This window comes from Saccopteryx leptura, chromosome X (assembly GCF_036850995.1).
Source record: "Saccopteryx leptura isolate mSacLep1 chromosome X, mSacLep1_pri_phased_curated, whole genome shotgun sequence".
Taxonomy (NCBI): Eukaryota; Metazoa; Chordata; class Mammalia; order Chiroptera; family Emballonuridae; genus Saccopteryx; species Saccopteryx leptura.
In genome coordinates, this window is record NC_089516.1 from 53,569,986 (window position 1) to 53,642,074 (window position 72,089).

General features: G+C 42.5%; 2 protein-coding genes across 2 annotated transcripts; one reads left to right on the forward strand and one right to left on the reverse strand.

Moving 5' to 3' along the window:
- Positions 1–8,055: 8,055 nt before the first annotated feature.
- On the reverse strand, positions 8,056–48,188 carry NSDHL (NAD(P) dependent steroid dehydrogenase-like). The gene is made up of 8 exons (XM_066356902.1): positions 48,037–48,188; positions 39,004–39,116; positions 36,015–36,173; positions 32,363–32,509; positions 26,409–26,537; positions 13,198–13,340; positions 11,875–11,977; positions 8,056–9,996 (listed from the first exon to the last, which is right to left on the reverse strand). Exons 1-8 carry the CDS (start codon positions 48,038–48,040, stop codon positions 9,664–9,666), a joined length of 1,131 nt encoding a protein of 376 aa, XP_066212999.1. The 5' UTR covers positions 48,041–48,188; the 3' UTR covers positions 8,056–9,663.
- Positions 48,189–48,336: 148 nt separating this feature from the next.
- On the forward strand, positions 48,337–52,315 carry CETN2 (centrin 2). Its single transcript, XM_066356228.1, has 5 exons — positions 48,337–48,444; positions 49,389–49,547; positions 49,866–49,994; positions 51,100–51,237; positions 51,690–52,315. Exons 1-5 carry the CDS (start codon positions 48,442–48,444, stop codon positions 51,777–51,779), a joined length of 519 nt encoding a protein of 172 aa, XP_066212325.1. The 5' UTR covers positions 48,337–48,441; the 3' UTR covers positions 51,780–52,315.
- The last annotated feature ends 19,774 nt before the right edge of the window (positions 52,316–72,089 follow it).

A 72,089-nucleotide genomic window follows, 5' to 3' on the forward strand; every position in this document is an offset into this window, starting at 1 on the left:
TAAGTTGTAATCCACTTTGGTTTTGGGAGGTAGGAGTTGTAACGTCAACCTACTCCATTGCCATTTTCCCTCTCTCTAATTTGGTATCTCTCTGGTTTCCCAGCTTCTCCTTCAGCACTCTGCCTTCTCTGTCTGCTCTCACTCTTCAAAAATGCTGTATATATATATTTTTATTTCTGCTTTTATTTCTTATTTGACCCAGTTATTTTTTAGAAGTATGTTATTTAGTTTCCACATTTTTTTTTTTAACTTACTTTTTGCAGTTCAATTGTAATTTCAAAGTCTTATGTTCAGAAAAATATTTTTGGTATAATTTCAATCTTCCTGAATTTATTGATGTTTGTTTTGTGGCCCAAAATATGGTCCATCCTTGAGAATGTTCCATGAACTTTGGGAAGGAATGTATAACTTGATGTTCTGGGGAAAAAATGTCTTGTAAATGTGTAGTATGTCCATTTGGGCTAGCGTATTGTTTAAGGCTGTTATTTCTTTATTGATTTTCTGTCTGGATGATCTATCTAAAGCCGTCAATGATGCATTGTGATCTCCAAGTATGACTGTGTTTTTGTCCATTTCTAACTAGATCATTAGTAGTTGTCTTATATATTTTGATGCATATATATATTAAGAAGTGTTACCTAACCAGGAAGTGGCACAGTGGATAGAATGTCAAGCTGGGATGCTGAAGACCAAGGTTTGAAGCCACAAGGTTGTTTGTTTAAGCATGGGCTCATTCAGGTTGAGCACGGGCCAACCAGTTTGAGCGCAGAATCACAGGTTTGAGCATGGGATCATAGACATGACTCCATAGTCACTGGCTTGAGCCCAAGGGTTGTTGGTTTGAAGCCCAAGGTCGTTGGCTTGAGCCCAAGGTCTCGGGCTTGAGCAAGAGGTCACTGGTTTGGCTGGATCCCTTTAGTCAAAGCAATCAATGAAAAATAAAGTACCTCAACCATGAGTTGATGCTTCTCATCTCTCTTATTTCCTGTCTGTCTATCCCTGTCTGTCTCTCTAACTAAATAATAATTAAAAAAGAAATGTTATATCTTCTTGTTATAATGTTCCCTTTTTCATTATGAAATGTCCATTTTTGTCTCCTGTTACCTTTGTTGTTTTCAAGTCAGAATTTTCAGATATTAGTATGGCTATACCTGCTTTTCTTTGGGTATTATTTGCTTGGAGAATCTTTTTCCAGTCTTTCACTTTGAGTCTACTTTTGTCTTAACAGCTTAGTTGTGTCTCCTGAAGGCAGCATACAGTTGTGTTTTGCTTTTTCATCCAGTCCGCTACTCTGTGTCTCTTTATTTGTGAGTCCAGTCTATTTACATTTAGGGTAATTATTGATTCTTGAGGATTTCCTGCAGCCATTTTATGTTTTGTTTTCTGGTAGCTCTATGTCTCATTTGGTTCTTCTATTTTGTGTTTCTGTCAGTTGTTTTTGTTTGGTGGTGTTCCATACTTCTTTCCCCCGTTTCTTCTTTTTTTTTTAAACTGTGTTTTTCAGTAGTGGCATTTTCATGGGTGGTTACCATTAGGTTATTAAGAGAAAAATTGTCATATGTACAAGAGTCCTTTGTATTATGAGTGCTCCTGCATTCCATCCTCCTTTGGTATTTCAGATCTTATCCTCTCCCTTTTTATGTTATTGTCATCACAGATTATCCTTGTTCTTACTGTGACCTGGTTGGGGCTTTTACTTGTAGTTTTTACTTTTTGTGTGTGTGTGTGTGTCTGGTTGAATAATCCCTTTGAGTATTTCCTGCAGTGGGGATTTTCCGGTGACAAATTCCCTCAGCTTCTGTATGTCCAGAAAAGTTTTTATTTTTCCTACATATTTGAAGAATAACTTTGATGGCTCTAGTATTCTTAGCTAATAATTCTTCTCTTTCAGTACTTTGAATGTTTGGGTCCACTCTCTTATGGCTTGTAGAGTTTCTGCTGGGAAGTCTGATGATAACTTAATGGGCCTTTATAGGTAATGTTTTTTTTCCTAGCTGCCTTGATGATTCTTTCTTTGTTATTGATTTTTGACAATTTTATTATGACGCACTTTGAAGGTCTGTTTGAGTTGAGGTAACTCCGGTGTTCAGTTTGCTTTATGGATTCAAGACTCTAACTCTTTCCATAGGCTTGAGAAATTCTTATCAATTATTTGTTTGAGGCTCTTCAATCCCTGCTACCTCTTCTTCTTCTGATACACCTATTATTCTTATATTTCTCTTTCTGATGGAGATGGCATTGAACATGACTTCAGTGACAGAGAAATGAATAAAAAATCACTGGTCCTTGAGAAGTGTAGTAGCTAATAGGAGATATGGGAAGCTAAGCCAATGATTAACTCATAAACGAGGAAGTGCCTTGATGGCAATTCCTTTGTAGGAAGCCAGAAGAGTGAGACATTTTTGAGAGAAAACTGGGAGGAGGACATGCTGTTGAAGGTAAGATTTGAATGAAGAGGAGGCGGTAGGTCTAGCAGGTCCACAGGAAGAGGCTATAAACTAGCTTGCTGGGATTAGATAGAGAGAAGAATGGCAAGGGAAGTCTCATCAAAATGTATCTCTTCCCTGGGGAATTGCCACATGTAGAGGTCAGGTAGGGGAGCAGTCAGACGCAGAGGCTAAAAGGGCAGGGTGGAAGGATAGGGGGAGCAGTCAGATGCAGGGGCTAAAAGGGCGAGGTGGAAGGATAGTAAGGAGTCTGCGATGCCATGGCATTCATGGCAAGAGTGTGTCTGGAAGCTAAGGGAGGGCAGCTGACTGGTGTTGCAAGTCTAGTAAATTGAGAACTGAAATTTTCCTTTGTATTTGCTAGCATGGCGGCATTGGGCCCCCAGCATGAATAGTTTATGTGGAGGGGTGGTGGCAGAGGCTACACTAAAGTGAGGCAAGGATGGATTTTTTTCTCCTTGCAGTATATTTATTGCTTTAGCTATATGTTCAACACATCAATCAATCCTTTATGAACATTCAATTGTGCAATAACAATTAAATGGAAGTTTAATTCTACAGCACAATGTAAAAGGGACTAATTTGGTATCCTAGTTTCTTAGTTGTTTTAGTCAAATAAATTGAGTTTAGAAAATGCTTTGTGAAATTATTTTTAAGTCCGTGTATTTCCTCAGTAAGATTTTAAAAGATAATTTTACATCCTATCCCTGCCCCCATGCAGAAATAAACTGCATGATGCTTGATTCATAGTGCTTTAAAGGGCAAAGTCCTGAGTGAACTTTCTTGGGCAATTTAGAATGCTTCTACCTGGTATTGAGTCAAAGTATCCCCCTGGGCTAAAAGACCAGCATCTGTTCTTACATTTATTACAGAAGTCTAGATAATGGAAAGAAACCAGGGCAGTTCGTGCTCCTGTCACATCATTTCAGAAATCTAAACACGCTATTTTATTGGCCTAAATACATAGGTTGAAAAAAAATGAAAAATTATTATGCCCTGGTCTTTCGTGTAGGAAGTGTTTGGTGAATATGATGTGCTCTATTGCTTTGGTCAGTAATACTGAAAAGCACAGAGTAGCAGTGTGACTCCACTCTCCGGGAGAGTCATGGTGACACCTGGCCTTGGATCTGTGAGCTCCACAGTCGGGGGATGAAAGCAGTGATTTGTATATTACCTTGAGCCTAGGAAGTAGTGGATGCCCCAGGGATATTAAATGTTGAATAATATTACACTGCTTTTGCTTTCTTTCTGAATCTCAGGCTCTTAAGAGAAATGATCTATATTAAATTTCCTATTATTCAACCTAGAAATTTCTGCTGAGAATTGCAAGGTCAAATCTATAGTTTATTTTATACACACACACACACACTCTGATGTCAGGGGAGTGTTAGCATCCTGCTTAATGGGAAGGTGGCACACATAAGGCTTTTAGTATTCTGTGGTTAATAGTTTTAGGATAAAATTTGATTTTACAGCAGTCATATTTATAAAGTATTATGTATTATATATTAAAAATATATTACATTATAAAAAAAAGGCATTTCAGTTCTACAGAAGGGACAACTTTCTAACAGCAAGGGCTGTCTCACATACCAAGGAGAGAGGAAGACTAGAGCTACTTGTCAGTGGATAAAAATGCTCACTGGAGGTCCTCAACCATTTCAATTCCGTCAAGCCAGCCTTCACCTTGTTTGCAGTCCTTCTCTGTTTTAGAGTCACAGACTCCACAGATGGAACAGCTGGCCACAGGCACCCCTTGGTCCAGAAAAGCATGCCGATGGGGATGCTGATAAGGCCTGGGGGCTGCAATCTGGCCTCTGCCCCTCAGTTTCTCTCCTGATTCCTCTCTCCAAACTGGGCTACTCCACAGCTTCTGTCTCTCCATCCCCCGCCACTGGATCAAATTTTGACTGGGCCGCAGTCATGTCTGAAAAACACATGACATCTCCATGCCTTTTCCTGCCAAAAGACACAGACTCACAGGTGACCCAAAGGCTGCGTTCAATTTATGTGGTTCACAGACCTCCTAAACCACACATGAATGTCATGCCCAGAACCTCTGCTCCAACCAGTCCCACTGGCTGCTCCATATTCCAGTCCTTGGGTTGTTTCCTTTTGTTGCCACTGTTACTCTGGGATTCCAGGCCAGGAAGGTGGTTATCAATATTTACTGAGTGCCCATTCTCTGCTTTGGGGACACTGCTTGGCTCTGCCTCCAAAGAGTTCCTGGCCTGGTGCAGGTGGGGGAAAGCACACAGAAGGAATATACTAAGAAAGGCAAAGATTGAGATCCCTAGGCTGGGAGCCCAAACAACAGACAGAGTTTCCAATTGGGAGGACCAAGGTAGGCTCTTTTGAGGAAAGGGAGCTGGCCATTCTGGACCTATACAGGGGAGAGGACATTGTAGGATGCCAAGACAACCTGAGGAAGGGGATGTATAATAGGGCATGAGCAGATTGGCTGGAGCACAGCAGGCATGAAGCTCAATGGAATCTGTGAAGTTGGGTTGAGCACAGGCCATGATAGACTGGCTGTGTAATGTGTTCAGGAGAAAATTAGGACACATTGAAGTTTTTTTTGGTAGAGGAGAGGGAGGATCAAGGCCTATTTTAGGAAGGACTCCCTGGATGTGCAGAGGCTAGATTGGAAGAAGCAGACAGATCAGCTTGGCTGTCCCAGTACACCTGACCCAGGTGTGGATGGAGCCAGGTGCATCAGTGAGGAGGAAAGACCACTGAGAGATCTCCCCAGCGAACATGCAGGAATGGGCATGGACTTTCGGCTATCCTCTTTCCTTCAGCCCTGATTCTATAGAAGGATGTGCCATGGGAGAGGCACAGGCCTTGGTAGATTTTCCAGGAACTCATTTTAGGGAAGCGTGTGGCATAGCTATCAGACTTCAGGAAAGGAACAGGTTGGGGTGGCTCAGGGACTTTGGGCCTGTGAAGGGACAAGTTTAGTCTTGCAGGGACTGAGATGAGGTTCTAGCTAGACTCAGTGACCTGGTGGGAGGCCACTTCCGTGGTTCAGAAACACTGGTAGGTCTTGGGAACACAATGTGCCAGGCCCAATCCCATAGTCTTGGTTTAGTAGGTGTGGGGTGGGGACCCAGAGTTTCTAACAAGCTCTTGCAGGAGGGGGTGGAGCCTATGGTTTCCTGGCAGTCATACTTTCTTCAAACAGGTTGAGGGGGTGGTTTACATAGGTCTGGGTCAGGATAGCAGGGGAGAGAAAGGAATGGTGGCAAAAGCCCTTACTAGGAGGGGCGGGCAGCTCTTTGCCCACTGGGTGCTCCGGGTCTGTCTGCAGGGCTCCCCTAGCCACTTAATGATCTCAGTCTCCCATTTCTGATTTGCACAGATGCTGCTTCCTTAGGAAGCCTTGGATGGCCGTTCTGCCCCATTTCCATCTGGGCCAGGTTTACTTTCAGCCCACTCTCTCTCCCACACTTTTCCTTTCTGGAACCTTCAAGTTTACAATTATGTGTTGATTTGCATGACCCCAGTAGAATGTCAGCTGCAGGCTGAGTCTGTTTTGTTCACCACTGAAGCCTGGGCAGCACCTAACAAACGTGGAAATATGTATAGTCCAGAGTTTGATGAGGGACATCTTTGGTCAAGGCAGCTGCTAGCATTTTCCCAGGGAGGCAGGGAGGACAAAATTGAGGGCACTTTGTCCCTTGATGCTCCTCAGTGAGGTATGCCAGCTTCAGTTTTCCAAGCAGAGACCCTCCTCCCAGCAGCTCTAAAAGCAGAATTCTCCCGAGAGAACTGGCTTCTTCCTTCCCTGTCTTCCCTCAGTAAATAGGCAGCAAGCTTTTTTTTTTTTTTTTTTTTTTTTTTTTTAATTTAGACAATTAAATTTAACAGGGTGACATTGGTCAACTAGAGTACACAGATTTAGAGAAAATATCTCCACATCATTTGGACAGTTGATTATGCTGTATCCTCATCACCTGAAGTCAAATCATCTTCCTTGCACAAAAACTAATTCAAAATGGATCAAAAACCTAAATATAAGATCTGACACAATAAATTACATAGAAGAAAACATAGGTACTAAACTCATGGACCTTGGCCATAGATAATATTTTATGAATTTGACCCCAAAGGCAAGGGAAGTAAAGGGAAAGATAAATGAATGGGACTGCATCAGACTAAGAAGCTCTGCACAGGAAAAGAAACTGACAAGACAAATAGCCAACTAAATGGGAGATGATATTTTCAAACAACAGCTCAGATAAGGGCCTAATATCCAAAATATGTCAAGAACTCACAAAACTCAGCAACAAGCATGCAAACAATCCAATTAAAAAATGGGGAGGGGACATGAACAGACACTTCTATCAGGAAGAAATACAAATGGCCAACAGATATATGAAAAGCTGCTTATTTTCACTAGCTGTTAGAGAAATGCAAATCAAAACTACAATGAGATACCACCTCACACCTGTTAGATTAGCTTTTATCAACAAGACAGGGAATAACAAGTGCTGGAGAGGCTACAACAGGGGTCCCCAAACTTTTTACACAGGGGGCCAGTTCACTGTCCCTCAGACTGTTGGAGGGCCGTACTATAAAAAAAAAAACTATGAACAAATCCCTATGCACACTGCACATATCTTATTTTAAAGTAAAAAAACAAAACGAGAACAAATACAATATTTAAAATAAAGAACAAGTAAATTTAAATCAACAAACTGACCAGTATTTCAATGGGAACTATGCTCCTCTCACTGACCACCAATGAAAGAGGTGCCCCTTCCAGAAGTGCAGTGGGGACCGGATAAATGGCCTCAGGGGGCTGCATGCGGCCCGCGGGCCGTAGTTTGGGGACCCCTGGGCTACAAGCTCTTTTCTCTAGGTGCTTTCACTAAGGCTTCATTTCTATTTCCAGGAACATATCAGTGATCACTTTTGTTACTTGCTATCTAGTCTCCTAGGCTCCACTAAGGTGGCTGAAATGAGTTTCTTGATTTTTGCAAACTGTCCGTTTGCCTACAGTAGGGGTCCCCAAACTATGGCCCGTGGGCCACATGTGGCCCCCTGAGGCCATTTATCTGACCCCACCGCACTTCCGGAAGGGGCACCTCTTTCAATGGTGGTCAGTGAGAGGAGCATTGTTCCCATTGAAATACTGGTCAGTTTGTTGATTTAAATTTACTTGTTCTTTATTTTAAATATTGTATTTGTTCCTGTCTTGTTTTTTTACTTTAAAATAAGATATGTGCAGTGTGCATAGGGATTTGTTCATAGTTTTTTTTATCGTCCGGCCCTCCAACGGTCTGAGGGACAGTGAACTGGACCCTGTGTAAAAAGTTTGGGGACTCCTGGCCTACAGGGTAAAGTTCAGCCCCCCTTGGCTTGGCATTCAGGGGCTTGCCTACCTCTTCAGCCTAGCTGGTTTCCCACTGTTCCACACCTCTCACCTCAAGCCAGGCTGGTTACTTCTGTACTTCACTGAATCTGAAAAAGGTAACACACTACTAACGAAACTATGAATTCCTAGACTGTAAACTGATCTTTTAGCCTGAAATGCCACCTAGGGACCTACACTATGGACTCTGTATCCATCCATCAAGGTCTGACTCAATGCTGTCACTTTGACAGTTTTTTTTTTTTTTTTTTTAACAGAGACAGAGTCAGAGAGAGGGATAGACAGACAGGTACGGAGAAAGATGAGAAGCATCAATCATCAGTTTTTCGTTGCGACACCTTAGTTGTTCATTGATTGCTTTCTCATATGTGCCTTGACTGCGGGCCTTCAGCAGACCGAGTAACCCCTTGCTCAAGCCAGCGACCTTGGGTCCAAGCTGGTGAGCCTTGCTCAAACCAGATGAGCCCGTGCTCAAGCTGGCGAGCTCAGAGTCTCGAACCTGGGTCCTCCGCATCCCAGTCCGATGCTCTATCCACTGCGCCACCGCCTGGTCAGGCCACAAAGGTCTTTTTGATGGTCTTGTCTTTTTCCTCTGAACTTACACCACCTTTTCTCAAGTGTGTGTATCATTTCTTGCCTGATATTACAGGGGACTGTGACCATATCTTAACCTCTCTATTCTAAGTGCCTTTGGGGCAACGACTGTCTTATTTCTGTTTATATCCCCTCAATCCCATCATCTTAGCGGTCTCCCCACAGGAGGGGCTCATGCTCGTATTACATGGGATGTACAATGTCTTTATTCCAGCCTTGCCAACTTAGGACAAAGGCAGAGAACAGAAGTTTTTAAGATTACATGTCAATTAGTCTAAGAAGAAATCAGGTTCTGTAAGCAGAATATCACTGGAAAATACAGAACACTGAATCATATGTGCTTGGCATTCTAGAAATTGGTGTAAGGGTTATGAGTATGAAGGGTTCTATGAGGGAAGTCAACCTTTCTGAGCTACCTAATAGAATTTCTGCCCAAACTCCAAAGAGATAAAGGAGGCTCTCTTCTGTCCGACCTTCTTGATGCCTCAGTCAAGCAGCCAGATGTCCTGTATCAGGAGAGCAGCTAAACAGCTAAATTAACATGCCACAGGTGCAGCCCACCTCTGTGCCACTGAGGACAACAGGTCCCTGTTGATAAAGAGATATGTGTCCATGACAGAGTATTTTATGAAATACCAATGCAGGCAGGCACTGCAGCTGGGCCTGAGAGAACTTGGAGGCATGTAGAGGAACCACCAGGGACTGGGGAGGAGGGTTATAGTTGTTTAGCTTTTTAAAAGTGTTTTCTCTAAACTCTGTATCTATTTAAAATATCCATTTGAAGTTTCACCATGTGTTTCTGACTTTTCTTCTGCAATATTTGTACTGTGGCTCCTTGAATAGTCTGTGGCTTCTATTCTTGTAATGGTTTGCATGGAAATAAATCTAGTTCTCCATTCTCAATTAGGAAATGGGTTGTTTCTTGCCTACAGCTTCCTTCATTATGTACAAGGACAGTGGGATTGATAAGAAATGCAGGGGGGAGGGGGATGGGAGAAAGAGAACACAAAAACAGCAGAATGCAAAGCTGCCTGCTAAAAGAAGTTCAAATATGACCCTACAAAGAGAGAAATGTCTGCTGTTTTTGCACTGCTTGTGGTCATGGAAAGGCTGAGTGTGCTCCCATTTAACTGGCAGGAGAGACCCAAGATCTGAGGAAACTCATTTGAAGGAGGTTAGTTTATTGATCCACAGGGGCGAGCTACTGGCAGGAAAATGTGGTGAGAAGGCCCACTTTTGGGGGCCTCACTTGACCCTCCGCAGGTGGTGGAAGCTCTGCACAGTTCTTTCCACAGCGTCACCCATATTGACTAGTGGCTGGTAGCCCAGGACCTTTTTGGCTTTCTCGCAGCTGTAGTAGTGGAACGTGCCAGCCAGTGCAACCCGCATTGGTGTGAAAGTGGGCTGGAGCTGGACGACAGGACTGATCACCATCACCAGGAAGGACAGCAGTATGGCCAGGTAGTAGGCCACCCAGTAGGGGATGTGGTACTTGGGGGCTTCATAATTCAGGCCTGTCAGGATGCGGGACAGGAACGTCCAGAAAGGAATGGGTTCATCATTGGTTATGTGGAATGCCTGGAAAGAGAACAAGAAATTAGAGATTGGTTCTCAGCTGGAGGGATGAGCAGGCAATGCTCAGAACTCAGAGCTCAGCCACAGCTACTGGCCTAGCCCAGGACCAATATTTTGGGAAACCAGTGGCTACTCATCGCCTGTCTGCCTGCTCCAGCCCTTTAGGGTAGCTCAAAAGTGAGGAAGACATTAAGTCCATGCGATCACAGCATTTCTGTGGTCCTCTAATCTGCAAGTGTCAGCTGTTGGCAGAGACAACTTTTTGATTTACAGCTTTTGGTGTAGAGAAGGAAGGCAATGAAAATTTCATCTATATGCTAGGATTTTTTTTTTTTTTTACAGAGACAGAGAGAAAGAGAGAGGGACAGATAGACAACAACGAAGAGATGAGAAGCATCAATCATCAGTTTTTCGTTGCAACACCTTAGTTGTTCATTGATTGCTTTCTCATATGTGCTTTGACTGTGGGCCTTCAGCAGACTGAATAACCCCTTGCTCGAGCCAGTGACCTTAGGCTCAAGCTGGTGAGCTTTGCTCAAACCAGATGAGCCCGCGCTCAGGCTGGGTGACCTTGGGGTCTCGAACCTGGGTCCTCCGCATCCCAGTCCAATGCTCTATCCACTGCACCACCACCTGGTCAGGCTATATGCCAGGGTATTTTTTTTTGTATTTTTCTGAAGCTGGAAACGGGGAGAGACAGTAAGACAAACTCCTGCATGCGCCCGACTGGGATCCACCCGGCACGCCCACCAGGGGTGCCGCTCTGCTCACCAGGGGGCGATGCTCTGCCCCTCCAGGGCGTCGCTCTGCCGCGACCAGAGCCACTCTAGCGCCTGGGGCAGAGGCCAAGGAGCCATCCCCAGCGCCCGGGCCATCTTTGCTCAAATGGAGCCTTGGCTGCGGGAGGGGAAGAGAGAGACAGAGAGGAAGGAGGGGGGAGTGGGGGGTGGAGAAGCAAATGGGCGCTTCTCCTATGTGCCCTGGCCGGGAATTGAACCCGGGTCTCCCGCACACCAGGCCGACGCTCTCCCGCTGAGCCAACCGGCCAGGGCCTAAGTGAAGCTTAAACTGCACTTGGGAAGGCAGTTTTAATTTAATTTAATAACTATGTTAATCATGGTAAAACTCATCTTCTTATCTTCAGATGCAATGAATGGGTCATAATATATTTCTTAAATGTGGTGTGCCTGGTCTAAACCAAAAGCTACACCCATCCTAAGAGTTATATGAGTGGGAAAATGGCAGAAGTCCAGGAGAAAAATATGAAACCCAAATAGGAGTGATTGCAAAGGCAGAAGTGTGAAACAAGGAAGACGGGGCCCTGGAATAAGAGGAAAGGATGAGGGGCTCTCCCATCTCTGGGTGAGCGCTCCCCTCCCCCACATGCCCATCCTGCCCACGGGGTAGCAAATGCCAGGCTATTCCGATACATCTGTCTCTCAGGAGTGGTGAGAAGTATAAGCATGGTGGGGAGATGGAAAAAAAAATAAAGATATCTAAAATGAGTGGAAGAAAGGGTGAATAGCAAACACTCTGTTCAGTATTCATGGGACCCTGCCTGCAGTAGCCATGTCCATGGCAGGCAGCCAGGTTAAATGCACAGAAAACCAGGTCCTGAATCTCTGTTCAATCCCAGCTCACTCCGCTGGATTTTGGCTGCCCTGTGTGATGTGGTACTGCCATGACACCGTACTGCCGACCACAGTGGTTCAACCTTGACCCAACGAGATCCTAAAGCAAGTCTACCAGGATGCAGAATCATGGAGAGAATGTGTCAGTGAATCCAATCATACAGAGAAAAAAATCTGCAGATGGGAAAACGTGCAGGAGAAGGATGTGGTGGGCCAGCCACTGTCAAGCTGGGAGAAGCAGGTGCCTTACCTTCCCACACAAGGCTGTGTCTTGGGAGAGGTGCTCTGCAGCCAGAATGTGTCCGTGTACCACGTTCTCCACAAAGGTGAAGTCCACCAAGTTCTTCCCATTTCTGTGGGCATACAGACATGGTTCCACTGGACTGGGAGCACTCAGCTGCACATGGAGACCCTGCACATGGACCCAGGGATGCTCCCAAGTCTCAGTGTTTGAAAGATTGCTATCTGCCTTGGCAGTGCCAGTTGCTGGCACACCTGGACATCTGTAGTTGTTAAAGACATGCAAGGGGCCTTCAGAGGCAGTGGGGTATTTAAGGGACAACTAATAAATTTGAAAGCCTGGTCCTCTGCCTGCCCGATCCCAACATGGCCAACACTGGTGCTATCTGCTCTGGGATCCAATTTGGACAGCAGCTCTTAACTCTTTCCAGGACACTCTGGGCTAATGCCTTACTCTGGCCTCAAGTGTTTCTACGAGCTCTGTGTAATCCCTCAAAGCAATAGGTCAGGTAGCAGGAGGCCAAGTGAGAGGCATGGAGGCAAGGTGACAAAAGAGAAGACAGGGCGAAAGGGAAAAATGGAGGGAGAGTACATGTATAGGTGAGACAGCCACAAGGCCGCCTGTGCTTTCCTCAAGAAGGAATGTTAGCGCCTCCACCTATTTTCATAGATGCAAGGAGAGTTGAGGGCCTGGCCCCTGACCCTGGGTCAGTCTTTCTTCTCTGAGCCTGTTCCCAAATTTCCAAACAGGGACACAAATATTCCCCAAGCCTGACTGAAAGGGTATATACTAGGTTGAGTGGTGTCCTCTACCAATTCCTGTCCCCCTGGAACTAGTGGATGTGCCCTAATTTGGAAATAGGGTCTTTGCAGATATAATGAATGTTAGGTGAGGTCAGACTGGAGTAGAATGGGCCCTAAATCCAATGGCTGCTGTCCTGATAAAACAAGGGAAATTTGGACATAGGCACACAGAGAAAAGAATGTCATGTGAAGATGGAGGTAGAGATTGGAGGCATCTACAAGCCAAATTCCAAGGGCTGCCGGCCACCACCACAAGCTGGTGGCCTGGAAGAGATTCTCTCTCTCAGTATCTTCTGAAGGGACCAATTCTGCCCACAGCTGTATTTTAGACTTTTGGCCTCCAGAACTGGGAGAGAATTCATTTCTATGTCTTTAAGTCTCCCAGTATGGGTCATTTGTTGTGGCAACCCCAGGAAACAAACACAGAGGGCAGTAGAGAAGGCCACATAAGAAGAGAGCTGGATGTGACCAATCCTTGTTACAGTGAGCTCAAGGAGTCTTGAAGAAGAGGAACCATGGACCAACTTACCCAATCATGAACTTCATCTTGCCTTTTTTGGCTGCCTCAATGAGGATGGGGACCAGTTGGGGGTCCCTTGGACCAAAAATGCCATGGGGGCGGATGGCTGTGGTTAAGAAATTCTTCTCAGGATCATTGGCACCCAGGACTTCCTGTAGGAGAGCAGGAGTGAGTTCATGGTGGATGTGCTGCTCCAGCTAAGCAGCATCTCCCACAGGGGACACAGATGCCACCTACTGCCCTGGGTTGAAGACCTGCATCAGGGACCAGTATAAGTCTGGCTGCTTCTCTGCTCCACTCACCCCCACCCCCCAAATCAGAAAATGCAGGAGAGATAGTTGGGTCAAACCAGTAAGATAAAACAGAAAGGCCTAGGTTTGGGTTCAAGACTACAATGTACAAATGCAGCCACGGGAAGACAAGCCTTGGCAGTACTTTGTGGAAACAAATCTGAGGGTTCTTGTGAGCCAGTTAGCCTGAGCCTCCCACAAGGCTGCTGCCACCAAACAGGATCTTGCTTTAGGCTCTATGTGCTGACTGCCTGTTTCCACTAGTCTTCGGCTCTTTGGTCAGTTCTGAGTACCACCTCGCAGGAAGAGACTCTGGTGAACCCATGTGGGCCAGAAAGAAGGGACTGAGAGGCTGAAGGGTCTGGGAGAAGCAAGGCACCCAATACAGGTAAAATCCTCAGAGCAGGGCCAGTATCTATTCAGTGCTCAAGAAGAGGGAGCCACTGTTCCCGCCATCCACTGTCAGTGAGAGATAAAAGCAGTATTTTGTGTGGCTTAATGGAAAAACAAACTTAAGGGTTTAAAGTACAGAGAAGCTGAATAATTTATGTTACTGTTTAAAATGGGGACTATTGCTGTCTATACTGACAAGGCCGTGTGTTGATTAAATGGGATGGCCCATGCCAATTATTTCAGTAAGTATACACTTGGTAAGTAAGTTATACCTCACCTAGGATTTCTACTTTATGATGACAAAATTTTTTATACATATTTAGGTTCCAGAGAGTTTAAGTTATTTGTATTTTTTAATGTTGTACTTTTTTAAATTAATTGAATTTAATGGGATGACACTGATTCACAAACTTACTTGCTGATTGAGTTTATATAACCACTATAGCAACTCAACAGTGGAGAAGTGGCCTCACAAGATTCCTAGAGCTGTCTCTCCTCTTTCTGCCAGGCCCTTGGTCCCCATAGCAATGGTAGAATGACTAAATAAGCCTTCCAATACCCACTACCAAGGCTCAACTCTGTTATTAAAAATAAGAGAGGTAGCCTGGCCTGTGGTGGCACAGTAGATAGAGCGTCAACTTGGAATGCTGAGGTTGCTGGTTTGAAACCCTGGGCTTAGGGTAAAGAAGAATACAACATATAAAGGAAGGCCCATTAGGCTATCATCAGATTTCTGAGCTGAAACTCTACAAACCAGAAGAGAGTGGACCCTAATATTTGAAGTACTGAAAGAGAGGAACTTCCAGCCAAGAATACTATATCCATCAAAGCTATCCTTCAAATATAAAGGGGAAATAAAAAATTCAGATATAGAGAAGATGACAGAATTTATCACCAGAAAACCCCAACTTCAGGAAACACTAAAGGGGGTTATCTGACCAGATACAAAGAACAAAACAAAACAAAATCACAAATAAAAGCTCCAAAAAGATCACAATAGAAATATGAATAATCTGTGACAAAAACAAAAAAGGGGAGAGGACAAATATTAGCAGTAGCAAAGGAGGATGGAGTGCAGAAGCACTCATGAGATAATGGACTACAATGAATATGATATATATTCTTTTAATAATCTAATGATAACCACCCCTGAAGTTACCACTACTGAAACACATAGCTTAAAAAAAGAAGAAACAGAGGAAAGAAGTATGGAATACAACCAAACAAAAACAAATGAATGACAGAAAAACAAAAGAACAAAATAAGAAACAGAGCTATCAAAAAGCAATATATAAAATGGCAATAGGAAACCCTCAAGTGTCAATAATTACATGAAATGTAAATGGATGGAACTCACCAATAAAAAGACAGAGTAGCAGAGTGGATCAAAAAAGAAAATCCAACTGTATGCTGCCTTCAAGAAACACATCTAAGCTACAAGGATAAAAACAAATTCAAAGCGAAAGGTTGCAAAATGATTATCCAAGCAAATAATATCCAAAGAAAAGCAGGTATAGCCATAGTCATACCTAACAATGCTGACTACAAGATAATAAAGGTAATCAGAGACAAAGATGGTCGTTCTATAATGATAAAGGTGACACTGAATCAAAAAGACATAACACTTCTTAATATATACACACCAAACCAAGGAATACCAAAGCATATAAGACATCTACTAACTGATCTAAAAATAAAACCGACAAAAATACCATCATACTTGGAGACCTCAATACACCACTGACGGCTCTATAGTTCATCCAAACAGAAAATCAATAAAGAAATATCGGCCTTAAACGAAACACTAGAAAAACTAGATATGATAGACATCATAGGACATTTCATTGCAAAACGTCAGAATATACATCTTTCTCCAGTGTAGCTGGAATATTCTTAAGAATTGACCATATGTTGGGCCACAGAACTAACATCAACAAATTCAGAAAGACTGAAATTATACCAAGCATGTTTTCTGACCCCAAAGCTTTGAAACTAGAATTCAATTGCAAAAAAGTAAACAAATCTCAAAAATGTGGATATTAAACAACATACTTATAAAAAATGAGTGGGTCAAAGAAGAAACAAAAGCAGAGATCAAAAGATATATACAGACAAACGAAAACAACAACAACATTATCAGAATCTCTGGGATGCAGCAAAAGCAGTAATACGAGGGAAGTTCATATCACCACAAGCTTATATGAACAAACAAGAGAGAGCCCAAGCAAACAACATCACATCTTAAGGAACTAGAAAAAGAAGAACAAAGGCAACCCAAAACCAGCAGGAGAAAGGAAATAATAAAAATCAGAGCAGAAATAAATGAAATAGAGAACAGAAAAACTATAAAAAAAGAATCAATCAAACAAGGACCTGGTTCTTTGAAAAGATCAATAAAATTGAAAAATTCTTGTGGCAAGACTCACAAAAGAAAAGAGAAAAGACTCATATAAACAAAATCCAAAATGAAAAAGGAGAAATTACCACAGATACTGCAGATATACAAAGAATTATTATAGAATACTTTGAAAAACTATATCCCACCAAATTTAACAATGTAGAAGAAATAGATATATTCCTAGAACAATACAATCTTTAGACTGAATCATGAAGAAACAGAAAGCCTAAACAGACCCATAAGCAGGGAGGAAACAGAAACAACTATCAAAAACCTCCCAAAAAATAAAAGTCCAGAGCCAGACGGCTACACTAGTGAATTCTATCAAACATTCAAAGAAGATTTGGTTCTTATCCTATTCAATCACAAGGATGGTTCTACATACATAAAACAATTAACGTAATATATCATATCAACAAAACAAAGAACAGAAACTATAAGATCCTATCAATAGATCACTGGTTCTCAAAGTGTGCGCCAGGGCACACTGGTGCGCCCTAGAAGATTTCCAGGTGTGCCCTATGGTATTGCAGAGAAATATGTGCCTATTGGGGACCAAAAAACCTACAGGGTTTTTGGAGTTTAGATTTTTGGGGGACGGAGTTGTGGGGAATTGGCTGTAAACTGACATTCTGCCCAACCCCCACCTCACTTGACTGATTAGGTTTCAAAAGGCTATTAAGCTGTGGTGCTGGATTGTTTACGCTACCCCCCCCCCCACCCATGTTCCCGGGAGAGACCGGAGGCAAGTTTCTTTTATCCTTTGTTTGGTATAAAGTTAAGATACTATGTATGGGGGAGGGGTCACGATGGCCACAGAGTTGGCAGATGCACCAACAAAGAACCCACACTGAGTGTGGTAGGAAAAGTGGAGACACAGAGAAGGCTGCCTTGCTCCTGGAAGCGGGGAGTGGTGCCCGGGAGGAACTTTCACAAAGGGGAGGGCTGTCCAGCAAGTTGCAGGTCCTTATCCCCAAAACCAGAATCCCAGCCTAGAGCCCTGGAAGGGGCTGATGAACTATATTTGGCTGAGAAAAAAGCCTAGACATGATTTGAGAGAAGGCAGGACTCTCAGACCCAGGCTCCATATTAAAGGAACTGCATGGAGAGCCTCGCTCACAGCCACTTTCCTGGAGCTCCAGGAGGACAAACTAACCCCTGGGCTGAGTCACTCCCCAAATTAAAAGTGAACCAGCATCACCAGCAAAAGAAAGAAAGTGCCCTGTCCACTAGAGGCTCCCCTACCCTAGCTAGAACAAAGGTGCTTAGAGCCAGGCACCATGTTAGGGACACAAATAGGGAGTGCAGAGGTCTAAGCTACATCAACCACCCCACTGCTGAGTGCTTGCCTGGGGCAGACAGGCTAGAGGTGGCAGGGCACGGCTGCGGAGGTTTAAGCGAGCACATGCAAGCCGGCCCACTGAGCCAGAAACCATTGTTGCCACTGGTGAAGCCCAGGCTCATACACAGCCCTGCTGGCTGAGTGGCCCGCTCTGGGCAGTGATTCGAGCGGAGGCGGAGCCCTGAGTGGCAGCTGAGGTGGAAAGCGTGGGCACGCGCGAGCCTGCTAGCCATGGTGGAAGTCGGACCAGCTACTGCAGGAATCCGAGCAGCACGCAAACCTGTTCAGGGTGCGGACATGCCCTCAGTGGTACAATAGCACCGGTGACTTTGACAGTGATCTGAGCGGGCACGCGCGACAACCCCCGAGGTGGCCGCTGACATCTGAGCGGACCAAGGCAGCCCCGGAAGCAGTCCAAATGAGTGTGCGGCACGCGTGAGACTGACCAGGGCAGCAGTGGTCATGGAGGTGGGCTGGAGCCAGCAGCACCTGAGCCCAAAAGCCCTGGGAAGCAGCAGTGGTGGAGGCCTGGTAGACAGACCACACAGCAGGAGCTAAAATGTCTGGATAGAATGACACCTGAGGCTAAGAAGTAGACCACATCTAATACCATACCTAGTCACTGAATTATAGTACTGAGCCCAACAAGCAGCCATCAATAAAAGACAACAGAAAATGGATTTTAGGGGAACTTGAAGTTTTAAGAACTTGAACTCAACAAATTTAAGAAGATTGAAATCATATCAAGCATTTTCTTTGATCACAATGGATTAAACTAGAAATCAACCACAACAGAAAAATGGAAAAATCCTCAAACACATGGAAACTAAATAGCATGTTATAAAATAACAAATGGGTTAACAACGAGATTAAAAAAGAAATAAAAAAATTCCCAGAAACGAATGATAATGAGCACACAACAACTCAAAATTTATGGAACACAACAAAGGCAGTCCTGAGAGGAAAGTTCATAGCACTACAGGCATTCATAGGGAAGCTAGAAAAAGCTCAAATAAACAACCTAACCCTGCATCTAAAAGAACTAGGAAAAGAACAGCAAGTAAATCCCAGAGCTAGTAAAAGGAAGGAAATAATAAAGATCAGAGCGAAAATAAATGACATAGAGACTAAAGAAACAATACAGAGGATCAATGAAACCAAGAGCTAGTTCTTTGACGGTAAACAAGATTGATGAACCTTTAACCAGACTCACCAAGAAAAAAAGAGAGCACTCAAATAAATAAAATTAGAAATCAGAGTGGAGAAATAACTGACACAACAGAAACAACATATTGTAAGAAAATACTATGAAGAACTGTACGCCAAAAAATTAAATAACCTAGGTGAAATGGACAAATTCCTTGAAACATATAATTTTTTAAAAATCAATCTGGAAGAATCAGAAAACCTAAACAGACTGATTACAACAAATGAGATTGAAACAGTTACCAAAACTTCCCAAAAAACAAAAGCCCCGGGATTGATGACTTCACTGTTGAACTCTACCAAATACTCAAAGAAGAACTAACTTCTATCCTTCTCAAGTTATTTCAAAAAATCAAAAGGAAGAAACACTTCCAAGTTCCATTTATGAGGCGAGTATAATTCTGATTCCAAAATAAGGCAAAGACAACCTAACCCTGCATCTAAAAATTATAGGCCAATATCCCTGATGAATTTAGATGCTAAAATCCTCAACAAAATATTAGCAAACCGGATCCAACAATACATGAAAAACATCATACATCATGATCAAGTGAGATTTATTCTGGGGAGACAAGGATGGTACAACATTCGTAAGTCAATCAATGTGATTCACCACATAAACAAAAGGAAGGAGAAAAACCACATGATATTTCAATAGATGCAGAAAAAGCATTTGATAAAATCCAGCACCCATTTATGATCAAAACTTTCAGCAAAGTGGGAATAGAGGGAACATATCTCAGCATGATAAAGGCCATCTATGACAGACTCACAGCCAACATCATAATTAATGGACAAAAATTAAAAGCAATCCCCTTAAGATCAGGAACAAGGCAGGGGTGCTCCCTTTCACCACTCTTATTCAACATAGTATTGGAAGTCCTAGCTACAGCAATCAGACGAGAAGAAGAAATAAAAGGCATCCACATTGGGAAAGAAGAAGTAAAACTATCATTATTTGCAGATGATATGATATTGTATATAGAAAACCCTCAAGTCTCAGTCAAAAAACTACTGGACCTGATAAATGAATTCAGCAAGGTGGCAGGATATAAAATTAATATTCAGAAATCAGAGGCATTTTTATACACCAATGAAATGTCAGAAAGAGAAATTAAGAAAACAATCTCCTTCACTATTGCAACAAAAAAAAAAATAAAGTACCTAGGAGTAAATTTAACCAAGGAGGTTAAAGACTTGTACTTGGAAAATGATAAAACATTGATAAAAGAAATCAAGGAAGACACAAACAAGTGGAAGCATATACTGTGCTCATGGTTAGGAAGAATAAACATCATAAAAATGTCTATATTATCCAAAGCAATTTATAAATTCAATGCAGTACCAATTAAAATACCAATGACATACTTCAAAGATATAGAACAAATATTCCAAAAATTTATAAGGAACCAAAACAGAACACAAATAGCCTCAGCAATCTTGAAAAAGAAGAATAAAGTGGGAGGTATCACACTTCCTGATATCAAGTTATACCACAAGGTCATTGTACTCAAAACAGCCTGGTACTGGCTTAAGAACAGGCATATAGATCAATGGAGCAGAACAGAGAACCCAGAAATAAAGCCACAGCTCTATGGACAACTCATATTTGACAAAGGAAGTAAGAACATACAATGGAGTAAAGACAGTTTCTTTAACAAATGGTGTTGGGAAAATTGGACAGCTATTTGCAAAAAAAATGAAACTAGACCACCAACTTTACAGCATTCATAAAAATAAACTCAAAATGGATAAAAGACTTAAATGTAAATCATGAAACCATAAGCATCTTAGAAGAAAACATAGGCAGTAAGCTCACTGACATCTCTCGCAGCAATATATTTGCTAATTTATCTCCACGGGCAAGTGAAATAAAAGACAGGATAAACAAGTGGGACTATATCAAACTAAAAAGCTTTGCACAGCTAAGGACAATATGAACAGAATACAAAGACAAACCATACAATGGGAGAACATATTCGACAATAGAACTGATAAGGGGTTAATAACCAAAATTTATAAAGAACTTGTAAAATTCAACACCAGGAAGACAAACAATCCAATAAAAAAATGGGCAAAAGAAATGAATAGACACTTCTCCAAAAAGGACATACAGATGGCCAATAGGAAGATAAAAAAATGTTCAACATCACTAATCATTAGAGAAATGCAAATTAAAACTACAATGAGATATCACCTCACACCAGTCAGAATGGTGCTCATCAACAAAACACAGAATAAGTGCTGGCGAGGATGTGGAGAAAAGGGAACCTTCCTGCACTGCTGGTGGGAATGCAGACTGGTGCAACCTCTGTGAAAAACAGTATGGAGATTCCTCAAAAAATTAAAAATGGAACTGCCTTTTGACCCAGCCATCCTACTGATAGGAATATATTTTAAGGACACCATATCTCTGACTCAAAAAAAGCAATGCACCCCCATATTTATGGCAGCATTGTTCACAATAGTTAAGATCTGGAAACAGCCCAAGTGTCTGTCAGTGGACGAGTGGATTAAAAAGCTGTGATACATATATACAATGGAATACTATGGGGCCATGAAAAAGAAGGAAATATTACCTTTTGCAACAACATGGATGAACCTGAAAACTATTATGTTGAGTGAAATAAGCCAGGCAGAGAAAGAAAAATATCATATGACCTCATTTATTTGAGGAATCCAAGGAACAATGTGAACTGAGGAATGGAAATAAACCTGAAGGGAAGGGGGGAGGGATCTTTAAGGAGGGGGGTAAGATATTGAGGGCAATATGGGGGAGGGGTGATGCATTCGGGGAGACACTAGAATCTATGTAAACAAAATAAATAAATAAATAAATTAAGAAAAAAATGATATGTATAGGGGGTATTTTAGATTGATGATTAAACATAAGGAATTGTCTCTTGAAGCCTTTTGGATTTCTATAAAAGAAGAATATGTGGCAATATCTAAAAAAGCTTTGAACATTTTACTATAATTTTCAACATCTTATTTATGTGAATTAGGATTTTCTACCCTCAACACAATTAAGAGTAAAAAGAGAGGAATTCTTCAATGTATTGACAAGGAAATGAGAGTTTGCCTCTCAAATATATGCCCAAACATTGAAGAAATTGCTAGGACACATCAGGCTCATGTTTCTCATAAACACAAGAATAAAAAAACTTAACACATTTGTGCCGGGACCTGCCGAATTTACTAAATCTTACTAAGAATGTATCTATTGTATATATATAAAAAGATAACTTTTTTGTCATTTTTTATTTTTTAATTCCTTTTTTACGAATTCTAAAAAGCAAAACTAAATAAATGTAACATAAAAATGTTTATGAATGTCTGAATAAATTTAATTTTGTCATATTTTTTCATTTAATTACCATAAAAGCATGCTTGGACTTTGTACTTTTTCTTTAATATTTGACTTAATTATCACATTTGTCAAAAATCTGTATATAGTGTGCCTACAATTTGTAAGATTTTAAATGCACCCCAACTTCAAAAAGTTTCAGAACCACTGCAATAGATGTAGAAAAGGCATTCGATAAAATACATCATTTTATGTTTAAAACATTCAATAAAATGGTTATAGAAGGAAAATATCTCAACATAATAAAGCCCATTTATGACAAACGATCAGCTAACATCATACTACATGGCCAAAAACTGAAAACATTTTCTCTAATATCAGGAACAAGACAAGGGTGCCCACTCTCTCCACTCCTATTCAACGTAGTGCTGGAAGTTCTAGCCAGAGCAATCAGACAAGAAAAAGAAATAAAATGCATTGTTATTGGGAAAGAAAAAGTAAAGGTTTTACTTTGTGCAGATGACATGATTTTGTATATAGAAAACCCCAAAGACTCCATGAAAAGGCTATTAGAAACAATAAACGAATGCAGTGAGATCGCAGGAAACAAAATTAATATACAGATGTCTATTGCTTTCTGATATGCCAATAATGACACTTCAGAAAATGAACTAAAAAAATAATCCCTTTTACGATCACAACAACAACAAAAAATACCTAGGAATAAACATAACAAAGAATGTAAAGGACCTATATAATGAAAACTACAAAGCATTGTTAAAGGAAATCGAAAAAGACAAAATGAAATGGAGAAATATTCATTGTTCTGGAATAGGAAAAATAAATATAGTTAAAATGACCCTATTACCCAAAGAAATATACAAATTTAATACAATTCTCATCAAAATTTCAATGTCATTTTTTAAAGAAAAGGAACAAAAAATCAGGTTTATATGGAACCACAAAAAACCTGAATAGCCAAAGTAATCCTAAGGAAGAAAACGAAGCTGGGGGCATTACAAACCTAACTTCAAATTTTACTACAGAGCCACAATAATCAAAACAGCAAGGTATTGGCAGAAAAATAGACACTCAGACCAAAGGAACAGAATAGACCCCGGAAATAAAAGCACATATATGTGGTCAAATCATCTTTGATAAAGGAGCCAAAAACACACAATGGAGAAAAGAAAACCTCTTCAATAAATGGGGCTGGGCACGCTGAAAAGCCACATGCAAAAGAATGAAACTTGACTACAGTTTGTCTCCTTGCACAAAAATTAATTCAAAATGGATCAAAGACCTAAATATAAAATCTGAAACAATAAATTACATAGAAGAAAACATAAACTCATGGACCTTGGCCATAGAAAACATTTTATGAATTTGACTCCAAAGGCAAGGGAAGTAAAGGCAAAGATAAATGAATGGGACTGCATCAGACTAAGAAGCTTTTGCAAAGCAAGAGAAACTGACAATAAAACAGATAGCCAACTAAATGGGAGATGATATTTTCAAACAAGAGCTCAGATAAGGGCCTAATACCCAAAATATACAAAGAACTCACAAAACTCAACAACAAACAAGCAAACAATCCAATAAAAAATTGGGAAGAGGACATGAAGACATTTCTCACAAGAAGAAATACAAGTGGCCAACAGATATATAAAAATGCTCATTTTCACTAGCTATTAGAGAAATGCAAATCAAAACTACAATGAGATACCACCTCACACCTGCTAGATTAGCTTGTGTCAATAAAACAGGTAATAAGTGTCAGAGAGGCTGTGGGGAAAAAGTAACCCTCATTCACTGTCGGTGGGAATGTAAAGTAGTACAACCATTAGGAAGAAAGTATGGTGATTCCTCAAAAAATTAAGAATAGAACTACCATATTACCCAGCAATCCCTCTACTGGATATATACCCCCAAAACTCAAAAACATTGGCACATAAAGACACATGCAGCCTCATGTTTATTGCAGCACTGTTCACGGTGGCCAAGACATGGAAACAACCAAAAAGCCCTTCAATAGATGATTGGAAAAGGAAGATGCGGTACATATATACTATAGAATACTACTCAGACATAAGAAATGATGACATAGGATCATTTACAACATGGATGGACCTTGATAACATTATACTGAGTGAAATAAGTAAATCAGAAAAAGCTGAGAACTGTATGATTCCATACATAGGTGGGACACTAAATTGAGACTCATGGACATAGATTAGAGTGTGAAAGTTACAGGGGGGGGGGAACGGAGGGGGGGGAGAGGAGAGGGAGGGGGTTGGGGGAGGTGAGGGGCATAAAGAAAATCAAATAAATGGTGACAGAGGATGATTTGACTTTGGGTGATGGGTATGGTATATAAGATAATCGAATGTCAAAATGATCTGGAGATGTTTTCTCTAAATCTTGGTACTCCAGTTGACCAGTGTCACCCCGTTAAAATTAATTGTCTAAATAAAATTGTAAAATTAAAATAGAAAAAGAGAAGCCCTGGGCTTGCCCAGTCAAGGCACATATGAAAAAGCAATCAATCAATGAACTAAAGTGAAGCAACTACCAGTTGATACTTCTAGTTCCCTGTCCCTCTCTCTCTTCCCTCTTTAAAATCAATAAACAAAATCTTTTAAAAAAGATGAGAGGTGAAAAGGGCCTTAGATCAACACCACATTCCATTTTTTATGTTGGGAGGTCTGAAAGCCAACAGTGAGTTATTGTATGCCAACAGCAGATGACAGGAGGCTCCAGGGTCGTTATTGCTGGAGTCATTTATGGGCTTTGCTTTTTTTCAGGTGAGCACAAAAAGTCAATGCAAATGACACACTGATAGTCTGAGCCATAGCTGTCACTTGCAGCTCCTGAACACAAAGGGTGGGAGTTCCAGGTGTCTTGAGTGAGAGTGCACAGGGCCCAGTGGAAGCTTCAATGCTCTTTGAGTCAAATCCAAGCAGGTGGAAGCTCTGTAGACTCTCTGTTCCAAGGAGCAAGATGACAGATACAGAACACTAGCTTGCAAAATACTAGGCTTCTACCCCTAGATTGGGGAGGACCTTCTGACTCTCTGAAGATGAGTTCTAGGACTTTTTGAGCTGGAGTAATAGCAAACAGGCAGCAGGCTTTCAGGTAGTATGGTGGGACTATTACCAATTTGGCACTAAACTTTGGCTCCGTAAGTATTAGCTATGAGAGAACCCTCAGTGGCTATTATGTGCTACAGACACCTGGGAGAGGTAAACTCCAAGCTGCCCATCTAAGTGAAGTTGTCTGTGGCCGATGAGCACCCATGGCCTTCAGCTGTAGCTATCTTCAGGGTAGTGTCCTTCCTGGACATTAATCCTGGAGCTGGCAGCTGTTAGGATCCCTGGAGCCCAGGAGTCTGAAGGCTTGGTGTCTGTTATTCAACTCAGACTGCTGGTAAAACCAGGTGCTCCCAGGAAAAGCCAGGTTGCCAAGTAGAAAACTACTTTTCTTTAAAATAAAGCAAGATCCTTCCACTGTTTAATTTTTAAAAAGGGAGGGGAACAAGAGTGCCACCAGGAAAACATTTTAAATGAAAACACACTCCTTGTGTGTTAAACCCAAGGTTTACCTGCACACTTTGAGGCATCATAAATTACCTGATTTCTATAGCAACTGAGTAACCCTGCACAGAGTGAGTTTGAGTGCAGGCTCTGGAGCTAAACTGCCTTGGTTCAGCCACCTACTAGCTGCATGGCCTCAGGAAGGCTCTGAATCTCTGGACATCAATTGTCCTCATCTGTAATATGGTGATGATAATAGTATCCACCTTAGGGGGTTATTCTGAAGTTTAAATGAGGCAGTTCCTGTAAAAGACTCAGAGAGGTATCTGGTCGTATTAAGCTATTTTGCTATGATTTAAATAAAATTTAATTTATTGATTTTAGAGAGAGAGAGGAAGGAAGGGAGGGAGAAAGGGAAGGAGGGAGGGAGAAAGGGAAGGAGGGAGGGAGGGAGAGAGAGAGAGATTTGTTGTTCCATTTATTTAAGCATCCACTGGTTGATTCTTGTATGTGTCCTGACTGGGGATCGAACCCACAACCTTGGTGTATTGGGACAACATTGAAACAAACTGAGCTACCCAGACAGGGCTGTTAAGATTTTTTAAACTGAATTTCACCCACAAATAATACTTTAGATACTTAGGCTTCAGAATACTACCTTCATATATTCACAAATATTTTTCTTAAGAATCTAAGCCCTTCAGACATTCATGGAACTTGCTTGACACTCAACCAGTTCTCAGATACGTACTTTCTCCTGTAAGATCTTTGTCTCCGTGTAGTAGTCAATGGGTTTCATGGCATAAGGCAGGTCCTCAGTTCCATTCTTGATGTCAGTGCCCTCAAAGATGACACTAGCACTGCTGGTTAAAACAAGTTTCTGGCAGAAGAGAAAGGAAGATTAAAAAATTAGTCAAGAATGATCACTATTTAAACCAGGGGTCAGGAACCTATGGCTTGCGAGCCAGATGTGGCTCTTTTGATGGCTGCATCTGGCTCGCAGACAAATCTTTAATTAAAAAAATAATGTTAAAAATATAAAACATTCTCATGTATTACAATCCATTCATTTCCTACTGCTCATGTTCATGGTTGCGGGTAGCTGGAGCCAATTACAGCTGTCCTCCAAGACAACACCAAATTTTTATTGGATAATGCGTAATGTACACGGGTTGTTGTATGGCTCTCACGGAATTACATTTGAAAATATGTGGTGTTCATGGCTCTCTCAGCCAAAAAGGTTCCCAACCCCTGATTTAAACATCCCATTAATCAAGTATGAAAGAGAATCAAATGGTACTTGTTCATAACTCTCACATTCAAGGTACCATACAAATTATTTACTGCAATGCCTTCACTTTTCAGGTCTTCTTAAAATAATTCAAAGAATTATTTTTTGCAGCAATGTGGATTCTAGACACATTTTGGTATTACATTCTAAAACAGCAGATTTCACATTTTTCTCTCTCCTATCATAACTGAGGGTAGAACGGACTTCCATTGTTCATTGTTTCTCCCTATAGGAGTGATTCTCCACAGGGGAACAATAACTCACAGACTTTGATGGAGATGTCTGTCTGAAAAGACCTCTGCTGACTGACATCAAACTTGGCATGCCAGCACACACAGGCACACATCCATGCCAATTTGAGAAATATTATTCAAAAGGAAGATGCTCTCTTATGAGAGTCCCCAGTTCCCAGACATCTGGTTAAAGGTACCTCATCTAACACTGAACATCATCAGCATGTATCTTAACCACTTTTATTTAACACTGTCCTGGAGTCTCCAGTTAGAATGGGAGGATAAGACAAACAACAAAGTGTAATGATTTGGAATGAAGAATCAAAACTATTACCATTCACAGATATTGGAAATGTGTACACAGAAAATACTTTAAATATACAGAAAATATTAAAGTTAGAGTTCAGTAAAGTTGTTCAGTACACAGTCAATACACAAAAATTAACTGTTCCTACATACTAGCAATTGAAAATGTGATATGAAAAATATTTCAATAATCATAAATGAGGCACATAGGGATAAATTTGACACAAAATATGTAAAACCATTATGAAGTAAAGTATAAAACTCTATTGAAAGGCATTAAAGAGAAAGACAAACAGAACTTATGTATTTATGGACAGGAAGAGTCGATATTGGAAGGATGTCAGTTCTCTCCCAAATGATGTTTAAGTTTGATGCGATCACCATAACAATTTCAGCAGTCTTTATCAACTCAACAAGCTGATCTTAAAAACTATATGGACAAGCAAAGAGCTAATGATAGCCAAGGGAATTTTATTTTTAATTTTTTTTTATTTTGAACTTAAACTCAATGGGGTGACATTGATCAATAAGAGTACATAGGTTTCAGGTGAATATCTCTCTAGTATTTGAAATGCTGATTGCATTGTGTGCTCATCACCAAAAGTCAAATCATTTTCCATCATGTATATTTGTCCTTCTTTACTCCCCTCCCCCACTAACTACTTCACTTTTATCTATGTCCATGAGTCTGAGTTTTATATTCCACCTATGTGGGATATATATTTGACCCCCTTTACATCCCTCACCCTTCCCTCCTTCCCTCTGGTAACCACTTCACTCTTATCTATGTCTATGAGTCTCAGCTTTATATCCCACCTACATGTGAAACCATACAGTTCTGAGCGTTTTCTGATTTACTTATTTCACTCAGTATAATGTTCTCAAGGTCCATCCATGTTATTGTAAATGGCAATGTCATCATTTCTTATGGCTGAGTAGTATTCCATTGTACTTATGGACTACATCTTCTTTATCCAATACTCTATCGAGAAACACTTTGATTGTTTCCATGTCTTGGCCACTGTTAACAATACTGCGATGAACATGGGGGTGCATGTGTCTTTATGTACCACTGTTCTCTAGGTTTTGGGTAGATACCCAGTAAAGGGATTGCTGGGTCACATGGTAGTTCTATTCTTAATTTTTTTAGGAACCACCATACTGTCTTCCATAATGGTTATACCAGTTTACATTCATTCGCACCAAAATTATTCAGTGTAATATTGATTTGCATTTCTCGAATAGCTAGTGAAGACGAGCATCTTTTCATATATCTGTTGGCCATTTTGTTTATCTTCTTGGGAGAAGTGTATGTTCAGTTCTTCTCCCTATTTTTTGATTGGATTGTTTGCTTGTTTGTTGCTGAGTTTTGTGAGTTCCTTATATATTTTGGATATTAACCCCTTATTGGAACTGTTGTTTGTGAATATCAACTCCCGTTTGGTTTAGCCAAACAAATTCTGAAGAAAATGGTTGGACGTGACCTGTTCTACCAGACACTGATATTCATCCTTAGGATCACTGAATTAGGACAGAGTATAGTGGTCTAGGCATAGACAGAGGCCAAAGGAGTGCAAGAGAGAGCTGGGAACGGACCTATTCACAGTTCCAACATGTGAAGTGTGCTGGATGGGGTGCTAAAAGTGGGGAAAGGACGGACCACAAAAGAAATGGTGATGAAAAACAAAAACATGTGCTCTCTACCTCACACCATATATACACATAAGTTTCTGGTATATTAAAGATTTAAATGTGGGAAGTAACACTTTAAATCTTCGAGGAAAAAAACACATTAAACAATTTTTCGATTTCAGTGTTGTGAACTAACCCCTAAATACAAAATAAAAAATGCTTTTCTGCACTGTTGCTCATTAAGCTATTTATTTCTGCCACTTTACTGAATATACTAGAGCTACATATATCAAGATGGATAAATCTCAAGAATGTAACATTAAGGAGAAAAAAAAGCAAGTTACAGGAAGATCTATCCAATATACCATTTTATAAAGTTTTATAGCATGTTGGTTGCACACAGTAGTTCCCAAAAACAATGGCATTGAGTAGGGGGACACATAGGGCTTCAACTCTACCAGTAATAGTGTTTCTCAAAGGCTGTGAGGAGTGCATGGCTGCTATATTACTTTCGAATCATATTTGGATGCCTGAGATATTCTAATTAAAAGCAACAGCAGTGTGTTTCACAGTGCTGTGTTATAAAAGCACAGGAGAGTAAGAGGTCTGGGCTCTGGCACTGGAGGATCTGAATTGAATTCCACTTTTTTTCATTTACTGGCAGAGACAGCACCTAGTTCTCCCCATCTGCTTCCTGACCTGGTAAGTGACATTAATAGCCCCAGGTTACCTAATGAGGAGCAAATTAGGTGACAAGTGCCAGGCAAAGTTTCTTGTCATTTGCCAAGTGCAAGGGGTCACTATTACTCTAACTGATCCTTCCCAGGGTACAGAGCTCAGAAGAGCTGCTGTCCCTGCTGGGCCAGCTGATGGTGCCGGGGGCTGTCAGGCTGCATCTGGACTGTTGGAAGAGCAACCCCTGGCTCACTTCAGCCCTTTTTTGCATTTACACAGCATCGATGTCATACCTCACTGTGATGGCGGGGTGCTTGGCTGACAGGGAGCTCTTCTGTCTGGTGGCTGGTACCCTGTAAGGTTATCTTGAGAACTAGACTTTATAATAATGCAACAAGCTCTGACATGGTAGAAATTCTTATCCTTTTGGGTCGGCATTTCAACAGGTTCCTACTAGGTGAAAGTCAATTATTCCTTCTTTGAAAACATAAGCAACATCTGGCAAATAGTATGGCAGTTCCTTAAAACAGTGGTCCCCAGCCCCCAGGCCACGGACTGGTACCGGTCCATAGGCCATTTGGTACCGGTCTGCAGAGAAAGAATAAATAACTTACATTATTTCCGTTTTATTTATATTTAAGTCTGAACGATGTTTTATTTTTAAAAAATGACCAGATTCCCTCTGTTACATCCCTGTAAGACACTCTTGACGCTTGTCTCGGTCACATGATACATTTATCCGTCCCACCCTAAAGGCCGGTCCGTGAAAATATTTTCTGACATTAAACCGGTCCGTGGCCTAAAAAAGGTTGGGGACCACTGCCTTAAAAGTTTAAACATAGCCTGACCAGGCGGTGGCGCAGTGGATAGAGCATCAGACTGGGATGCGGAAGACCCAGGTTTGAGATCCCGAGGTCGCCAGCTTGAGCGTGGGCTCATCTGGTTTGAGCAAAAAGCCCACCAACTTGAACCCAAGGTCGCTGGCTCCAGCAAGGGGTTACTCGGTCTGCCAAAGGCCCACGGTCAAGGCACATATGAGAAAGCAATCAATGAACAACTAAGATGTTGCAAAGCGTAATGAAAAAAACTAATGATTGATGCTTCTCATATCTCTGTGTTCCTGTCTGTCTGTCCCTGTCTATCCCTCTCTCTGACTCACTCTCTGTCTCTGTAAAAAATAAATAAAATAAAATAAAAGTTAAAAAAAAAAAGTTTAAACATAGAATTATTGTATGATCCAGGAATTCCACTTCTGAGTATTTACCCAAAAGAATCAATAATAGAAAGAGGAGTAGATATTTATATAGCCATGTTTACAGTAGCATAATTCAGAATAGTCAAAAGTTAGAAATAACCCATGTGCTCACTGACCAGTGAATGGAGAAACAGAATGTGGTTTTGTTTACAATGGAACATTATTCAACCTTAAAAAAAAAAAAGGGAAATTCTGACAAATGCTACAAATAGATGAACCTTGGAGACACTGGGCTAAGTGAAGTAAGTAAGACACAAAAGGACAAGCAGTGTTTGATTCTACTTCTATGAGGTCCCTCAAGTGGTCAAATGCAGAGACAGAGAGAAGAGTGTGTGCAGGGGGCCAGGAGAGAGGGAATAGAGAACTGTTGTTTAATGGGGACAGATTTTAGTTTGGAAAGATGAAAAACTTCAGGAGATGGATGGTGGGGATGGCTGCATAAGAATGTGACTGTGCTCAATGCCGCTGACGTGTACACTTAAAAATGGTTAAAATGGCCTGACCTGTGGTGGCGCAGTGGATAAAGTGTTGACCTGGGAATGCTGAGGTCACCGGTTCAAAACCCTGGGCTTGCCTGGTCAAGGCACATATGGGAGTTGATGCTTTCTGCTCCTCTCTCTCCTCTCTCTCTCTCTCTAAAAAAAACTGAATAAAGTTAAAAATAAAATAAAATATATCTTTAAAAAAATTTTAAAAAAATGGTTAAAATGGTGACTTTTATGTTATATATATAATTGCAATAAAAAATATAAGCAATGCCCTGGCCAGGTGGCTCAGTGAATAGAGCTTTGGCCCAGCATATGGACGTCTTGGGTTTGATTCCCAGTCAGGGCACAAAGGAGAAGTGACCCTCTGCTTCTCTTCTCCTCCTTCTCCCCTTTTCTCTCTCTTTCCCTCTCGCAGCCAGTGGCTCGATTGGTTCAGTGTCGGCTCTGGGCCCTGAGGATAGCTCAGCTGATTTGAACATTGGCCCAAAACGGCGGTTGCTGAGTGGATCCTGGTTGGGGCGCATGTGGGAATCTGTCTCTCTATCTCCTCTCCTCTTACTTAAAAAAAATAAGCAGTATCTATATTTTGTAGCTCTTTAACCAAAGACTAATAAACCTTAGGGGCCTCTGATGGTCTAGTCCAATGTAGTTAGAATATTATAACTCAAACTGGCCCAGCCACTCCAGGGCTTTATTTCTAGGATTTTCCCAACACTTTCGGAAGCAAGCCTGGGTAGGCCCAGGGGGAGAGCAAGAATCCTGGCCCCCACACATTTAGAAATGTGTGACAGCACTCACTCTACAGTGAGTGTAAGGTCTGCTTACCTGAACACCAGCCTTTTTGCAAGTTTCAATGACATTCTTGGTGCCAATGTAATTCACTCTATAAAAGAGTTCCTTGTTGTTACTGGATGGTGGGGGTGATGCACAGTGGAAAACTGTGCTTACACCTTTCAGAGCTGGGTACAAGTCCTGGAAAGCAAACAAAGACAAAACACATCACTCCTTTCTTACACAAGTAAACAGCCTCCTCACATTTCCATTTTCAAATCTGTGGCACATAGGTGTCTTGCCCTTTTATAATTTCACCATTAACAAAGAAATATATTCTCATTGTAAAAGATTTAAAAAATACAGAAGTACATGGGAAAGAAACAATGTTGTCCCTTTAACTGCCCTCTCCCCATTAACTGGTCCCTAATAAAAACTAGTTTGGGGCATCCAGCTCTAGGTAATATCTGTGCCACTATGCCCCATGGGGTGGGGAACGATTCAGGACACCTAGGGTAAAACTCCTGGGGAAGATGAGCTCACAAACACAAATTATGACTTATATGAAAAAGTCCCACACTGCCTAACCAGTGGTGATGCAGTGGATAGAACCAAGCTGACCTAGGATGCTGAGGTCCCAGAACCCCGAGCATGGGCTCATTCGGCTTGAGTGCAGGCTCACCAGCTTGAGTGTGGGGTTGCTGGCCTGAGCGTGGGATCAGAGACATGATCCCATGGTCGCTGGCTTGAGCCCAAGGTCCCTGGCTCAGCTGGAGCCCCTTGTTCAAGGCACATATGAGAAGCAATCAATGAACTAAAAGTGCTGCAACTATGAGTTGATGCTTCTCATCTCTCCCTTCCTGTCTGTCTCTTGAAAAAAATAAAAAAAGAAAGAAGAAAAAGTCCTATACCATGTATAAATGGCCAATCCACAGGAATATACTCTTCTGTGAAAAAACACATATAACAACAACTGGAAAGGGATTGAAAATAGGTATATTTAATTTACTGCTAAGAAGAACCAGAGCTCCCCAGAGAAATGGCTGATTGCAGATCTGGGGCAGGAAATAGATGAGCCAGGAGCACCTTGTTATACAAGAAAACAAGAAAGCTAGCCAAGGCTCCTGGGGTCCTGTTAAAAGAACTTAAGAGCCAACTTATATAGGCTCCCACTGGCCAAAGAAGAGCCAATCTGATTACCAGTAAGAATAAGAATCCCTTCTGCAAACTGGTAAATAAAGGGAAAGAGTAAAGCATTTAATCCACATAAGGTATAAAGATTTGAGATAAGAAACAAAGAAAGAATGAAAGTATGTCACCATCTGGCAAAGACTTATTAAGTAATAAGATCTAGAAATGACCATCAATAGATGTTAACACTATCAAAAGACAGCCATGGATTATGTGCCTAAGTTCACTGATTATTATTATTTTGTTGCAATTCTCTCTATGAAGGTACACATAAACATGATTTTTTCCCCCCTGAAATCATTAGAGAGTAAGTTGCAGACATTGTGCCACTTTGCCTCTAAAGTCTTCATCTAGCATCTAAGAACAAAGCCATCCTCCTAAATAACTACAAAACAATGATCATATGTAGAAGTAAGATAGGACAGACACTCTTACCCAAAATCAGTCTACAACCAAATTTCCCCAATGGTCCCAATAATGTCCTGTATAGCCGTTTCTATATTTGGATGTAGGATCCAATCATGGACTGATCACATTGTATTTAGTCCTGGTACCTCTTCTGTCTCTGAATCTGGATCCATCTCCCCTTTTTTTTTTCTTTTTCTTTTGGAACACTGCCACTTTATTTATTTATTTATTTATTTATTTATTTATTTATTTTCTGAAGCTGGAAACGGGGAGAGATAGTCAGACAGACTCCCGCATGCGCCCTACCGGGATCCACCTGGCATGCCCACCAGGGGGCCACGCTCTGCCCACCAGGGGGTGATGCTCTGCCCCTCCAGGGCGTCGCTCTGTCGCGACCAGAGCCACTCTAGCGCCTGGGGCAGAGGCCAAGGAGCCATCCCCAGTGCCCGGGCCATCTTTGCTCCAATGGAGCCTCGCTGCGGGAGGGGAAGAGAGAGACAGAGAGGAAGGAGAGGGGGAGGGGTGGAGAAGCAGATGGGCGCTTCTCCTGTGTGCCCTGGCCGGGAATCGAACCCGGGGCTTCTACACGCCAGGGCGACGCTCTACCACAGAGCCAACCGGCCAGGGTGGAACACTGCCACTTTTCAGATCAGTTTATTTCCTCATGATTAGATTCAGGCTCAATACACTACTTTTGGCATATTGACTTCAATCACTTGGCTAAGGTGATAGCTGCCAGATTTTGGCCATCAAAAAGGTACCTTTCAGTTTCTGTAATTAAAAAGTAATTTGTGGGGTGATCATTTGAGACTCTGCAAGTATCATCCTCCCCAGAAACCTTCTACCGATTTCAGCATTCAGTGATGATCTTATTCTTAGTCCCCAACAGGAAGGACATGTGACTCTAAGCACTGTGGAACAGAAACACCAAAAGACTATACCGAGTGCTAAAAGTCTAACTACACCAGGTGCTGGCAAGGACGTGGAGCAACGGGGGTACTACCACACTGCTGGGGGAACAAAAAACTGACAGAGCAGCTTTGTCGAGCAATTTGGCAGCATTGGATAAAATTCAAAATATTAATACTCTATGACAGGGGTCCCCAAACTTTTTACACAGGGGGCCAGTTCACTGTCCCTCAGACTGTTGGAAGGCCAGACTATAAAAAAAATACGAACAAATCCCTGTGCACATTGCACATATCTTATTTTAAAGTAAAAAAACAAAACGGGAACAAATACAATATTTAAAATAAAGAACGAGTAAATTTAAATCAACAAACTGACCAGTATTTCAATGGGAACTATGCTCCTCTCACTGACCACCAATGAAAGAGGTGCCCCTTTGGAAGTGCGGTGGGGGCTGGATAAATGGCCTCAGGGGGCCGCATGCAGCCCGCGGGCCGTAGTGTGGGGACCCCTGCTCTATGACATGGGTAAAGCTTGAAAACTTTATATTCAGTGAAAGAAGTTAGTCATAAAAGCACAAACTCTGTATGATTAGACTTGCATGAAATGTCCAGAAGAGGCACATCCACAGACAGAGGAGATGGATGGCTGGGAGGGAGGAGAGAAAATGGGAAGCATCTGCTAAGGGGTCTGGAGTTTTCTTTCGGAGTGATGGAAATGTTCGGGAATTAGTGGTGATGGCTGCACAGCTTTGTAAATATACTAACCACCACTAAATGGTGCCCTTTAAAAACATGAAATTTATGAAATGTGAATTATATCTCAATAAAAAAGTAAAATAAACTCAGCAACTGTACTTCTGGGTACATACTCTGGAGTAGCAGCTGGTATACTACAGCCAATGGAAAACTTTGTAAATAAAGTTTAATTGGCACACAGCCCTACTCGTCCATTTATTGTATATATTGACCAGGCTGCTTTTGCACTTCCATGGCAGAATGAAGTAGTAGCAACAGAAATGACAGTTATTCGTTCTGAGTAGGAAGCATGTGGCTGTGTGATAAATTCTTTCCTATAACTTTAATATTTTTCAAAATAGTTTTTTTTGAAACAATTTCGCTGGCTTCTGAGCAGGGAAAGTCCAATGGTTTCCATTTGGGGGCCTATGGGGCATCAGTAAAGCTGGGGGGCTCATTACCTGTTGGCTGCAGAGGTCACCCAGAAAGAACTGCACCTGGGGGTTGTCGAAGCCCTGACGCATATCGAATACATTGACGGTGTAGCCTCTTGCCAGCAACTGCTCCACCATGTGCTGCCCCAGGAACCCAGAGCCTCCGATCACTGTGCACTTCTTGGACTGAGGAGAGAGAGGGATGGCAGGGACACCGGTGTTGTGAGAACTGGAGCCTATAAAGAGACTGTACGCACTCATGCATCATAAACCACTGTGATGGCAGGTCCATCTCTTTGTTTGAAAGCCTTCTTGAGCCAACACAGGAGCTTTATACAATTCTTGTATTCTATCACCAGTGGCAAACCTCCTGTCCTGGGATCAGTAATGAGGTAAGAGAGAAAGAGAAAAGAAGACTGAGAAAGACTTTGGCTGTACTGGATGACCTAACGTGTGGTGTGTTTAGTGAAAGGAACAGGAGGCACCTCTGAAATAACTTAAACCACCTATCAAAACTGACAATCTAAAAAAACAAAACAAAAACAAAAGTGGTATCTTCTTGCTTCTGATAGCTGATCCCTGGGCACTTGTAAGGGAGAACGAACAAAAAATAGAAACAAAACACACTCACACTCAGAACATCAGAAAGATGGAAGCCCAGTCTCCACACTTGTAGGAGAAAGTCAGGTCCTTTTTCTCCCTGACCCTATTGGGCTGAGCTGGGTGGCGTTGGGCTCATCATCCAACCCCTTCTTGCTTTATCCGAGACTGTTACCGTCTGGTGGGACCTGCTGGCGGGGCTGCAGTGAGGATGGGTGAGCTGTTAGCCAGTCCCCGGGCTTTGCTTTCCCTTTTCTGAGCTCACTAACTCACTTCCCTACTTCTTCCTTACATACCTATACAATTGAGAAATGTAAGAGACTCAAGGAGCGTCAGGGCCCCTTCCACAGGTCCACTCCTGCCACTCTGGTGTCCCATCTGGAATGACATTTTTACTGGAGACCACTGGCCAGCTGGAAACAGCTCTGGAGCTTTAGCATCATTTGTCCAGGCCTCACTATCCACTCTGACCAAATGATCTTTTCCACCCATTCCTGTGTACACTGGATTATTCCCAGATATGTGTAACCATATCATGCTCAATAATTTGCACCTTGACTGAAATTTCTAAGATATCCCCAGGGCATAGGCAAGTTAAACACAAAAATCCCTTTTCGTCCCTTCTTCCAAGTTAGTTGTACAGGCAAATTTGTTTGTTTTTTTTCTTCAAATAACTCCGAGCCTCTCTGCTTCCCAAACTGATTTTTCTTGGTTTCCATAAAGTCTGCCTGGGCCTAAAGAGGGACTAATGTCTTTAATCACATCTATAATGCTACACGGTTAGAGATCCTGGAAATAACTACTTTTCAAGGCCATGAAAGACGATACAGGGGAAGTGGGCACAACGGATACGGAACATGTATTAGAATAAAACTCCAGACTGGAAACAGGTAATGAAACTCAAGAATGGGTTACTGAGGGGAGCTATAAAAATCAGCATCTTAGAGAGTGTTCTTTTTTTTTTCTGATTCACTGTGATTTATATTCTCAAACATTTTCCTACATTCTTGAAAAATATAAGCAAGTCCAGGCATATATCTTTTAAGTTTATAAAAAGACTAAATGTCATAAGGCAATCAATAATTTACCAATTTTATATATGCACCACATCTTCTTTACCAATTCATCTATTGATGGATACTTAGTTTGCTTCCGTAGTTTGTCTATTATAGATAGTGCCGGGTACAGCACAGGGAATATAGTCAACACATTGCAATAACTATGCATGGTGCCAGCAGACTTATTGGGGTGATCACCTCACAAGTCATACAAATGTCCAATCACCATGCTATATACCTGAAATCAACAGAATATGGCATATTAACTATAATTGAAAAAAAGGGACCAATTTTTACTTATTTATCTATCCATCTGTACATTTATCTACTATTCCCAACTATATTTTAATGTAAATTTTTCACATTTCAAAAGATATTCCTATCCTAAAGCTATATTATCTTGTTCTGGATCACAAAATTGATTTAAGGATTTCCAATTTGTATTTCAGAAACAAAACTCTTGCTCCAGAGAGAGTTTAAAGAATTGGCAAGAAAGTCATCTAGATAATTTATTTTAACTGCAGTATAATCTTGAAATAAAAGAATGATCTAGACCACTGGGTTACTACCAACATTTGTTTTCCCTTTTTTCCAGAGAAGTCTCATACCTTTACATGTTAATATGAAGATATTCTTTTGCTTTTAGCACTTAAATGTATAACTTTTAATTTCTATAAAGTGAATCAGTGAGAAAGAACAAGTTCTGATACAACCATTGGAATGTAGATACACGTTTCTGCTTGCTTTTTTGGTTGCCAACTATCAGTAGAATCCTAATTTATGCAAATAAGGAACTCCAGCTGGCAAGTGGCTCTGCTAGTTTGTCTGAACACCAGAATATTAGATTAACCGCAACTATGGGGGCACAGAGGAGGCTTTACACTGAGCTGTACACCCGAACCAGGCTGATGTGGTAGCCCCCGGGACCGTCCTGGGGAGTTCTCCTTTATTAATATTTGATATAAACACATTTTATCTTCGCATTATTACATTTCTGAAGCATTAGCATTCATTAACAATGAATCGAAAAATCTTCAGGCCTTGCTATAGGGAGTAAGCCCAGGGGAGACCATACACTAACCCCACAGCTGGGCCTAGCCCACATCACAGATTTGTGAACAAAGAAATGATGGTCGTTTTAACCACTACATTCTAACATTATCATATAGCAGTAACTGATACCTTAAATAAAGATATATCTTATATATTTCAATAGAAAAACATTCAACATCAATTGATTTAATAAATGTACCAAATATAATGTTTAACACAGCTAACTATCAATGGCTTGCTGATATATAGGTATTCAACTTTCCCCTTATCTGATTTTGGCTAACCTTTGTTGTGTCAGTACTCACTTTTGGAATGTCTTCTGTCAAATATGTCCCTGTGACCTGGTCTCTCATTGGTTCGCAAACAGCTTGTTCTATTTCAGCTCCAGATATGGTCCTGTTCGTGATCAGGGGATCCCCTTTTTTTGAGAGGGGAGGAAGAGGGAGAGAGAGACATCAACTTGTTGCTCCACTTAGTTGTATAATGATTGCTTCTTGTACTGCCTTGACCGGGATCAGACTGGTGACCCTTGGTTCAAGCCAAGCCAAAACCCCTTGCTCAAGCTGGTGACCTCATGATTGTGTTGATGATCCTGTATTCAAGCCGGCAACCTTGGGTTTCAAACCAGAGACCTAGCGTTCTGGGTGGGCACTCTATCCACTGTGCCACTACCAGCCAGGCAATCCTTCTTTTCTTTTTTCTTTTTTTCCCAAAGTTGGAAGCAGGGAGGCAGTCAGACAGACTACTGCATGGTCCCCACCGGGATCCACCCAGCACACCCACCAGGGGGCGATGCTCTGCCCATCTGGGGCATTGCTTCATCTCCTCCGGAGCCATTCTAGCACCTGAGGCAAAAGCCATGGAGCCATCCTCAGCGCCTGGGCCAACTTTGCTCCAATGGAGCCTTGGCTGTGGGAGGGAAAGAGAGATAGGAAGGAGAGGGGTAAGGGTGGAGAAGCAGATGGGTGCTTCTCCTGTGTGCCCTGACGGGAATCAAACCTGGGACTTCCACATCCAGGCCGACGCTTTACCACTGAGCCAACTGGCCAGGGCTAACCCTTCTTAAAGACATGTTTAGAAACATCAAAACATGTTTTAGAGCTTAGTATTTTTTGTGGATGTCAACCCCCTGTCGAGTTTTCACAAGAGCTGAACTTTAACTGTAGCTGTTGGCTGGAGCCCTTTGCCACCATTCCTGTGATGCAGGCTGCTTTCTTAGAGAAGGCCACTTCTCTATCCCGTTAACTCACTGTATAGCTGGACTAGGGGCAGACTGGGAGGCCAGTTAAATAATCTCATTCATCAGTTACAACAAAAATAACACCTTTGGCATTGTAGCTTTTCCCATGGCACTAATGTACTTCAATTACTATTTCTCCTGTGTTGATCATTAGACTAAGGCAGTGCAGTGGGAAAATACACAGACCTAGGGAGCCCTGGGGTCCAGTCCTGGCCTTATCAAAAACTGTAAATCTGCTCAAGTCATGTCTCTTTGATGCAGCTCAGATTCTCCATCAATAAAATGGACTAGATGCTCATCGTGGAGATGCCAGGGCCTGGGATGCTGGGAGGGGGAAGAGTGTGACAGGATGTGGACCTTTCCTTCTTGGTGAAATTAAAGCCACCCTGACTATGTGGAAGAACTCAGAGTATCTGGGGCAATCGGAAATCTTGGGAGAAAGTAGTGAAGCATACCAGTTGAAAGAGTCCCACAATGATACTAAACAGATGAAGAGTTATCACAGATCCCCTAACATCTGGAGACAGCAAAATCCATGACAAGGAAAAGTTTAACTGCTCAGAGAAGGCTAGATTCAGAGAACACTCTGAGGAGGAGGTGGCAGGCAGGAAGCCAGCACTGAGGTCTCAAATACCATGACTGCTCTGCTCTCATCTAATTCCAAACCTTCTCTCTCTCTCTCTCTCTCTCTCTCTCTCTCTCTCTCTCTCACACACACACACACACACACACACACACACACACACACACACACACACACGTCATGGTCATGTGTTCCTTTAGGAACTGTGGGCGGCTAAAATGGTTTTGAAACAGATGTTAGGATTCGCAATGCCTGATGATGGGGCCAGCTGCAGAAATATAATTCTGAAAATTATGAGGAAAATATATGAAAATTATCAAGAAAATACAGTATGTCCGTAAAGTCATGGTGCACTTTTGACCGGTCACAGGAAAGCAACAAAAGACAATAGAAATGTGAAATCTGCACCAAATAAAAGGAAAAACCCTCCAAGTTTCTGTAGGATGATGTGGCAGCATGCGCTGATGATGACGTAACACCGTGTATACAGCGGAGCAGCCCACGGCCATGCCAGTTGAGATGTGGACGGTACAGAGGAAAGTTCAGTGTGTTCTGTGGCTCGCTAAATTCGAATCCGTGACCAAAGTGCAACGTGAATATCGGCATGTTTATAACGAAGCGCCACCACATAGGAATAACATTGCTCCGTGGGATAAGCAGTTGAAGGAAACCGGCAGTTTGGTGGAGAAACCCCGTTCTGGTAGGCCATCAGTCGGTGACGAGTCTGTAGACACTATACGGGATACCTACCTAAGGAGCCCTAAAAATCTGTGCGTGAGCCCACATCGAACTGCACTGAATAGGTATGAAACTGGGAGAGTTTTCCTTTCATTTGGTGCAGATTTCACATTTCTATCGTCTTTTGTTGCTTTCTTGTGACCAGTCAAAAGTGCACCATGACTTTACGGACAACACACTGTATATTGCAAAGCTTCACTTTTTATAGACCTTTTCAGAATGTGCAAGTTGACTTGCAAGTTCTATGTCTATCCCACCCCTCTTGTTATCCCATAATCCTCTTTGTGTTGGCAGGGGTCCCTGTTATTTGTCCATCCTTACCAGATGTGGCTGGTGAGCTTTGACTTATTTGGTTCAACGTGTATCAGCTGGGGAAATGAGCATTTGGGCACTTGCACCGAGGCCTAGAAGCATGTGCTAGGAGTTCTGTCTTGCTCATTGCAATATCAGCATGAAGTGCGGTGCCTGACACCAAGCATGTACTCACATATCCACTGGACCCATGAGTACACAGTGTGTACACACCCATGCAGACCTCCTTCTGCTTTCCATCGCATACACACAGACACTCAACAAAGATGCAAGAGCTATATGGCAGCAAACAAGTTTGCCATTTTTCTGTTGGTACTATACTCACAAATACCCACTGCTGGCTTCTTTCTCAATTTCCCCAGATACTCAGGGAAGCAGGAGGAAATGACATGACTGAAGGCATTTGCAGTGATGCAGTCAAAGCCAAGGAATGCCTGGGCCCACCAGAAGCTGGAAGAGGAAGGAAGAACCCTCCCCTAGAGCCCCCAGAGGGAGCACAGCCCTGCTCACTCCTTGATTTCAGGCCTCTAGCACTGGGAGAGAAGAAATGTCAGTTGTTTTAAGCCTCCTCCTCTGGGTGTGTTCATTTGTTGCAGCAGCCCCAGTATCAACACAAGTATTCTTCACAGTACTGATATTCAAATAGCACAACTGCCAATTCCACAGCCCATCTGCTCTCCTAGAAAAGCAAGAAGCTTTAGAGCCTGTTTCCCCTCAATCTCTAGGGGAGGACCTGGGAGGTCCTGGCCCCATGGATGCATACTATTCACACAAGGCTCATGCAGTCCTCAGTAAACCCGCCTCTTTTGAAAACAAAAACAAAATCAAACTATATACTAATTATTTTAAAGACTGTAAATACTATAAGCCAGGTGAGAATTTTGGTGATACTTTAGTCATCTCTAGGGAATGGGTACCCAAGACTATCCAGGGGAATGAGTCAGATCCCACTGGCAACCAACCCAACCTAAATCCCCCATGTGGTAATATGCTTAGGTTAAAATGAACACCAAAAATATCTCTGATTAAAGAGACATTTCTCCACAAGAGACAGACTTTACAGATGGCCAATGATCACATGAAAAGAGGCTCAACATCACTAATCATTAGAGAAATGCAAACAAAAACCACAATGAAGGCCCTGGCCGGTTGGCTCAGTGGTAGAGCGTCGGCCTGGCGTGCAGAAGTCCCGGGTTCGATTCCCGACCAGGGCACACAGGAGAAGCGCCCATCTGCTTCTCCACCCCTCCCCCTCTCCTTCCTCTCTGTCTCTCTCTTCCCCTCCCGCAGCGGAGGCTCCATTGGAGCAAAGATGGCCTGGGCGCTGGGGATGGCTCCTTGGCCTCTGCCCCAGGCGCTGGAGTGGCAGAGCATCGCCCCCTGGTGGGCAGAGCGTTGCCCCCTGGTGGGTGTGCCGGGTGGATCCCGGTCGGGCGCATGCGGGAGTCTGTCTGACTGTCTCTCCCCGTTTCCAGCTTCAGAAAAATAAAAATTAAAAATTAAAAAAAATTAAAAAACCACAATGAGATGCTACTTCACACACACTGGAATGGTTATTATGAAAATATAAAAACCAACTCAAATAACAAGTGTTGATAGGAATGTCGAAAAACTGGAACCTTTGTGCACTAGTGGTGGGAATCAGTATAGGGGTTCCTCAAAAAGTTAAAAATAGAATTATCATATGATCCTACAATTTCACTACTGTGTATACACCCAAAAGATATGAACCCAAGAGCTCGAAGACATATGAGCACTCCTAAGCTTATTGCAGCATTACTCACAATAGCCAAGATGGAAACAACCTAAATATCATTGACACATAAATGGCTGAAGAAAATGTGGAATATACATACATACCCTGGCATATTTTTCAGCCTTAAAAAAGGTTATTCTTCAATGTATGATAGCATGGGTGGACTTTGAGGATATTATGCTAAGTGAAATAAGCCAGCCACAGAAAGACAAGTACTGTATGATTTTACTTGTATAAGGTATCTAAACAGTCAAGTTCATAGAATAAACGAATGGAATGCTGGTTACCAGGGGCCAGGGGAGGAGGAATGGGGAGTTGTTAATTAATGGTCAGAAAGTTTTAGTTGAGCAAGATGAATAAGCTCTAGAAATCTGCTGCACACCATTGTGCCAATAATATTGTATTACACAACTATATATTGTTAAAAAGGTAGATCTCATGTGGAGATCTCAGTGTTAAAAAGGTAGATCTCAGTGTTCTTACCACAATAAAAAAAATTCAAAAAAGGAGAAATTCTGATGTAGACTACAACATGGATGAACCTTGAGGACATACGTTAAGGGAAATGAGAAACTTGGGGACATTATGCTAAGTGAACAAGCCAGACACAGAAGGACAAATTTGTATCATTTGATTTCTATGAGGTCTCTAGAGTAGTCAAGTTCATAGGCGCAGAAAGCAGAATGGTGGGTGCCGGGGCCGGGGGAGGACGGATTGCTGAGCGACCGCTTAGCAGGCACAGAGTTTCACTTCTACAAGAGGAAGAGTTCCGCGAGATGGATGCTGGGGAAGGTTGCACAACAATGTGAATCTACTTCATGCCGCTGAACTGTACACTTGAAAATGGTTAAAATGGTAAAATTTCAGTTTTATTTTACTACACATTCACTCAGAAGAATAGCTCTGAATGGGAAAATAAGACCCTAAAGAGCCACATACTAGGGGCTGTGATTGTTTTTTGTTTTTTTTTTTTTGTATTTTTCTGAAGCTGGAAACCGGGAGAGAGATTCAGACAGACTCCCGCATGCGACTGACCAGGATCCACCTGGCACGCCCACCAGGGGCGACACTCTGCCCACCAGGGGGCGATGCTCTGCCCCTCCGGGGCGTCACTCTGCCGCGACCAGAGCCACTCTAGGGCCTGGGGCAGAGGCCAAGGAGCCATCCCCAGCGCCCGGGCCATCTTTGCTCCAATGGAGCCTTGGCTGCGGGAGGGGAAGAGAGAGACAGAGAGGAAGGAGGGGGGGTGGAGAAGCAAATGGGCGCTTCTCCTGTGTGCCCTGGCTGGGAATTGAACCCAGGTCCCCCGCACGCCAGGCCAACGCTCTACCGCTGAGCCAACCGGCCAGGGCCGGCTGTGATTGTTAAGCTTCACAAATCAGAAGCCTAAAGTCTTTCTCCTTTAAAATGGTAGGTCTTTGAATCCATTAAAAACCACTATGTATGTCTCCTTATACACACTGGGACAAAGTCTTTGGGATAAAAAGAATCTAGGAAAAGAGAGCCATCTTCTACTGGTGAAATCCAAGTGCCTCACTCAACCCCTCGGCAAGAGGAGGAGGGCTGCTGAAAGGATTCAAAGAAAAGAGGAGCGAGTAAACTTAATTTCCTCCTTCCTGCTGGGGAAAGTTCCACACTACTGAGTCCTGGAGAGAAAAGGAAGGGGCAGTCTGTCCAACCAGATACAGAAATAGGAGTGGCTCCTTGTCTTTTCACAGACTGGAGGTATCTGTATGTTTCTATAAGTTGTTTGTCTCTCCACTTGTCTATTTACTCTTAGGAAACAGAAAAGTCCTGGCTCTGAATTTGTGGTGGCCACTGAGAAACCCATTAGCATGCCTGTGAGCTTTAGTGTATGCTGTTCCCTCTCTGCTCTATGGTGAGTTCCTCATCCTTCAAGGCCTATTTCAACTGTCATCTCTGTGAAGCCCTTTCCCCCTCCCCTAGGAAAGGTTAGTTGCTTCCTCGGAACCGAGGTCTGCTCCTATTCTATCACTTGGCACACTGGTTTATACTTTCTCCTCCACATCTCTCTTGGCCCACTAGGCTGTGAGCTCCTGGAGGGCCAGCAAAGAGCCTGGAATGGAGTCCGGCTGAACTGGGCTGCTGCGGCCGGTCTCATCTGGAGGGAAGCAATCTCTCCTGCTGACCTCAGAGCTGCTGCGGGGCCCAAACAAGCCCCAGGGATAAAAAGGGAGCTATACCTCATAAAAGAGCACCCAATTGTGTCAGCTCACTCATTCCTACATTCTTTCATTCAAAAGGCACCACGTGCCAGCCACTGCCAAGCAGAACCTGCATAAGACAAGGAGCCAACCACCGAACATGAGAGATAGACCTAGGAGATCACTAGAGAAGTGTCTTTGAGTACTGCTGAGGGTAAACCCAGAGCAGGGAGCTTGGCCCAGGAAGCAATTCCTCCGAGCTCTCAAGGCCCTGGAGGAGTGAACCAAGCAGAGAGGGTACATGTCCTAAAAGACAGCTGATGGCCCAGGGTGAGAATGACAAGGTGATGTCACACAGCCAGCATGCCTTGGCAACTATGATAAGTTGTGTCACAATGAGTGTGATGCAAGGCTGGGGGCAAAGTTGAGAAGGTGCAGGGGATGTTTATCAAACTATGGAGTTACTTGAGGAGGAGATGAGGAGCCGCAGGAAGTTGTAAGCAAGGGTGAGTGTTAAGATTAGAAAGAGCACTCTGGCTGCAGTGTGGAGAAGGGATGTCAGCCAAGTTTAAGGCCCAGGCATGCTAGGTAGGTGGAATGACAACAGCAAAGCAGAGAAAAGAACTAATGTTGCCTGAAACCCTGCTAAATGTTAGGCCCTTTTACTGTATTATACCAATACGATCCGAAAAGCATCCAGTTAAGGAGACAATACTGGGCTCATTCAACAGATGAGAAACTGAGGCTCAGAGAGGTCAAGAGACTTGCCTGAAGTCACACAGCTGGTACATGGTCAAGGCAGAACTTGTAGTTGTTCCTTCTACTCTGCCAGGCTGCTACCTACAGACTGACTGGGAAGTAGGGCATGTAGGGACATGAAGTAAGAAAGACTAAGAGGGGCAAAACTGGGCAGAAGTCTTGGATGCCAGGCTGAGTTTGGACTTTACTCTGTAGTCATGAGAACCACTGAAGGTTTAAAAGCATGGGGGTGATTTGGCCAGAGCTGTTCGCTGGGAAGATTAACCTGGTTGAACAGGGTGGACTATATCGGTAAGAAGCAGGAAACGGGGATTACTCACCAGTCTTTCAACTAAGATTTATTGAGCACCTATGTGTCCCTCACTGTTGCAGGTACTGGAGTGCCCGCTGTGAACAAAATAAAGATTCCTGCCCTCATAGAGTTAATCTTCTGCTGGAAGGGCCATAAAGAACAAAATAAACAAGTAAAATATACCATAGGTTAGAAGGTGAAGAGTACTATGGGAAAAAAAAAGTAGAGCAAGGTGTAGGGCTTGGGTGTGCTGGGGGCTACAGTGCTAAATAGGGTGCTTAGGGCGGCTCACTGAGAAGGAATAGTGAAGCAAAGACCAGGAGGTGGAAAAGAAGTGGACCAAGCAGGCAGAAGGGACAGCTGTAGTAAAAGTTCTAAGGTAGGAGGGTGCCTGTGTTTTTGAGGCCCAGCAAGGAAGCCAGTGTCCCAGGTCTGGAAGGGCCAGGGAGAGGAGAGGACATATCAAACCAGGCCTTGCAGGCCAAGGTGAAAACTTGGGCTTGGACTAGTTGGGAGGCTGATGATGAAGGCCCACATTGGGAGCTGAGCAGCAGAGGTGGAAAAGAATAAAAGAAATGGCACTAAAGGAGGAGAACTGATAGAACTTGGAGGCTGGATAATAAGGGGGAGACAAAAAAAAATATGACTGAGGTTTGGACCTGGCTCATGCTCAAATATCAAGCAAGCAAACGGCAGAAGGTGGGTGACCAGTTTATTAGCATAAGGAATGCTAATAAACCTTAGGCCTTTCTCAGGCTGAGAAACTTCTGCTCTTTCCCCTGCCTCCCTAAATACTGCCCCAATGTCCACAGGGGAAGGAGGTAAGGATGGAGAGCCACTTAGACTTAGAGCTTTTACACGGGGCTGGTTGAGGAGGAGGATCCTGGACTTCTAGCTCCACTGCTGCAACTCTGTTTCAGCCCAAACCCTTGCAAACGACCCCTTATAATTATCCAAACTTGTCTCACACTTCCAAAACTCCTCTGCGACTTAACTTATGAGTGCCTAGGCCTGGAATGCTCCTCCCTATTCGCCTTTGAGTGTTTGGGTATCAAAGAGTGTAACTGTGGTGACCTCTCCCTTCCATACTCGCTCCTATCTCCTTTACTCCCTTCAAAGTCCGTTCCCAGGCCCCCAGCCACATTCCTGTGCTGCTTTTAGCCAGGGGACAACTTCAGCGACTCTCTCTGGGTTGGGGGGATGCTCTCAAAAGAGACACCTTCAAAGAAAGCCTCAGCTGGATTCGGCTTCTAATTCCCAGCTGTCTGAACCTGTGCGACAATGCACGACACACAGCCTTCCCTTCTTTGGGTCGTAACACCAAGGAAGTAGTCTCTGTTTCAACAGTAAGTTCTCTGACCCGTCTGAGGCCCTCCGACCCACACTCAGGCCAGACCAGAAAGTCCCAACCTGGAGTGCCCCACCCAGCCCCTTGCCTCCTCGCGCAGTCGCCAACACAGAGCAGCCTCCAAGGGAGAGATCGCGACTCTTACCCATCCTTAGTGGTCTCCCTTGCCGGTTTCAGCACGACTGCAGCCCGCAACGACCCAACTCTGGTCACTGGCCGCCACACTTTTCCTGCTGTCCGCGTGGGCCCACGACCGGTATAGGCTCCTTTAACATCCCTACTGGCTTGGCTTGGCGCAGGTTCAACCAATCGCGCTCGCGGGTGATATTGTCCAATGAGGCGGGGCTCTGTCGCAAGCGTACCACTCCCCGCCTTGGGCTGTATCTTTCATGGGTTAGTCCCACCCATTCCATCCCTGCACCAATGGCAAGCGTCGGCGGCAAGCGGATGATCTATGGGGAGCGGCGCTGCCCACGCGAGACTATGGAAACTGCGCTGAATCTCTGTGTACGTGGGTTGCCGTAACAACGGATGGTGGAATCTGTTGGTGATGGTGAGTGTCTGCCCTCCTGTCGCGCCCCTTGCCCAGTGTCTGAGCTCTTCTTAGACCTCGGCCACACTTCTGTTGTTACTTCGCTGTTCTTGGCTTTGGCACGCCTCTCTTTCCTCGTGTATCTTTCTCGAATGGGCGAGGAAGAGACACCAGACACCCTGCTGGGCCTGTGAGACGCCGCTGGCTCCCCTTAACATACAGCTCCTCCCCTTAACCCACCCGCCCCTCAGGCTTCCCTGGCCTTCCTGGCCCCGTCGGCGACCTGTTGCAAAGCAAAGAAGACTCAGATTCCCCAAAGGCCTTCAGCCCACTCAGACCCTGGCCTCCTGACCGCCTCGCATTATCAAAGTTTCCGCACAGTGCTGGGGAAAGTTTATGATATTTGTTAACGCGCATTTTAAAATTTAAATATAGAGCCATTTGGGAAATGCTTTGAGCTTTTGGGGAAGGCACCGATAGATGTGCTGAGCGGGTTGGGTTTTAGAGTTTGTTATTGACAGTCTATACATATTAAGAACTTATTAGTATTTGGCCAAATCTAGAAGTAATCAGAAAGAGTACTTGGAAGGGGAGTACAGCAAGTGGGCATCGTAAAGACATTTCTAGAATAAGGATCCCCAGATTCAGGGACAGCTTATTATCTGTACAGTTATCCACACTCTGCTCCTTAGCTAGCTCTCTTTTGGGATGATTTTCAAGAAGGGATGTCCAAAAGAACAAGAAATCTTCTTACTTCTAGAAACCATAGTAAAAAGGGAGGGATAGAGGTGCATGGAAAAATTGTTCTTCCCAGTAAACCCTATTATCTCTCCAGTTAAGCAAAGCTTTGGGATTGGTTGGTATAAAGTATTTTAAAAACAGATATGGTTGTCTTTCTTTATTTTATATAAAATTTGGACTATGTTACATAATATTGTGCTTATGTGTTTGTAAAACATCTAAAGGCTTCTAACTTTAAGAAGGTAAACATGGCATCAACTTCTCAGCGAAAAAGAATGAGTCCTAAGCCAGAGCTTACTGCAGAGCAGATCCAGGAAATCCGACAAGCTTTTGATCTCTTTGATACCGATGCAACTGGGACTATTGATGTTAAGGAACTTAAGGCAAGTCCTGTACATTCCTGCTTAGCTGCCATGCCTTTCCTCTGCCTCTATGTCCTCTTTCCCTTTCACCGCTTTACCCCTTTTGTCCTCCCTGAAGAAAGTAACAAGGGAAGAGTGCACTGAGTGGTTTTCCTATCTTTACTTACCCCAAGTGTTATTAAATAAATGATGTCAAATATCAATTTGCCTAATGTTATAGTGTTTCCCAATCATTTTAACATGATTGTGTCTGATGCTGGCTTAATGCTCTCAACAATGTAATTTTTGCTGTTGCTATATTTAGATGTGTATATTGAGATCATCCTGTTTTTATTGTAGGTGGCAATGAGGGCACTGGGGTTTGAACCCAAGAAAGAAGAGATTAAGAAAATGATAAGTGAAATTGATAAGGAAGGGACAGGAAAAATGAACTTTAATGACTTTTTGACTGTGATGACTCAGAAAATGGTAAGTTAGCTAAGCTAATCAGCATATTTTCATCCCATAATAAACAAATTGAATCTAGGTATAAAGATGTCTTTATTGAAGAAAAGTTAAGACAAAATGGAGAGTTCAGTTGATAAAGGATAGGATTTATGACTGAGAATTAGGATGCTTAAGTTTTACTTGGCTTTCTTCAAGGCCACAGTCACAAGAAGAGTCATTTTACTGTCTGTAAAGTAATGAAAGTACTATTGCTGTCACTTTTTTGCAATTATCATTCTCTAACTGCTATGTCAATGTGATAACCACAGGCAGTAAAACCTATAAACACCAACGGTATTGTCTTGCTGCAATTTGACTGATGAAGTCCCTATACTTTAAGGTTTGACATTCTTCTCTCCCCAGTTGTTATTCTGGGCAGCATTAGCCTGAGGATCTTTTGCTTCAGCAGCTGTGTTTTTTCTCTGCACTGAGGATTTGGCCTTTCTTTAGTTTCTTAGATGTCATTCTTTTAAAAGGTCCAAAGGGTCAAGTTAGAGTATTATATGTCATGTGACCTCACTCCCCTGAGTGTCATCCCACCCAGGAAGTATGTTCCCATTGGGCCATTGCTCTTTCTTTGGCCTCAGCTCCTCCTTAGTGTGGCTCATCTGTGTTGTAGTGATCTGTGAAAAAGTAACTCCGTCAGTATCTCAGGTGTGTTTTCCAGGGCACAGGTCTGTTCCTACTCTGATAATTCTGTTGCTTTGAAATAATCTAATTGGACCTATATTTTTCTTCCTGGACTTACACCAGCTTAAGCAGCATATTTCCCCTAATTTTAACTCTACCTCTATATTTAAAAAAACAAGTCACCTTCTCTTTGATTTGTACAGAAAGTATACTTTAAGTGTAGTAGTTTATCAAGGTCCTTTTTAGCCTCTGGGAATAATAATGTGATTGAGTTTGTCTTTTTCTACTCTGGATGTTGTTTGATATCCTGTGACCTAAGACCTAGGTCACTAAGGCTGTCACTTAGTCCATGTAATGATATAGGGGCAGGGCAAAGGGGGCAGGCAGTAGTAGGGCTGCAGGACATGAGTAACTGCGGTGTTTCCCTGCTCATATGTTTCATGTTCTACTTGTTAAGTCTGAGAAAGATACCAAAGAAGAAATCCTGAAGGCATTCAAGCTCTTTGATGATGATGAAACTGGGACAATATCGTTCAGCAATTTAAAACGTGTAGCCAAGGAGTTGGGCGAGAATCTCACTGATGAGGAGCTTCAGGTTTGTAATGCATCACACTGGAACCCAGAATTCCTGCTTGGAGCCCTGGGTGACTTTTCTGAGTTACATTTTCTCTGATGTGAGCACCACTTTGAAGGAAAACTGGTGCTTTTTTGTCCCTCTGCTGGCCATTTAATTTCTCTTTTGATAATTAATTTCTCATAGTGTGACAAACCTATGAACCCTGCTCCCAGAAAAATACAGACATGGACCGTTTTACTTACAATTTTAGGTTTTAGGAATCCCCCTTCAAGCTCCCTTCTAGGTGATATGTGTGACAAAGGATGACTTAGATTTCAGATAACTTTTCAGTAGCCAAGCTATTATAAACAGCATATTTTCATTGGGTGGACTACAATTGTCTATCTAGCATTTAAAAAAAAAATCTGTTTATTGGTCACATTTTGGTTTAGTTATGAATTAATCTAACCTGAATCCTTGCTGTCACGCAGGAAATGATTGATGAAGCTGATCGAGATGGAGACGGAGAAGTCAATGAGCAAGAGTTTCTGCGCATCATGAAAAAGACCAGCCTTTATTAAGATTCCTCTCTTCTTTTCTGTTGCAAGCATACATAACTAGATTTAGTGCCTGCCATTGTTTTGAACCTGGTTTTTAAGAACACAAACTGTTTTTCCCCCACTGACCTCCCTGTATAACTAGTAACAACCTCACATCTATTTTAGACTTTTGCAAGTGTTCCTTGACATTAAAGTTCTTTGTGAAGTGACCTGCTGCTTCCTTTAATTTCACAAAGCAGAGCAAGAGCACATTGGAGTAGAGAAAAGGGTCTTAAAGCTTTCACCCACCTGCTGTTCTGCCTTCTGTTGCTTCACTCTTGTCATGTATTCCCACATTTATGCCACCACAAAAGGACTTATTAGACAAGCACCTGTTGTACCTGTATCACCATAAGCAGCAGACATCTCTTTGATGGTTCCGGTTTTAACTGACACCTGTGCACAGCTTTCTCTAAAAACAAAACAAAAAAAAAAAAAACCAGTGAACTGTCTCACTTGCATTTCGATCTGTTTTTGCTATTTGTTTTGTCTTAAAAATAAAACCTTTCTTATTCTCAGCTTTTGTTCTCAGATGAATTCTTTAGTCTTGACTATGAGTTATTCTTCTAATCTAAACCATTGTGTTGAAGGCAGCCTAGTACATCCCAAACTCCTTACCAGCCTGTGGGCAGAAAATGAAATAATACTTTGCTATTGGCATGAATTGTTTCTTTGCCTTGGGAACCTGTCTGTGTAAAACTAAAAGAATCCGTTTCATTTAAGCCTGAATGATGCCCCCCAAATAATTTTGACAAAGTGCAAGGCCAAAAAAGAGTTATTGGTAATCTTTGGACAGATTTTGGAAAGCCAGGTTATTATGTTGGTAGGTTTAATTCAGGCAACCTCTGGTCAGTTTATCTGCTCGATATTGTCTCAGAATATTGGCATTGGCTTGGGCTGGGTGATCTTATTCAGCTTCCTTCTGGTCCAACAAGGGATGATGGCATTAAGGTCTCTGCCCCAGACTGAGGGTAGGAACCCTGAAGGGGTAGGGGGGATGGAAAACAAGGATGCAATGCTCCTTCATCTATACAGGATGAGGAGAGGGTTTAAAACTGCTGGGGGCATTTTTCATTTTTGATCTGAAATTCCACTTTACCTGGGTGTCCTGTATTTCAACTAGCAACCCTAGGTGGGGAGCACGTTAAAGAGGTGTAACCCTGGGCCTCAGTCCCTGCAACTGGGAGGACTTGCTAGCCCCCATTAATCTGCAGAGGGACTACTCCTTAAGGAGCACTGGGGCATGTGGGGGAGCCCAGAGTAGCCTTGGTTCTCACACAGGTTCGACCACTTCCTGGCTGGGTAATTGGGGGTAAGCTATCTCTGAGTGGCTCCGGTTCCTTGTCTGTGCAATAAAGACAAGAGTTGGGCTTAACTCAGAATCATTGGGGGGGAGGATATCCAATGAAAATATACATAAAGAACCTGGCTTCAGTGTCCAAGAAGGAGTCATTTCAGAAGTGTTCTTACTCTCATTCCTTTGATATTGTCATGTAAGCTTTGTTGTTAAAGGTGGGCCCATGAAGCTTTTATGATGACTATCCACAAAGTTGAATTGACAAAATTTCTTGGGAGAATTTCACCTCTGCCATATTGCTGTTTTCATATAAGAGGTATATGATCTGATAAAAGACATACAATATTGGAAAGAATGGACCCTACTCCCGTTTTACTATTGACTGTCACCTTGGAAATACATCTCCTGGTTAATGTTTTCATAAATGAAACAAAGTCAGAAATCTTTTGAGGAAGGGGAGAGTGGCAAGTCACATCTTATCCTTGAGGGAAAAAATTAACATAAGGTGCTGGCCATATCCATAACCAGCAGCCATTCTAAAATAGGTTGGCAGTTGCTCAGTGGAGGAGATGGGGACAGAGAATCAGTGGATGAGGGACTGGAGCAGAATCTCAGGGTGTTTAGGAAGATGGAGACAGAGAGGGAGCTGGGATCAGTTCATGTGGAGGCAGAAAAGAGCAGCAAGGGGGTGGGAGTGTGTCAGTGGAGAGAGGGCTGGGGTGAGTTTGTGTGGGACTGGACCAGATAGATAAGGGGGATGACAGGAATGGGGAAGGGATAGCAGGAGATGTCAGTGCATGTGTAGATGATGCAGAAAATTGGAGAGTGAGTGGAGGGTGATGGAGAGGGAGGGAAGCAGAGGTCATCTTATGTGGGGCTGGGCCAAGAGTTGTAGGGGAGATGGGGGACAGATAAATAGAAGAGGTTAGTTTCTTTGGGGCTGGACCAGGGAGATGTATGAGGAGTGGTTGGGTAAAATCTGGAGGGCGTAGGGGTGGGTAGGGAGGGAAAGGCAGGGTAGATTAGCTCATGGGGATTGTTTACAGAGCTGGAGGGGGTGGATGGGATGGGCAGGCAGATAAGGAACAGGGGTCAGCACTTGTGGGTGCACCAGAGAGGTGTAGGGGGTGTAGGGTGGGTTGGGGTGGAGAGGTAACAGAATTCAGTTCAATTAATGATGGACACATTAGGGAGTGAGATGGGAGTGAGGAGTGACTGAGGTCATTCATGTGGGCAGAGAAGAGTGACTGGAGGGAGGGGGAGAAAAGGGACAAAAGTCAGTTCAAGAATGAACAGCTATGGCAGATGAACCATAGCTGTAGGGGTTTTGGGGGTGATGGGGAGGAGGATGGAGCAGGTGTTAGTTCATGTTCAGCCTAAATAGGTCTCTGCTTAGGGCTGATGTGGAGGGAAAGGGTAGATAGGTCAGTTCATGTCGGATTGGATCAGAGAGCTGTAGGGGCGTAGGGGTGGGATTTTGACATAGAGAACACAGATATCTGTTTATGTGAGGATGACCCAGAGAGCTCCATGGGAGTTGGGGTAAGAGGGAGGAGGAGGGAGGAAAGGTAACTTCATATGGGGCTTGACCAGAGAAAGATATGCCGGTGTAGTTGAGGGGGATGACAGTTGGGGAGATGGAGAGAAAGGGGAAATTTCATGTTAGGTGGGGTATTGGGAAAAAGAAGGAGCCAAAGTCAATTGATGTAAGATGGACCAGAGAGAGTCATAGGGAAGTGGCAGGAATGTGGATGGAGAGGGATCAGAAGTGCCTTCATATAAAGCTGGAACAGAGAGGTGTAGGGTTTGGAGGGGTGAGGATAGAGAAGGAGATGGAGTCAGTTCCTGTGAGGATGTGGAGAGATACAGGAAGATGGAGGGAATGGAAACTTTATGGGAGGGAAGGTGAGAGAGATGGGAAGGGAGAAGAAGTCAGTTCTTGTGGGGCCTTATGATCCTCCCTAGTTACTCAGAGGTTTATCAGGCTTCCTTGAATGAACTCTCAGATGGATTTGTCTTTTCTTCAAAGTGTTTTCACTGCTAGGAATAGGTGAATTTATTGGTAGCCACACTCAGGCTTGAGATAAGTAGATTCTATCTAAGGAAGTTGTTTAAAAAGGAGAGGAAGCTCAGATCCTATCCTTTCAGAAGAGCTACTGGACTCAGATCGCTGACTGGACACTGAAGGGAAGAAATGCACATTGACTGCTCCAGGGGGCCCTCTTGAGGTTATTTCACCCTCTATCAGATTTTAAATTCTTGTTTTTGTCACTTTTAAAATACTAGGATTTTTGGCAGCACTCTCAGAGAGAGTAATGCATTTCAAACAACACTTTACTGATGATTACAACTCAGTCACACCTCCATAGAAAACAGCCAGTAGTCATCCCACTATTAACCTAGTCATTCTTTTGTCTGATTAGAACTTCCTGCTTCCAGATAGCACTCCCTCATGATGCCACGTTCCCTCACAGTCCAGGAACTACCCTTTCTTGAGCCCTCCAGGGCCATTGTGATAAGTGTCTTACAGCAAGTGGCTCCCACTTCCTTTCCACATCTGATGACCTGCTCAACTCAATATCCTATATTCTAGAAGTTGCTGGAATATTGTGCACCTTCAACTGTAGTAAAATTAATCAGTCTGCATTGATCATATTTGTGAAACAGTGACAGCATCCTAGTAATGGAATCAGCAGTGCTCAAAAACTCTCACAGGGGTTCTGGGACCATTTCTAAAAACATCACCATGGGAACTTGACGTATCTGGAAGCCAAGTAACCTCTTCTATGGGTTTTCTCTGCTGAACCCCAGTCTTCTCTTCTGAGCCTTCCCTTAACCAGTACCTTTCTCCCTTTTCTTTCTGGTTGCTATAGTTTCGAGGCTAGTAATTTTCATTTCCTTTCTCTTCTTTGCCCTGTATATCTGGTATGTTACCAAGGTTTCCCTACAATAGCTACTCTGGTCGACCCCTTCCTTTTTCATTTCTTAAAGGATCAAGGGCTGTAAGAAGCAGACATCCTCTTCAAGGCTTTCTAAGATATGAGTAGAACTAGTGCTGTTACGGCCTGCCATAGACTCGCTGATGCCTCAGTCCTTATTCCAATTGTATCTATTTAACACTGGCAGTTCCCTCTACTAAACTGGGAGTTGCCTGGGCCTTGCTTTCTTTAGTTCTCTGTTCAACCCCCAGGACAAGTGTGGGAACCATAACTCTAGCCATCCCTTTCTTCCTGCCTGAGGATCCAAGAAGTGCCTTCTCATGCTGAAGGCCTGTTTGGGTCAAGTGTCTCCAGCTTCTGGTGTTGAAAGAAGCTAAAGCCAAGTACGGTGGAATTTAATGTGTGTTTTCCGACATGTGAATTTAGGCTAATTACGCCTGCTCCTTATGGATCAGTTTTCTCCTTTATAAAATGGAGGTTGTAACTAGGACTGGCTACACAACTTGCAGAGCCCAATGCAAATAAAAATTCAGGGTTTTTTATTAAAAAATTTAATCTCAAGATGGTGACAACAGAGCATTATGTCAAGCATACAGAGCCCTACTAAGCATGGGGTCCTGTAGGACTGCCTAGGTTGCACATCCATGAGGCTAGCCTTAGTTCTAATCTTGGGCCTTCTCTTGAAACCAAGCAGGTGTGTGCTATGGGATAATCTTGTAAAAACAGCCAAGTGTTAGACTTGAAGATTGAAGAGCTTCCTGAAACCTAGTGTCTTCTTCTATTTCCTGATATCTCTTGGGCTCATCTGGACTTTGCTAATTAGTTTGCTTACTCCATAGCATTCCTTCTCCATCCCCCTCTTAAGACTTCTCACACATTGTGCAGCCCACTTCCACTTGGCTATGGGTCAGGGTGACCTGAAAGGATCAAGGTACAAAAGGAACCATCTATTCCTTGGGGTTCAGCCCACACTGTGCTTACGCCTCTGCACACGAGCTAGAGCAGTCTGACTCATGCAGCATCCTGGAAACCTCAGCATTTCCTAGCAACAAGGCTGAACTCGAGCTGTTGCTAAGGAAACGCTGGCATTTCCATAGCTACCAGAGCACAGGGAGCATCTCTAAATTACAGCTGAATATATCTAGTTTCAGCTAATGTTATGCTGCCAAAGGGGCAGGTTTGCATCTTCTGAATTTCATTACCTGCACAAAATGGGGCATGTCATCAGAGCAGGACCACTCCTCAAGGCTGATGAGCGGATGGTCTGTCCTCATATATAGACCTCCAAGAAATGGCTGGTCAACATGAGGTTGCATAGCCTACTGGGTTCCTGCAGTGCCTGGTTCCCTGACACAAAAATCACCATATTATATTGTCTCTATGTAATGATTTTGTTAGTTGCTTTCCCTATCCTGTCTTTTCCCAAAATGATCTTCTTCATGCCTCAAGCTCAGGAAGGAGCTGGCCTTCAGACTAAGTTATACCTGGTTCAAATCGCAACTCTTGTACTCAGCAGCTGTGGCCTTAGGGGACATGACTTAACTGCCTTAAACCTCAGTTTCCTCATCTAGAAAACAGGGTGCTGTGAGGTCAAAGGAGTTAACAAATGTTGTGTGCTTAGTGTAGGACCAACGGGTAGGCTGATGACTACAAACTAAGTCAGAAAAGCATGGGAATGATGAATGAGTAGAGGCAGGTGACAGAGATTCGGATGGTGGTGGTGGGGTTGTTGTTTCTGCTATATACAGTTGAAAAGAAATGCTTTCAGGATGAACTTGTCTATCTGAAAGAACTGGCACCAACCTCATGAGGGGAACCACGAACAGTGGTGAAGTATCTCTGGAGCTGGATTAGTGAAGTTTCTTTATGTGACCTCTGGCAAGTTACCTCATTTGCCAAAGGGAGTTATTTACTATAACTCACCTCAAGGATATCTGTGAAGGTTAAATAAACTAAGATACCTGAAGAGCTTAGAATAGAGCTTATCACGGGGTAGGCATTCAATAAACATTTGTTGAATGTATAACTTCAGAATTTGGCTGCAATCTTCAACTTTAGGGTTCAGGGGTTGCATTATTTATCCCAGTGGTGCAAGTTAGGGGTATACTGGTAGAACATGGACTCCTCACCTGAAACAGTTACTTTTCAGGGGAAATTCTTAAATCTCCTGAAACAACAAACACTATTTGTAAGTACAGGTTTTCACCATATTTGTTCAGAGTCCATGAGATAAAAAGGTTCAGGCCCACTGCCATGAAATAAAATGTTGTCTTTTGGGACATGGAGAGAACTATGCAAACCCATAGGATTCTGTCATTGAGTATGTGTGTGTGTGTGGGGGGGGCACCTGTTGACATCCTTTGTACTTACCACGTCAGACTCACTGAGGTCTGCTCCTGCCTGTTGTGCCTGAGGGCCTGCAGCTACTACTTCCCTGATGTTCTGGGGCCTGGGAAGCTCTATCAAGCTGTCTCTGTTCATGTCTAGATCTCCTGGCAATTGTTTGCTCCTTGGAGCCTCTGGGAACCAGCAACATCACGATTTGCCTGGATTTCCCCCATCTCCCCTCCTTTTCTTCCAGTCTCTTTAAGCTTGAAAATCAATCTTCTTGAAAGAAAAATCTGACAAAAGAGGATTTACTTTCTTCTAAGAAGTTGCCCTTTCCCCTCCTTGCACTGCCTAAAAGACCTTTCCCTTCTCTGTTTTAGAAGCATTTCCCCCCTCCCCATTTTAGTTGTTTATTGATTGCTTCTCATATGTGCCTTGACAAGGGGGCTCAAGCCAAGCCAATGCTCAAACCAGCGACCTTGGACTTCAAGCCAGTGACCTGGGGATCAGGTTGATGATCCCATGCTCAAGGCAGTGATCTGTGCTCAACCTGGCAAACCCGCGCTCAAGTCAACAAGCCTGTACTCTAGCTCATGACCTTGAGGTTTTGAACCTCGCCCTCAGCATCCTGGATCGACTTTCTATCCAGTGTGCCATCATTGGTCAGTCCAGGAGCATTGTTTGCAAGCCTCAATCCGTTTTCAGCTTTAGCCTCACTGAAATTATTCTTTGAGATCTACACCATTGCCTTTTTAAAACCCATCATTAGATCTGTACTTTTATTATTCATACATTCATCCATTTATTTAGCAAGTACATAGTGAGCACCTATTCTGACCCAGGCCTTGAAGTGAAGAAATACAGTTCCTGGCCTCATAGGATTTCCCATCTAGTGAAGGAGTCTGAGAAAAAAAAATCTCAAGGAAATAAACTAGGATCAGGAGATAGAAAAAGATGGAGGGAATGCTATTTTAGAAAGGATGGTCAAGATAGGCCTCTGGAGATGACATTCACAAAGTGAAAAGTGGCAAGTTGCAGAGTAGACAGGGGTAAAGTAAGGCTTCATAAACCCATAAGTAAGGGTTAATGTTCTGTGGACAATGGGATACCATCACTGGAGTCTCAGCAGTAAAGTAACATGCCTTGCACTGGAAAGATTTGTGCTGGCCCCTGTGTTGAGACTGTTAAGAATTGTCTATGGGAGCAAGGGTGGAAGCATATATCTTTTTGAGTATGAGCTCATTAAGGGAGCCACATGGTTGATTTATTTTTATTAGTCAGAATGGCACTCATCAACAAAACAACACAGAATAAGTGCTGGTGAGGATGTGGAGAAAAGGGGAACCCTCCTGCACTGCTGGTGGAAATGCAGACTGGTGCAGCCACTGTGGAAAACAGTATGGAGATTCCTCAAAATATTAAAAATCGAACTGCCTTTTGACCCAGCTATCCCACTGTTAGGAATATACCCTAAGAACACCATAGAACTGTTCTAAAAAGAGAAATGCACCCCCATGTTTATGGCAGCATTGTTTACAATAGCGAAGATCTGGAAACAGCCCAAGTGTCCGTCAGTGGACGAATGCATTAAAAAGCTTTGGTACATATGTACTATGGAATGCTACTCAGCCATAAGAAATGATGACATCGGATCATTTACAACAACATGGATGGACCTCGCTAACATTATACTGAGTGAAATAAGTAAATCAGAGAAAACTAAGAACTATATGATTCCATACATAGATGGGACATAAAAATGAGACTCAGAGACATGGACAAGAATGTGATGGTAAGGGGGGGAAGGAGAGGGAGGGGGTGGGGGGAGGGGAGGGACACAAAGAAAACCAGATAGAAAGTGACAGAAGACAGTTTGACTTTGGGTGAGAGGTATGCAACATAATCAAATGTCAGAATAATCTGGAGATGTTTTCTCTGAACATATATACCCTGATTTATCAATGTCACCTCATTCAAATTAATTAAAAATAAATTAAGAAAAGGCTGATTTATTTTTAAAAATCACATTTGGAAAGTTTCTGGAGGATTTTTTGATCTGGAATTTGAAGTGATAGAGGAAAATTTCCCCTTTTTAGAATCATTGTATTTCAGCAGCCACCTTACCTTCTACAGTCTCAAGCAGTGGGACCACAGAGTGTGTGGTGTGCTATTTTGTTTTCTGCCTTTTACCTCCAGGAGTCTTTTTCTCTACTCTAAGCTCATGGCTGATGTCCATCCAAACTTGTCTATTATTATTATCGACTTCAAAATGTCATTATTTTTCCCCCAAGTTCTGGTCATCCCCTCATCCACACACAATTCTTCCTTCTTGCTTGCCAGGTTTAATAGATCATTCCAGGGACAGTGGCCTATCACTCTCAGACCCAGAATTTCCCAAACTCTTTATGATTTATGAAAGACTCAATCCTTGCATTCTCAGTGTCAGGCCAGGGGGGGGGGCGGTTACTATTACCCTATTTTACAGATGGAAACAGCTGAGGCTCAGGGAGGTTGAGCATGGAAGCTGAAGCTGAAGCTCAGAGTTTCTGACTCTAAAGTTCATGCTCTTTCTACTCTATCACTCTGTTATCTAAGTAAGACAATGTGTTCCTTGTTTCAATTAGCTTAAATACTTTTAAGTGAATACTAGATGGTTTATCTTATTCTCTTTTTCTCTGGTTTGGCTTACATGATTTCTATTCTTAATTTCTTATTTAAAATTTTGATTGCCTACAACACCTATCGGGGCAATTACTTAAGTGCATCACAACTTCCTGCTATGGGTTTAGGCTTCCAAAGAGGCTCTTAGGACCAGTGCGATGGTTAACCTTTATGTGTCAACTTGACTGGGCCATGAGGTGTCAAACAGTATTCCAGGCTTTTCAGTGAGACAGTGTTTTTATATGAGATTAACATTTAAATCCATAGACTGAGAAAAGCAAATTGCCCTACTTCAAACTGACACTTGGCTTTTTCCTGTCTTCTAACTCCAAATGAACCATGGGCTCTTTTCTGAGTCTTCTGGGTTTTAAGCCTGCCTGCCTTCGGTCTGGAACTATAGCATCTACTTTCCTGGGTCTCCAGATTGCTGATTTACCCTGCAGATCTTGAATCTTGTCAGCCTCCATAACAGTGTGAGCCAGTTCCTTAGAATATATCAACCCCTCCCCCCACCACTCTCCTCTCATCTCCTATTCGTTGTTTCTTTGGAGAACTATGACTGATACAGCCAGCAGAGGGAGATATTCTACCACTACACTGTCTATTTCCCTTTTGTTTCCTTCAAAAGAGAAAAAAGAGAAAATCCTTCTAATTCATTTTTTTTCCCCAGACCAAAAAATAAAAAGCACTTTCAAAGAGAGAAAGGAGCATAGCTGTTGGTATATGTGATGTGATAGGAGAAGGTCATCCCAGAACAAGCTTGAGACATCATAGGAAATGTATTCTGCATGAGGTGAACATCAAAGTTCTGCTGCTCATGACAAAATTACCCAAGACAGGAAATCAAAGACAGCATTATAACCAGTGGAATAGATTTCAGAGATAGAACTTCTCTAACAGAAAGAACAGTGGAATGAGTAGAAAGAAGGATGAAAACTAACATTACTGCATAATGTCTGCATATACATTATGTATAATTACAATTGTACCTATGCAGAAATATAAATGCAGAAATCAAGGTCTGGAAAGATGCTCACCAAACTTTTAACAATGGTTTTTTCTGGAAAGGGGAAGGCTCTTGGAGGGAGATACACTGAAATAGACTTCCTCCTTTTATTCCATTCTGGGTTTGAATTTTTTAAAACAGGATTGTATTCATGTATGATTTTATATATTTTAAAAAATCACTAAATAATATTTCACACATAGTAGGAAGGCTATAATTTAAAAAAAAACCATAAAATAACAAATGTCAGGAAGGATGAGGAGACATTGGAACCCTGGCACATTGCTGATGGGAATATAAAATGGTGCAGCGACTTTGGAAAAGAGTTTGATGTTTTCTCAAAAAGGTGAGCACTGAACTACCATATAACCCAATAAATTCCACTTTTAGGTATACTACCAAAGAATTGAAAAAGGGATTTGAAAGGATATTTGGATACCCATGTTAATAGCAACATTATCCATCATAGTCAGAAGGTGAAACCTCAAGTGTGTGTTGATAGATGAACGAACAAAATGTGGTATATCTACACAACAGAATATTATTCAGCTATAAAAAGAAATTAAATTTTGATATACACTATATCAAAGGACAAATATTGTATGAGTCTACTTACATGACGTATGTAGAATAGGAAAATACATAGAGACAAAAGTTGAATAGAGGTTACCATGTGTTGGGGGAAGAAGGAAATGGAAGCTATTATAATGGGTACAGAGCTTTTGCAGGAGATGATGAAAAAGATTTGAGTATAGATAATGGTGATTATTGTACAACATTGTGAATATATTTAATATCACTGAATTGCACACTTATAAATTGTTAAAATGACATATATTATGTATAATTTACTACAATTTAATAACCTAAAAATTCTAAAGAGAAACGGCTGTTGTACTATTAGATCCAGTTATACTCTTTTATACAGGGGAAAAGAGGGGCTTCTAGGGACTATAGAGGGGCCACTTCAGTTTTATAGGTGGTGTTTTGTGTGAAGCAGCAAGTGCTGAGGAAGCGTCTGACAGTTGGAATATCATAAGGAGACCTGAAGATCTGATGTCATCCAATTCATGCTAAACCTTGTCTGAACAAGAACTGGAACTATCTTAGCTCATCATTACAACCTTAGAGCCTAGAACAGAAACTGGTGCACAGTAGGCACTCAAATATTTTTTGAATGATTTAATGATGTCCTGTGACTTGCTCATAAAAAGCATTCTCTAGCTTATCATTTTGGGAACTATTGTTAATTATTTAATGCACAAAAATACAGGCCTGGAATTCATGTATTTAATTGTCATTAACATAGAGATAGTGTATTAGTTGGGGCACACTACCTGCTGCTGTATCAATTCCCTGTATCTCAGTGAGCTGACTCAATAAAGAGTTAATTTTCACTTATGTTACAGTTCAAAGTCAGTGGGGGTGGGTTGGAGTGGGGGTTGAGCTCTGTTCCATGCAGGTTATTAGAGACCCAGCTTCCTACTGTCCAGTAGGTCCAGAGGTCCTTAGGCACTCGGCGGTCTCCACCAGCTTCCTTGCACCTGGCTGGCAGATGAGTGAAGAAAGAGATCTTGGAAGTCTATATGTGAGGTTTAAGTGGCCAGACCTGCAAGTGTCACTGTGTCTTTTTCCCACACCCTATTGGTTATAACTCAGTCATGTGACTACACTGAATCAGAAGGGATTCTGGGAAATGTGGTCTAGCTTCAAACAAAGAAGGAAAAGTAAATGGTGTTTGATGAACATGTAACATTGCCTATGTCATAATATAGATGTGGGGAACACTCCTAAGGTAATTGTGTAGTGGGCAAGCTAAGAGAAGGCCACCCAGGACCAAAGTCCTATAATCTTCAGTGTTTAAGAAAAGGGAAGAAGAGAAGAGGCAGAACAAAGAGAGTGAAAATAAGGAAAGCAACCACAGGAAGCCCAAGGAAATTAAATGTCACAGAAGTAAGGGGCGAGTGTGGCAACAGACAGACCTTAATAAGAGCCACTTTTGTTGAAATCAGATTGTGGTGCTTAGGGGTGAAATGTCGGCGAGGAAGTAAAGGATTATATGTAGAACATTTTTGAGAAATGTGACTGTAAAATGAAGAAGAGAACGTTAGTAGCTAGTGGTCATGTGGAAGTGGCATGGGAGGTATACCGGTATATATATTTTTTCTATGCGAGAGACTTGAGAATGTTTAAATGTTTAAAGGAAAGGAAACACAGTAAATAGAAAACTACATGATACAGAGCCAGAAACAAATGACTATTGGAATAGAAGAAATAGTCTTTAAACAGACTTAAGTGTTGTAGCAATTTGGTTTATGTCAAAGATGGTGTGCAATGATGGACTGTTTCTGATGCATGTATGTATGTAGTCATCGAAGTGTATACTTTTCTTTTTTTTCCAGAAAGGATTTAAGGCAGCTTAAAAAGATATATCCTTGTGAAAAAATAAAACTATTATTTAAAGGGAAGAAAACGACATGTTGGGACAATGAAGCAATAAATGCATTTAAGTTTTATAACCCTAAATATTTCTTTGATAATCACTGCTCACCTCAAAAAAATTCAATTTAAAAAGTAGCAGTCTTATTAAATTAAAATAAATTTTCAAATAAAGAAAATATATTTTCCCTCTAAACATAAGTGCTAAGCTGACTGTAGGCAGCTGGATCACTTTGTGCTGGGATCTGTTAGATAATTCTGTTTACATAACTAGCTCTGCAATGCCACTTTTCAGGCAGAGATTCGCATTTATTCTGGATGTTGCTATGACAATCATTTTGTCCTTGTGCTTTGTCACATGTGTTGTGCAGCAGCAACCTTTGACCAGAAGCAATAAAACCTGATGTGACTATTATGCAGACACAGACTGTTCTGGTCTCAAAACAGCTTCTAAGCCAGACAAGAAGCTGTTTCATTTCTCTGTAATCATATCTTGTTACTGACCCCAGTGACACCCTGTGAGCCATCGTATGCTGTATTGACTCTGAACTCTTTTCCCTAGACCGTATGATGCTTCTAAGCCTCTATACATCCTTATGTTCACTACATCCCCTTAATTGCTCCTCTCTCCCCAGCAGACTCATTCTTATTCTACAAGGCTCAGCTTATCTGTCACATGCTCTAGGTCAGTGGTTTTCAACCTGTTTACACTTGGGGGCTGGGGAAAAACAGGAGAAATATTTCTTTATTTATTTAAGCCCTGGAGGCCACAGGTAGGCAGTCTGCATTCCGAAGCCTTTTTTTTTTTTTTTTTCTGAAGCTGGAAATGGGGAGAGACAGTCAGACAGACTCCCGTATGCGCCCGACCGGGATCCACCTGGCACGCCCACCAGGGGCGAAGCTCTGCCCACCAAGGGGCGATGCTCTGCCCCTCCAGGGCATCGCTCTGCCGCGACCAGAGCCACTCTAGCACCTGGGGCAGAGGCCAAGGAGCCATCCCCAGCGCCCGGGCCATCCCTGCTCCAGTGGAGCCTTGGCTGCAGGAGGGGAAGAGAGAGACAGAGAGGAAGGAGGGGGAGTGGAGAAGCAAATGGGCGCCTCTCCTATGTGCCCCGGCCGGGAATCGAACCCGGGTTCCCCGCACGCTGGGCTGACGCTCCACTGCTGAGCCAACCGGCCAGGGCCAGAAGAAATATTTCTAAGGCAGAAATCACCCTGAGCATAAGCAAGTTTGACTAAGATCATTGGGCCTATAATCTTCATACATCAGGGTGGTTAGCTCTTTCATGGACCAGCACAAAATTTCTGGCAGATCAGAAGTTGAAAAACACTGCTCTAGGTGAATCTTTTGTGACTGGCCCTGACTGGCTCTCTCTGTGCTCCCCCAGCCCCTGTCCTCTTCATCGTAGCTCTGGTCCTGCTATGTTAATAAGGGCATCTACTCCACTGATCTTGTGCCTCAACTCTGCATCTTTGGGCTCAATACCTGTCACAGCCAGAGTTGGCACACTGTGCATGAAAACCATCCAGCAGAGAGGTGGAGGTTTCTATTTAAGACCACAAGTATCATTTTGACCTGGATAACTATATGGCAGTATACATTTGTTAAATTTTGCATCAAGCTTTACATTTATGATCTGTGCAGCTTATTGTATGTGCAGTATACCTCCAAAAAGCTCTGTTAACTTAAAAATAAAAATAAAAACCCCTCCTCCTTAACCACCTGCAATTGCTTTTGTTCTCCAGGGGAGTCACCATAGCTCTTTGCTTAGGGAGATACTTGTCTGTCTCAGGGATAAAAAGAGAACGTCAGAGACAGAGAGCTAAATTACTCCTTTATATGAGGACAGTAGAATCTGGGATTTCCTGGTGCAGTCATTTTAACCTTAAAGGAAGGTGTCCTTTTAGTGCTGAAGAGTTTAAGGACCCCATGTGCTGCCACTTTGCCTTGTGACGCTTTTCAAAATAATTTCATATCTACTCTTTGTGTGATCTGTCAGAAAGTAAATGTCAATATGGTATCAGAATCCTTCTGTGAAATAATCTAGCAAGGACAATTATCTCAACCTGGGGTACAGGTGTCAACGACCAGGAAGCTTTGAGAAACTGGAATCCCAGACAGAAATGTGCTGGTTATGGGCACCATGAACAGATGAGCTATGCTAGAAGTACCTGAGGCCACAGGAGAGCAGAGGTACAGGTATACCCAGGATAGGGCTCCAGTTGTTCTGAGTCAGGTGAAATGGGGTACAACCCACCTAGGCTGGCTGAGCTGTAAACACAGGCTTGGGGGTCAAACAAAGCTGAGTCTGTCTTTGGGCAAGGATTTGTGGTAGCTTGTGTGATCCTAAGCAAGATACTTAACCCCTCAGTCTCGGGTTTCTCTTGTCTCATAGGAGTGGGAACAATGAAGGATATCAGATTAGTCTGCTGGAGTTGCCATAACAAAGTAACACAGACTAGGGGCTTAGACTACATAAATGTATTGTTTTCCAGTTTTGAAGGCTGAGAAGTCTGAGATTAAGTTGTTGACAGGGTTGGTTTTTCCTGAGGCTTCTCTCCTTGGCTCGCAAATGGCTGTTTTCTCCCTGTCTCCTCACATAGTCGTCTCTTTGTGTGTGTCTGTGTGGTCTAACCTTTACTTCTTATAAGCACACCAGTCAAATTGGATTAGGGTCCATCTTAAGGACCCCATTTAACTTTAATTACATTTTTAAAGACCCTATCTCCAAATACAGTCACATTCTGAGGTACTGGTGTTTGTACTTCAACATATGAATTTTGGGTGCAGTGCACAGTTCAGTTCAGCCCAGATCAGATATCATCCCAGGTTCTGAAATGCAGGAAGTTTCACTACATATGTGTATAATGTTATGTGGAGCCATTCTTGTTATCATAGAATTAGTACTTAGGGAACAAAGAGATGGGAAACACCATTCTCTAAAGGATCAAGGGCTGTAAGAAGCAGACATCCTCTTCAAGGCTTTCTAAGATATGAGTAGAACTAGTGCTATTACGGCCTGCCATAGACTCGCTGATGCCTCAGTCCTTATTCCAATTGTATCTATTTAACACTGGCAGTTCCCTCTACTAAACTGGGAGTTGCCTGGGCCTTGCTTTCTTTAGTTCTCTGTTCAACCCCCAGGACAAGGGAGGGAACCATAACTCTAGCCATCCCTTTCTTCCTGCCTGAGGATCCAAGAAGTGCCTTCTCATGCTGAAGGCCTGTTTGGGTCAAGTGTCTCCAGCTTCTGGTGTTGAAAGAAGCTAAAGCCAAGTACAGTGGAATTTAATGTGTGTTTTCCGACATGTGAATTTAGGCTAATTACACCTGCTCCTTATGGATCAGTTTTCTCCTTTATAAAATGGAGGTTGTAAATAGGACTGGCTACATAACTTGAAGAACCCAATGCAAAATAAAAATTCAGGGTTTTTTGTTAAAATATTTAATCTCAAGATGGTGACAACAGAGCATTATGTCAAGCATACAGAGCCCTACTAAGCATGGGGTCCTGTAGGACTGCCTAGGTTGCACATCCATGAGGCTAGCCTTAGTTCTAATCTTGGGCCTTCTCTTGAAACCAAGCAGGTGTGTGCTATGGGATAATCTTGTAAAAACAGCCAAGTGTTAGACTTGAAGATTGAAGAGCTTCCTGAAACCTAGTGTCTTCTATTTCCTGATATCTCTTGGTCTCATCTGGACTTTCCTAACTAGTTTGCTTACTCCATAGCATTCCTTCCCCATCCCCCTCTTAAGACTTCTCACACATTGTGCAGCCCACTTTCACTTAGCTATGGGTCAGGGTGCCCTGAAAGGATCAGCCCACACTGTGCTTATGCCTCTGCACACGAGCTAGAGCAGTCTTACTCATGCAGCATCCTGGAAATCTCAGCATTTCCTAGCAACAAGGCTGAACTCGAGCTGTTGCTAAGGAAACGCTGGCATTTCCATAGCTACCAGAGCACAGGGAGCATCTCTAAATTACAGCTGAATGTATCTAGTGTCAGCTAATGTTATGCTGCCAAAGGGGCAGGTTTGCATCTTCTGAATTTCATTACCTGCACAAAATGAGGCATGTCATCAGAGCAGGACCACTCATCAAGGCTGATGAGCGGATGGTCTATCCTCATACATAGACCTCCAAGAAATGGCTGGTCAACATGTGGTTGCATAGCCTACTGGGCTCCTGCAGTGCCCATATTATATTGTTTCTATGCATCTGCATTCCTTCCCACTCCCAGCAACTGAGACCTCAGGCTGTGTCCTTAGCAACCAACATAAGGCAGGGTTTCTAACCTTTTCCTTAACCACTTGGGAAAATCTGTGGGGTCCTTCCCAGAATAATATTTTTCAATTTGTGAAACAAAACTGGTAGGATTACAAAAGAAAGCTCAAAAAAATTTTTTTTTTCTTTTCTTTGTATTTTTCTGAAGCTGGAAACGGGGAGAGACAGTCAGACAGACTCCCGCATGCGCCCAACCGGGATCCACCCCGCACACCCACCAGGGGCGAGGCTCTGCCCACCAGGGTGCGATGCTCTGCCCCTTCGGGGCGTCGCTCTGCCGCGACCAGAGCCACTCTAGCGCCTGGGGCAGAGGCCAAGGAGCCATCCGCAGCGCCCGGGCCATCTTTGCTCCAATGGAGCCTTGGCTGCGGGAGGGGAAGAGAGAGACAGAGAGGAAGGAGGGGCGGAGTGGAGAAGCAAATGGGCGCTTCTATATGCCCTGGCCGGGAATCGAACCCGGGTCCCCCGCACGCCAGGCCGACACTACCACTGAGTCAACCGGCCAGGGCTCAAAAAATTTTTAATTGAATTTATTGGAGTGACATTGGTTAATAAAACCACATAAGTTTCAAGGGTACAACTCTACAACACAGCCTCTGTATACTGTATTGTGTGTTCACCAGCCCAAGTCAAGTCTCTTTTCATCACTACTTATCCCCCTTTATTCTCTTGTACCTCCCCTACCCTTTTAGCTCTTGTAATCCCCATACAGTTGTCTATTAGGTTTTTCTTTTGCTGAATGCCTTCACTTTTTTTACCCAGCCCCCAACCCTCTCCTCTCAGACAGTTGTCTGTCTATTCTCTGTATCTATGAGTCTGTTTCTTTTGTGTTTGTTAGTTTATTTTGTTCATTATAGTTCATTTTATTGAAATAAAATGAACAAAATCTTTTTAAAATCATAGCTGGTGATATTATAAAATATATGTGTATCTTCTTTGATGCATTAAATAATGAGATAGAGTGGCAAGTCTAATAATTATGGTAATTTGTAAGTAGTGACAAGTGTAAAGGATATTTTGGAGAGAGTTGCTGCCATAGTAACACAGTATGAAAATATCAGGGCTTTTTCCTCTGGTAGAAAAGTAACAGGTACTGCTAATCTTTCTGTAGTTGGCTGACTGCATTCATTATTCATAATGCTAAATTTCAGTTAGAAGTTAGTGAATATAAAGAATATTATTCTCTCATCTAATTCCACAGACCCTCTAAATTCTACATAGGTAGTGAACCTGGGAATGAACAAATGGCAAACAGAGAATGGAAAAATGATGAAAGAGCAATGGCTGAATAAGTTACCCAGGTTCCTTGAGCAAGTGAGTCGTTTAGGGAGAAGAAAGTCTTGTTCACAGCCATTCAGTTAGTTTTAGTCACCCTGTTTCTTGTCACTTCGTCATTTAAGAGCTGAAGAATTTAACAAATGGTCTTGGGATAACTAAGTGTCTGTATGTAAAAGAATGAAGTTGAACCTTCATTTTATACCATGTACAAAAGTTAATTCAAAATGGATCAAAGATCTAAATATAAGTATTAAAGCTATTAGAAGAAAACATAGCACAGAAACATCAACAATTTGGATGTAGCAACAATATCTTGGATATGTTATCAAAAGTACAGGCAACAAAATGACAGATAGATATACTGGATGACATCAAAATTTAAAACTTCTGTGCATCAAGGGAAACAACCAACAGAGTGAAAAGGCAACCTATGGAATGGGAAAAAGTTTTTGCAAATTATGTATCTGAAAAGGGCTTAATATCCAGAATACATAAAAAAAACCTTTTACAGTGGAACACCAACAAAACAAATAACCTGATTAAAAAATGGACAAAGGGTTTGAATAGACATTTCTTCAAAGAAAATATAGAAATGGCCAATAAACACGTGAAAAGATGCTTGACATCACTAATTATTAGGGAAATGCAAATTAAAACTACAATGAGATATCACTTCACACCTATTAGTATAGCTACTATCAGAGAGAGAGAGAGAGAGAGAGAACAACAATTGTTGGCAAGAATATGGAGAGCCATCATACTGACCCAGCAAATTCACCTCTGGGTATATACCCAAAAGAACTGAACAGGTATTGAACATATGGCCATGTAAAGGGGTTTGGATTTTACTTTGAAGAAAAGTAGCGAGCCACTGGAAGGTTTTTAAATATTTTTATTAAGTGAGAGGCAGGGAGGCAGAGGCAGACTCCTGCATGCACCCCAATTGAGATCCACTGGCAGGCACCCTACCAGGCAATGCTTTGCTTTGTTGCTAGGCAACTGAGTCATTTTAGCAGCTGAATGCGAGGCCATGGAGCCACCCTCTGTGTGCGCAGGGCCTAATTTGGCCAAATTTGCTGGAATCATTCAAGCCATGGCTGCAGGACAGGAAGAGGTAGAAAGAAAGAGAAAGGGGAGGGGTGGAGAAGCAGATGGTTACTTCTCCCGTGTGCCCTGATCGGAAATCGAACCCATGACTTCCACACACCCAGCTGATGCTCTACCACTGATACAACTGGCCAGGGTCTGGAAGGTTTAATCAGGGAAGAAATGTGATCTAATTAATTTATTTTTAGTTAAGATCCATCTGACAACTGTGTAGACAGCCAAAAGATGAAGGCTGCAGGTGTGGGGCTCCCACAGAATCTTCCTCAAAGGAGGCTTTTTATGGTAAGTGCTGAGGCACAGTTGTCAGAGGCTGGGACCTACTTTTCCCTTTTAATGTTGGCTTGGACTTTTGGATTTTTAAGTTGAGGATCTGGATCTAGGCATCAGTTGCAAACTAGCAAAGTTAGTGAGGGCATGCGGCCCCCAGTGGGCTTGGGGAAGCAATGGCAGTCAATGGGACTGGTGGAGAAAGCAAGTAGGTATGAGTTCTTCTTTGGAATGCTTTCCAAGGCCTAGGGCAAGGTGCTGGTAGGCAGTGTCAGACGAGGCTCTTTACAGAGAGGAAACCAGGAGATTAAAAGTAGAGAAGCCGATAAATGTTGATACTTCTCTCTGCTAAATTGGTCTAATCCTCAAGAAGAAGCATTCTTTTCCCAGGACCTTTGCTTCATGTGTCTTCTCAGGCTCTATTACCAGAAACTCTGCTTCATACCTCCAGCACTGTGGGCTCAAATCATTTGTGCAAATCATGCATTTCTAAGAACACCACCTGCCATCAACATTGTCACATTCTTCAGAGTTATCCAATGAGGAAAGGACTGCAAACTTTCCATTGTATTTAGCAAAAGAGACAGTGGATATGAGGTTACATTCATTCATTTAACTAAAAGCTATTGAACATCTGCTATGTGACCGGTACAGTGTTAATTATGGAAAACAGAAAATAAAGAC

Bases quoted from the DNA above. Each gene is read 5' to 3' on its own strand.
- CETN2 (XM_066356228.1), top strand. The intron at 49,548-49,865 runs GCAAGTCCTGTA...TTTTTATTGTAG, and splicing joins TTGATGTTAAGGAACTTAAG to GTGGCAATGAGGGCACTGGG. The intron at 51,238-51,689 runs GTTTGTAATGCA...GCTGTCACGCAG, and splicing joins TCACTGATGAGGAGCTTCAG to GAAATGATTGATGAAGCTGA.
- NSDHL (XM_066356902.1), bottom strand. The intron at 36,174-39,003 runs GTGAGTACTGAC...CTCTCTCCTCAG, and splicing joins TGACAGAAGACATTCCAAAA to TCCAAGAAGTGCACAGTGAT. The intron at 11,978-13,197 runs GTAAGTTGGTCC...GTATGCCCACAG, and splicing joins AAGATGAAGTTCATGATTGG to AAATGGGAAGAACTTGGTGG.